Source organism: Pantherophis guttatus, chromosome 4 (assembly GCF_059756535.1).
Source record: "Pantherophis guttatus breed Tessera chromosome 4, ASM5975653v1, whole genome shotgun sequence".
Classification (NCBI taxonomy): Eukaryota; Metazoa; Chordata; class Lepidosauria; order Squamata; family Colubridae; genus Pantherophis; species Pantherophis guttatus.
In genome coordinates this window covers 87,439,833-87,511,921 of record NC_142066.1, presented here as the reverse complement: position 1 = coordinate 87,511,921, position 72,089 = coordinate 87,439,833, and the positions used below count along the sequence as shown (strand labels likewise).

General features: G+C 41.5%; 1 long non-coding RNA gene across 1 annotated transcript; it reads right to left on the bottom strand.

Moving 5' to 3' along the window:
* Nucleotides 1-18,033: 18,033 nt before the first annotated feature.
* LOC132709450 (uncharacterized) lies at nucleotides 18,034-56,560 on the bottom strand. The gene is made up of 4 exons (XR_015733920.1): nucleotides 56,376-56,560; nucleotides 55,385-55,511; nucleotides 55,105-55,172; nucleotides 18,034-18,282 (listed from the first exon to the last, which is right to left on the bottom strand). It is a non-coding gene; the product is annotated as an uncharacterized LOC132709450 (long non-coding RNA).
* Nucleotides 56,561-72,089: the final 15,529 nt, after the last annotated feature.

Genomic DNA, 72,089 nt, shown 5'->3' with positions numbered 1-72,089 from the left:
TCAAGTGTGGCTAACATGAGTGCTTCTTCTTCAATTAAAAGTCTGCATACATTGTCCACTGTGCATTGAGCAATAGGCACTAGATTAATCTTTGTAATGGCATCTTTCCATTCATAGTTCAAAGAATTAATGATAATGCTGATCATTTGAATATTTTCAATAGGATAGCCTCTTTCTCTTAATTCTTTTCTCAGTCCTTTCAGTTTGGTCAAATGTCCTCCAATTTGTTCACCAGGTTTCAATCTCGAACCATGAAATTCAGATATGAGTAAACATGAAGATTCAATTGAAACAGGCCTGTAGCAATTTTCCCATTGGACCCAAATTTGTTGGGCCATTGCATCAGGCAGAAATGTAACCTGCAGTTCAGTATCCACGGACATCCATAATGTTGTGCAAGCTTTAGTCTCTAAGTCTCTTATTGCAGGAGTCCATGGCTGAGCAGGAGGATTAAAAACCATACAGTGAGTACCTTCTCTACGAAGTAACAATCCAATCTCACTGACCCAGGCCTTATAATTCTGCCCTGACATCTTTAATTTTGACTCACCAGCCAGTGGAGCAACAGAAGGTGCCTATTGAGGAATGTGCATTTGAGGTGCTGGCTGTGGAAGTAAAGGCACTTGTTGCACTGGAGGTGGACCAGGAGCTGGCCCTGGTTGTACAGCTGGAGGCACGTGTGCATGCATTTGTGGCTGCTGTGGCATTTGAGCTGCAATATTAACATGGCCTGCTGGAGATGCAGTCATTTGCCTTTGCTGCATTAAGCTTTGTTGTGTTCCATCTAAAAGGACACCAGCACCACCAGGGGGTGCTGGAGATTGAACCTGTGGAGACACTTGTGGCATTGCAGCCTGAATCTCTGAGTGAGTTAAAGACATCTCTAATAGAGTCTTCTGCAATAATTGTAATTGCTCTCTCAAATTGCGATGCATTTCAGCTTTCTCTAGTAAATTATGCAGCAGATGGTGCTACAACTTTAGTTTCGGGCAGCTCAGCTCTTTCTGCATACGTGGCATTTGTAATTTGAGAAGGCAAATGTGACATGTGCACAGCTCTCTGTTCTGATTGGCCTGACACAAAATCCACCAGGAGGTGTGTCTTTGGCTCTGAGGGAGAAGAAGGCAAAATGGCGTTTTTAGAGATTTTGAAAGCACTAGACTCTCTCTCATCTTGCTCAAACATAGATAAAGCCATTTTTGCCTGGGATAGCTCCTGTTCAAAAAACTTTATATGGTTATGATAGGCTTTTATAGTTTGCTCATCCAGGGCGAGCTGAGAGCTTCAAGGAGAATAATGAATTGTTTCTCTCTCTGCATGGGGGTGAAAATGCTCGGCCATTTGTGGAAAATCTGGCCCTGCACCAAGCGTCACAAATTCAGAAGGTTTTGGGGCAACTGCATAATTGGAAGGGGGCATTACTGACTTCAGTCGTAGTGCTTCACTTTCAAAAGCAGCTCTGCCTTTATCTTTCTTCTGAACCCTTTGTAAGAGCATTTCATCCATTTCTTCTCCTCCCAAGGCAACAGTAGCAGAGCCCCTGCACAATTGTTGGCCAAAAAGTCCAAATGGGTTTGGGGAAAGGCTGAGGCGACCACATTTGCTGCCATAAAGAAACTCCTGTCGGCCAAGAGTTTTCTAATTCAATACAACTCTACGCTTCCCCTAGTGCTAGTCTGTGACACATCCCCCTTTGGCGAGGGGCCGTCCTGAGCCATAGACTGCCGAATGGTCTAGAGGCGCCCATTGCCTACTATTCCTGGACTCTTTCAAGCGCTGAACGGAACTACAGTCAACTTGACAAGGAGGCCCTGGCAGCTGTCACAGGAGTCAAGAAGTTCCACGAATACCTGTTTGGCAGAGACTTCGAACTCATCACAGACCATCGCTCCCTTCTGGGTCTCATAGCAGGAGACTGACCCACCCTGGCAGCCCTATCTCCCAGTATGACATGCTGGGCCATCTTCCTGGCAGCATACTCCTAACGCCTGGTACATCGACCAGGGGTGAGCATAACACCGACGCCCTCAGCCGTTGCCCGTTACTGGACAGGATAGAGGACCCCACACCCAGAGTTCCAGTCCTGCTGATTGACGTCTTGGACTCAGGGCCCATCACTTTAGCAGAGGTGGCGAGGGCTTCAACGAGAGACCACGTGATTAGGAAAGTCACGAGTTGGGTCATGAGGGGTGGCCGGAAAAAACTAAGGGCTGGGAAATCAAACATTTCGCTAATAAAAAGGGCGAACTGACAATGCAAGGGGGTTGTCTATTGTGGGGCGATCGGGTCATTGTTCCCTTGTGCCTAAGGGAAAAAGTTTTGAAGCTGTTGCATGAAGGGCACCCCGGGATCGTGAGGATGAAGGGGTTAGCTAGGAGTTACATTTGGTGGCCCTTAATGGATAAGGACATCACTGAGTGGGTGGGGAAATGCCAGCTCTGCCAGGAGTCTAGGCCAGACCCCCCCACAGCACCGGTCAGGGAATGGGAACAGCCCCAGGGTCCCTGGTCCAGGATACATATAGATTTTGCTGGCCCATTCCATGGGCAGGTATTTATGGTCGTCGTGGATGCTTTCTCAAAGTGGTTGGAGATCAGACTCATGAAAACCACTACCACCGACGCCTTCATTAGGGAGCTAAGGCAGTTGTTTGCCACCCATGGCCTACCGGTCTCAGACAACAGGCCTCAGTTCATGGCCACGCAGTTTGAGGAGTACCTAGCAGAGTTGGGGATCAGACATGTACTCTCCGCCCCATTTCATCCGGCTAGCAATGGATTGGTGGAGAGATTTGTGAGAATTTTTTTTTTAAATTTGATTTATATGCCGCCTTTCTCTGGAGACTCAGGGCAGCTTACAATGTGCTCAGCAATAGCCTTCATCCTTTTGTATATTTATACAAAGTCAGCTTATTGCCCCCACAACTGGGTCCTCAATTTACCTACCTTAGAAAGGATGGAAGGCTGAGTCAACCTTGAGCCTTGGCGAGATTCGAACCTGCAGTAATTGCAGGCAGCTGGTCTTAATAACCAGCTTAATAACAGGGTGCCTTAGACCACTGTACTACCAAGGCTCTTGGTGAGAATGGCTAAGGAAGCCATCTCATGCCTAGGCCCCGGGGGCTGGCAAGAATGGATAGACAAATTCTTAACAGCCCAACATGCCACACCATGCACCACCATAGGCAGGAGCCCAGCAGAACTTCTAATGGGGAGAAAGCTCCGAGGCTACACCCCAATTATTCCCCTGACAACTTCAGAAGAGCAGAGAAAAGGCTTAAAGAGTTCACAATAGGGATGCCAGTGTTCGCTAGAAATTACGGGAATGGGCCCCTCTGGGAAACCAGGACAATCACGGGGGTAACTGGGCCCAAGTCTTATAGGGTAGACATGGGAGATGGGAGGATTTGGCGGCGGCACATTGATCAGTTATGGAAGCATTTAACTGCCGACACAGAAGACATCTTCGACGAACCGCTCCCTAACTACCAACTGAACTCCAGACCTAAATCAAGCCCAAATCAAGCGGAGGACTTAGCTGTCGGCCCCAAGATCCAGCGCCGCCCCATCACAGAAGATCGGCCAGCCAAAGAAGTCACCACCCACAATGAATTCTCGGAGGTTCCATTGGCGGAGCAGGGAGAAACAGGGAGTTCCTGTGACCTGCTCGATGCCACACCTCCGACTGAACTGTGTAGGTCAACAAGGGTGCGGACACGCCCTGGTCACCTGAGGGACTACGTATGCTAATGTCTACCCCAAGTGACTTCTGGGAGGGGAGGAGTGTTATGTATGTAGATTTTGGGCGGGCAGTTTGAATTAACTGACTGTCAGCTGATTGGTTGACCACCATAGTTGCAAGGTATATAAAGGGAGCAGTTTACCCTGGTCAGTTGCTGGGTTCTCACCCTACAATTTTTTTTTTAATTTTAGATTTATATACCGCCCTACTCCCGAAGGACTCAGGGCAGTGAACAGGCACAAAATAAAATACATAAATACAAAAGTTAAAAGATATAATTAAAACCAGATTAAATAATTTAGCCCAAGACAATTAAAAAATCCCAATAATTTAAAACAAATTAAAATTTCGATGTAAAAGAATTTTAAAACAGAGGAGAAAATTTGGCCAGGCCGGCTTGCTGGAATAGAAGAATCTTAAGAGCACGGCAGAAAGTGCGTAGATCCGGGATCCTCCGTATCTCTGGGGGGAGCTCGTTCCAGATAGTGGGTTCCCCCACAGAGAAGGCCCTCCCCCTGGGGGCCGCCAGTCTACATTGTTTAGCTGATGGCACCCGGAGGAGCCCCTCTCTATGAGAGCATACTGGCTGGTGGGAGGCTGCTTATGGTAGTAGGCAATCCCGTAAATAACCAGGTCCTAAGCCATGGAGTGCTCTAAAGGTGGTAACCAGAACCTTGAAGCGCACCCAGAAGACCACCGGGAACCAGTGCAGCTCGCGCAGGAGAGGTGTCACACGGGAGCGCCATGTAGAGAGTGTTGCAGTAGTCCAGGTGGGAAGTGATGAGGGCATGAGTGACTGTGTGTAGGGAGTCCCGATCCAGAAAGGAATGCAACTGGCGAATCAGGCGAACCTGATGAAAAATCCTCCCGGTCACGGCTGTCAAGTGCTCTTCTAAAGACAGCCGTGAATCCAGGAGGACACCCAAGTTGTGAGCCCTCTCCATGGGGGCCAGCGATTCACCCCCAATAGTCAGCAATGGCGTCAACTGACTATATCGGGACGTTGGAAACCACAGCCACTCGGTCTTGGATGGGTTGAGCCTGAGCCTGTTCCTCCCCATCCAGATCTGCACGGCCTCCAGACACTGGGACATCACTTCAAGGGCATCGTTGGGGTGGTCCGGGGTGGAGATGTATAGCTGGGTGTCATCAGCGTACTGATGGTACTTCACCCCCAAACCACGGATGATCTCGCCCAGCGGCTTTACATAAATGTTGAACAAAAGGGGCGAGAGGACCGACCCTTGTGGCACCCCACATATGAGGGGCCTCGGGGTCGACCTCTGCCCCCCTGCCAACACTGACTGCAACCAGTCAGAGAGAAAGGAGGAGAACCACCGTAATACAATGCCCCCCACCCCTAACTCTTCCAACCGGTGCAGAATGATACCATGGTCGATGGTATCAAAAGCTGCTGAGAGGTCTAATAGAACCAGGACAGAGGAGCAGCCCCTGTCCCGAGCCCTCCAGAGATCATCAACCAATGTGACCAATGCCGTTTCCGTGCTGTACCCAGGCCTGAAGCCCGACTGGAATGGATCCAGATACGTCGTTTCATCCAGGTACTGGGGGAGCTGTCACGCAACCACACTCTCAACAACCTTCGCAACAAAGTGAAGGTTTTTTTATTTATTTATTTTATTTTGAATTTGTATACCGCCCTTCTCCCTGAGGACTCAGGGCGGTGAACAGCCAAGTAAAAACATCAAATACAAATATTAAAATACAGTTAAAATATACATATATAAATTTGGCCCCATTAATTAAAAACAATAAACAAAACACTTAAAAACACTTAAAAACACTTAAAAAAATTAGGCCAGCCCGGCTTGCTGGAAAAGGAAGGTTTTAAGGGCACGGCGGAAGGCACCGAGGTCTTGGATTCTCCTTATCTCTGGAGGCAATTGATTCCAGAGGGTAGGTGCCCCCACAGAGAAGGCCCTCCCCCTGGGGGTCACCAGCCTGCACTGTTTGGCTGATGGCACCCCGAGGAGGCCCTCTCTGTGGGAGCGCACGGGTCGATGGGAGATTGTCGGTGGCAGCAAGCGGTCTCGAAGATAGCTAGGCCCTATGCCATGGAGCGCTTTAAAGGTGATAACCAACACCTTGAAGCGCACCCGGAAGACCACTGGGAGCCAGTGCAGCTCGCGCAGGAGCGGTGTTACATGGGAGCGCCAGGCTGCTCCTGTCACTACCCGTGCTGCTGCATTCTGGACCAGTTGGAGCCTCCGGGTGCTCCTCAAGGGGAGCCCCATGTAGAGAGCGTTGCAGTAGTCAAGGCGAGAGGTGACGAGGGCATGAGTGACTGTGCACAGGGAATCCCGATCAAGAAAGGTTGGAGACCGGATGATAGTTAGCCAACACTGCTGGGTCCAGGGAAGGCTTCTTGAGGAGAGGCCTCACCACTGCCTCTTTCAAGGCGGTGGGGAAGTCACCCTCACCCAACGAAGCATTTATAATCCCCTGGAGCCAGCCTCGCGTCACCTCCCGGGAAGCCAGCACTAACCAGGAGGGACACGGGTCCAGTAAACATGTGGTCACATTCAGTCCACCCAGAATCTTGTCCACGTCATCAGGGGTCACAGGATCAAACTCATCCCAGATAACATTCTCAAGACCTGCCTCAGTCAACCCCCCTGGAACTACCCAGTCGGAGTCCAGATCTTCCTGAATCTGAGTGATTTTGTCATACAGATATTGAACAAAATCCTCGGCTCTAGCCTCCAAGGGGTCCTCCTGCACTTCCTGGTGGAGCAGGGAGCGGGTCACCCGAAACAGAGCGGCCGGGCGATTATCTGATGATGCAATAAGAGCAGCAAAATATGTACATTTTGCTGCTTTTATTGCCACTAGGTAATTCTTAATATGAGATCTTACCAATGTCCGGTCGGATTCAGAAAGACTGGCCCTCCAACTACTCTCTAGGCGTCTTTTCCGGTGCTTCATCTCTCTCAGTTCCTCAGTGAACCAAGGAGCTAGGTGAGATCGGTGCCAGGTCAGAGGCTGCAAAGGCACGACCCAATCCAGAGCTCCAGTGGCCGCCCTATCCCAGGCGGCCACTAGGTCCCTAGTCGAGGCGTGTGCCAGAGCCTCAGGAAATGGCCCAAGCTCCATCTGGAACCTATCAGGTTCTATCAGGCGCCTGGGGCAAAACCATCTTACTGGCTCCATCTCCCTGTGACGGGGTATAGCTGTTCAAAGGTCAAGGCGAAGGAGTGAGTGATCCGACCATGACAAGGGCTCAGTGACTATATCCCCTATCTCAAGATCACTCAACCACTGTCCAGAGACAAAAAGCAGGTCCAGCGTGTTTCCCCCCTTGTGGGTAGGGCCATGAATTAACTGATCACGTCCATAGCTGTCATGGAAGCAATGAACTCCCGAGCCACCTCCGATGTCTCACCCACAGATGGCAGGTTGAAATCCCCTATGACCATAAATCTGGGGGTATCAACTGCCACTGTGGCGATAACATCGAGGAGCTCGGGCAGGGCTGCTGCCATGTGGCAGGGAGCCAGGTATGTGATCAGCAAGCCCATCTGAACCCCATGACCCCACTTCACAAGGAGGGACTCACAGCCAGCCGTCTGAGGAAACAGTGGCCTCCCTCGGTCTCAGACCTTCTTTAATAATAACCGCTACTCCCCCGCCCCTGCCCTGTGACCTCGGCCGATGGAATGCAAGGAAACCTGGTGGGCACATTTCCACAAGGGGAACCCCCCCTCCTGGCCCAACTAGGTCTCCGTAATACCTGCCAGGTCCGCTCCCCCTTCACCAATTAAGTCACAGATGAGGGGGGCTTTATTTACTACGGACCTGGCATTGCACAGCATCAGCCGGAGGGCCGGGCCCTGAGGGTCTGTATAGAGCTGTTGTCACTCACTGCCTGGCTTGCTGCGTCCTCATTCACCCAACTTAGCAATAAACATCCGTGTACATTTGAAACTCTCAGCCATTTGTTACTTTCAGTTCTCAGTTAATTCGGGGGAAAACTGTTCTTGTGTCTAGTTGTTCTGGTGTGCAGTGCTCTATAGCATCGTTTTGAGGGTAGGAGTTGAAACAGTTTATGTCAAGGATGTGAGGGATCTGTAAATATTTTCACAGCCCTCTTTTTGACTTGTGCAGTATACAGGTCCTCAATGGAAGGCAGGTTAGTAGTAATTGTTTTTTCTACAGTTCTAATTATCCTCTGAAGTCTGTGTCTGTTTTGTTGGGTTGCAGAACCAAACCAGACAGTTATAAAGGTGCAGATGACAGTCTCAATAATTCCTCTGTAGAACTGTATCAGCAGCTCTTTGGAAAGTTTGAGCTTTCTGAGTTGGCGCAGAAAGAACTTTCTTTGTTGTGCTTTTTGGATGATGTTTTTTGATGTTAGGTGTCCATTTTAGGTCTTGAGATATGATAGAACCTAGAAATTTGAAGGTTTCTACTTTTGATATTGTGTTGAAGTGGTAGTATGGGAGGGTTTCTCCTAAAGTCTACCACCATTTCTCTGGTTTTGAGTGTGTTCAGTTCCAGATTGTTCTGGTTGCACCATTAGGCTAGTTGTTCAACCTCCCATCGGTATGCGGATTCATCGTTGTCTTGAATGAGACCAATCACTGTTGTGTCATCTGCGAACTTCAGAAGTTTAACAGATGGATCATTTGAGATGCAGTCATTGATAGCCTTGGGCCCCCCCTGTGCTAATTGTACAGGTGTCTGATGTGATTCTGCTTAGCTTCACCTGCTACTTCCTGTCTATTAGGAAGCTTATGATCCACTTACAAATGTGTTCAGATACCGCTAGCTGGTTTAGCCTAGTTAGAAGAATGTCTGGAATGATGGTGTTGAATGCTGAACTAAAATCTGCAAAGAGGACCCTTGCATAGGTCTTTGGAGAGTCAACATGTTGTAGGATGTAGTGCAGAGCCATATTAACAGCATCATCTGTTGATCTATTTGCTCAGTATGCAAATTGCAGGCGGTCTAACAGCGGATCCGTGATGGTTTTCAAGTGGGACAGCACTAGCCTTTCAAATGTTTTCATAACTACAGATGTTAGAGCAACTAGTCTGTAATCATTTAGTTCCTTGATGGTAGGCTTCTTTGGCACTGGGATGATAGTAGAGCATTTGAAGCAAAAAGGAACATAGCACATCTCTAGCAATTTATTGAAGATTCAGGTAAAGATGGGGGCCAGTTGGTCAGCACAGCCTTTAAGCAAGAAGGAGTCTTGTCTGGGCCTGGAGCTTTTCTGGCTTTTGTCTGTGAAATAGGTCTTGCACTTCCTTTTCTGTGATCACTAGGGGTTGTGAACCCAATGGGATGGAGTCAGTTTAAGGAGGTTTGGCTGTTGTTGGTGTGTTTGAGATGGGGGTTGTCGAGATAGGTGGCGGTAGTTTCCTTTCAAACCTGCAGTAAAACACATTCAGGTCATCTGCCAGTTGTTGATTTCCTTCAGCAAGGAGGTTTGCCATAACAGGTGATATTTTTTTAAACAATTTTTTTTTAAAAAACACATAAACATACAAAAATCTTTCCAGAACAAGCCATTGATCCAGTCATAAGTAGGTACAATTACTAATTCCTCTTTTAAAAAAAGTTTTTCCCAAATCGCCGCTAATTACCAAAATAAAAAGAAAAAAAAAGAAAAGAAAAATTCTTCCTAACTTATATTTTTAATTACCTCAAATCAATTACCTTCTATTATTTTTCCACAAATCTTAATTTCAAAATAGCACAACTTAATTTTCTCTAACATTATTGCCCTAAATTCTATCTTAAAAAAAAAAATTCTTAAAATCCATTACACTAATCTTAAAATCCTTAATTCAATATCATTTCAATTTCTTTCCCTTTTAACAGGATGGATACATTTTAAAGACATAAATCAACAAAATATTTATGTAGTATTTTAACTGTAGCATTTATCATCTTCATTTTACTATTTATCTCAGCTTGACAACATATTCATTTCATTATTAATATCAACTCCAGCATTGTCATCTTTATTTCTAAAAGTTTATCCCAGTATATAATCTTCCTCTTAATCATCCTCTTTTGGCTGTTAATCAGCATAGTCTTCTTAGGTTTTACTGTTATTCCCAGTATAATCATCATGTCAATCCCAGCATAATTGTTTTTATTGTTACTGTTATTCCCAGTATAATCATTTTGTTTTGCTGTCAAACCCAGCATAATTTTCTTAATATTTTACTGTTATATCCAGTATAATTCTCGAAGTTTTGCTGTCTATCCCAGCATAATCACCTTAGTTGCTGCTTATCCCAGCATAGTCACCCCTTTTTAAAAAAAATTTACCATCCATCAATACATTACTTGTTAATATTCACTCACATTGTCATTATAATCTTTGTAACAATTTAACATTGAGGCTTAGTTCTTACTCCAAACACTTCCTTATATAAATTAATAAATTTCTATTAATATATTCTATTCCTCTCATATTCTTACTTTTTTCTTTATTTCATCTCATTACATATTATATCATATTCTTCTCATATTCATATTCATTTTTGTTAATCTATAAAAACCTCCTTTTTATTATTATTACTGTCCATTTATATTGCTTTATTTTTAATTATATTGTTTCTCTTTTCTTTTTTTCAGCCGTGTGTATATCATTCCTCCTTTCCATTGTCTGTAACATGTATTCCATTTCAGTTTCAATGTTCACAATTTAATTCTCCATAAATCAATTTAGTTCTTTTGCATCTATTTCAAACACATCACATCAATTTTCTTCTTTTATTCCTGCACCATTTGACTTCTTTTGTTCCTATGCCAATTAATCCAATTGTAAAAGTTCCCCCATACTTTCTCTTTTTTCCAACAAAATCCAGTCATCTGCAGACAATGAAAAAACAGCTCCATCTTCAAAATCCCACAGTTGCTATCTGAAGTATTCACAATGTTCCCAAACAAAAGGTCAGTTACAATGTTTCTTTTTAGATCAGGTGTCACTCTACAATCCACAATTTCCTTTAGTCATGCAAATTGCCATTTTGTTTCAATTATATAACATTCCTGCCCAATTCTCTCCTTCTTCTATTTTAAAAGTAGTAATTCTTCTTTAACTTCGTGTCTTTAAAAGTCTAATTCAATTTTAAAGTTATTCAATTTTTCACCAAGTCTCAATGTTTATTTTTCAGATTTAGTCTGTTCAGATATCAATTTTCAATCGGGTCTTTTTTTTTTTTGTTCTTTTAGAAATTTCATCTTAAAATCTTCTATGCCCCATAGTTCCACAGCCGCTGATTTAAAGCTAGGAGGTCTTATAAAATAAAAAGCCATTACTCCGAATGTTGTTTCAAGCCTGGGTTGGATGGCACTCACCCGGCTTCAAAAGGCATCACTCTTTTCCACTTTCCTCCTGCACATGACTTGCCCGGTTTGTCCCAGCTTCGTGGCAGCCGCCATGGCTGCCGCCTCCCAGAGCCGCCTCCCAGAGAGCTCTCTCTGACCTACAAGGAACTTGCCCGTTCCTCTGGTCATCCAAGGCACCTCTCTTCCATCTGTGTCCCTGCAGGATGGTTCTGGCCCGAAGACCCATCAGCGGCGGTTCAACAGCCGGGGTTTTCGCGGGGCTCATCAGAGCCCGCTATTTCCCCAACTGTCTCGCCGCGACATCAAACTGGAAGTCCCATAACTGGTGATATTTTTAAGAGTTTTCCACATGGAGGAACTGGAAGTGTCATGGCAATACTGGCTGGGAAATAGTGAAGCTCTGATGGGTTTCGTGCCAGACAAACCGCTTTCGGGGGGGCGGGTCTTCATACTGGAACCATCTTGGAGGGATGGGAGAGCGAGAAAGACCAAAGAGCTCCTCGGAAGGTTGGAGACAGCTCTTGACCTGACGGTTGGGAGGCGGCCATTATGTCCGCTATAAACTGGGGCAACCGGATTAAGATGTGACAGGAGGGAGAATGAACAGAGTATTGTTAATGGGTGAGTAATTGGCCAACTCACAGGTAAGAAGAAAAAAATTTTAAAAGCTTGAAAGAAGTCCCAATGACTAATTAGCGGCTAATTGGCACTTGGGAATTTAAGTGAAGGAACAAAAGGAATTTTAAAACTAAAACTAAAACCTTAAAAGGAACCTTTCACCAGGACTTAAAACTGGATTTGGATGAAATTAAAATAAGACAAGAAAAAAGGAGATAGAGAAGTATTCTTTAAACAACAAAAGGATTTAAGAAGCTGTATTACAGGAAAAATTAGAGGAACAGATCAAGAAATTGGAAAAAGAGTATTGGCATATACAAGAAATAAACAGAAATTAATAGAATTACAAGCTAAGAAAAAAGAATTAGAGAATAAAAATTTAGAGGAAGTTTAGAATAATTTAATATGCATGAAAAGAGAATTTTTTGAAAATAGTAATAAAAATTCCAAGATGCTTGCCAGACTCACACAAAAGGAGAAAGCTAAAAATTCAATAGGTATAGTGAAAGATAAATTGGGGAATTATTGTAGTACAATGAAAGGAAAGTTATAAATATTCCAGGAATTTTATCAAGAGTTGTACAAGGGTAAGGAGGTTAAGAAGGATAGAATGGAAGCTTATATTGGGAAATATATAAAAAGAGGTGTGGAAACGGAGCATAAAGAATTAATGGAAAGGAGTATATCGCAAAGGGAAATTGCAGAAGTAATTGAAAGTTTAAAGGTGGGTAAATCACCTGGGGTAGACGGATTAGGAACAGAATTCTATAAAACATTTAAAACATTATTAGTACTGAAATTATTAAATCTGTATAATGCAATATTAGAAGGGGAAAAGATTCCAGAATCATGGGAGCAGTCGTTAATAATATTAATACTTAAACCAGATAAGGATCCGTTGCTCCCTGACTCGTACAGACCAATATCATTAATAAATCAAGATGCAAAATTTTTTTCAACTATTTTAGCAAGAAGAATGAATAATTTTATAGGTAATTATATAAGGGAAGATCAATGTGGATTTTTAATGGGCCGTCAAATGCATAATTTGGTTGGAAGAGTGCTAAATGTAATTCAAATCAAAAATCTAAAGCTTAAAGCGGGGATATTAGCATTAGATAACTTTTTTAAAAAAAATTTTTAAAAAAATAACTTTATTAAATATTTACAGTAAAATTAACACATAATAATGATTGGAAAACAATATAAGAAATGAAATGTAGGAACACATAAACACAAGACTAAAACGAAACAACAAACATGACTAACCGAGAGTTAAACTCACTCTCCAATTAATATTAACTAATATCATCCTAACCAAACATTTCAATACAATCAAGTTCTTTTAATTATCTACAAAACAATTAGCCTGTTTTTTTCAAAATTATAAAGAATTATATAGCCTATTAAGTATCTATTTAATCTAATAAAACGATCTTATCACCTATCTCCTAGGTTTAACCTTTTTTTAAGCCAGACAAAGCATCTGTCCCAACTTTTATTATATATTGAGTCTTTCTTATCTTTTAATATATATGTTAACCTGTCCATCTCAGCACATCGAAGAATCTTATTTATTATCAGATGGTCAGGGGGTGTATCTGCATCTTTCCACAGTTGGGCAAATGCCATTCTCGCCGCCGTTGAGACATGGACAAATATGTACCAATCCTTGTTGTCAATGTGGTCCGGTCTTATTCCTAGTAAGTAGAGGTCTGGGTGAAGGGGAAAGCTCACACCTGTTATTTCCAGCAGCCACTGCTGTATTTTCCCCCAATAATGTCTAGTCAACGGACAAATCCACCACTGATGGAAGAAAGTACCCTTGGCCGACCCACATTTCCAACATCTATTAGAGGATACTGGGAACATCTTAGGATTCTGGCGGGGGGGGGGAGATACCAACGGTAGATCATATTATAAAAGTTTTGAATGGGGAAGAAAGGGTCAGTTTCATAGTTTTGTTCCATACATTTTGCCATGCATCAAGCAGAATTGTTGTTCCAATATTTCTCCCCCAGGCAATCATCGTGTCCTTTACAATCTCCTCTGCCATAAAATTGTAAACGTTGGAAATAAATTTCCTTCGGCCACTTAGGAGAAACTTGTCAAAAGTTTGTAAATGAAGGGAAATACCATGTTCCTGTTTATCCCTAGCGAATCTAGTTTGAATTTTCGCATAGGACCACCAATCTATATCTAATCCTCTAGTTTGGAGATCGGCTCTAGGTCTAAGTCTCCCAACTTCATCCAACAAGTCACCATAAACCCAGTTCCTCTTTGTGTTGTGCACAGTTGGAAGGGTCACTGCCTCTAACGGAGACACCCATTTAGGAATCTGTGTGTAAACTTGCTTCTTCACCATTTCCCAAACTCTTAATAAAATTCCTCTAATATAATGATTAGTAAAATGTTTGGATTGTTTGTCTTTCTGAGACCACAAGAAGGAATGCTGTCCCCACTGCAAATCATATCCTTCAATTGCCAAAATGCGCTTTCTTGAGAGGATCACCCAATCTTTTATCCAAACCAGGGATGAAGCTTGGTAATAAAGCTCCCACATAGGGAGCCCCAAGCTGCCCCTTGTTTTGTGCTCTTGCAGCATTTTTCTTTTTATATGGGGTTTTTTACTCTGCCAAATAAATTTGCTTAGAATTTGATCTAATTTCCTAAAAAAGTTTTTATCCAATCTTGCAGGAGCCGTTTGAAATAAAAAGATCCATTTCGGTAAAACATGGGCTTTTATCGCGGCAATTCTATCCAAAAATGAGATCTGAATATGCCGCCATCTCTCCACTTCATTCGCTGTGTCTATTAATAATTTGGAATAATTGAGCTCCTTGATAGAAGAATATCTATTTGTAAGCCAAATACCTAAGTATTTAAGTTTTTTGACACAATTAATCCCCATAGTACTTTGGATCTGTTTCTTTTGGGCACCTGACAAATTTTTTGTTAACATTTTGGTTTTATCCTTATTGATTTTTAATCCCGCTATTCATCTAATTTAGTAAGTACCTCCCCGTATTCATCTAATTTAGTAAGTAATTTTGGTCCCGTAATAAGGGGATCTTCTAATATGAAAACCAAATCGTCGGCGAATGCTTAGAGTTTATATTCTTCCCCTTTAACTTTTAAGCCCTTAATTTCCAAATCCTGCCTGATCGTCTTAAGAAGTGGTTCAAGTGTTAAAATAAAAAGCAGTTAAAATTTAAAAAAAAGAGGGCATCCTTGCCTGGTACCTTTATAAATCTATATCTCATCTGATAGTGATCCATTAAACAGTAACCTTGCCGACTGTTTAGAATAGATGGCTTGAACTGCCCTTGTAAATTGAGACCCAAACCCCATCACTTCCAATTGTTGTGTTATAAAATTCCAGTTGACTCCGTCAAAAGCCTTTTGGGCATCCAGAAAAATCATTACAATTGGTTTATCAGGGTGTGTCTCATAGTATTCTAAGGCATTCAATACTACCCTTACATTATCTCTTAGGTGCCTATGAGGTAGGAAACCATTCTGATCTTGGTGGATAAATCGGGACAGGAACACCCTGAGTCTCTCAACTAGTATTGTTGCAAAAATCTTGTAATCCACATTCAGGAGTGAGATTGGCCTATAGTTCTGGATCAGAGTTTTATCTGTATCTGGTTTTGGGATTAGGGAAATGTAGACTTCCGTCCAGGACTGGAGTATCCTAGAATGTAATAAAACCTCATTAAATAGATCTTTGATGTACAAACTAAGTGAGTCAAAGACTCCTTTATAAAATTCACTAAGAATCCCATTTGGTCCCGGAGTCTTGCCATTAGCTTGTTTCTTGATAGCTACTGCTATTTCCCCAACTGTAATTTCTGCATTTAAAATTTCTTTACAGTGATCTGGAATCAACTCCAATTGTAGATTCTGGAGATAACTCTTGAGTTTATCTTCCTGATAGATTTCTTGGCTATATAAGGAGGTATAAAAATCTTGGGCCACCTTTGCTTTTTGCTCTGTAGTACCTACCAAATTTCCCATAGAGTCCTGTAAAAATTCAATCTTTCCAAATTCTGCCTCTTTTCTTAATCTATATGACAACCACCAGCCCAGCTTGTTAGCATGCTCAAATTGATTTTGTCAACATTTCCGGATTTTATTCGCCAAATCGTTTTGGTCTAGGATAGATAACTCATGCCTAATCAAGTCAATTTTCTCCTTAATCAAATTATTATGCGGATCTAAACGCAGTTCTCCTTCAGTTTTCTCCAATTCAGCCATTAACTCAATCCGTTTGGCTTTCTCCTTTCTCTATTTGGTAGCTGTATATTTTATTACCAATCCCCTAACTACTGCTTTAACAGTATCCCAAATATTTTGAAGGGAAATATCTTCTCTCTTGTTTTCGGTAAAAAAATGATCTAATTCTTTTTTAATCATATTTATAAATCCCTCGTCTTTCATGATCTGAGCCCTCATAGACCATCTCGCTCTTCTAGTGGACCCCTTCCATTTTATTACCAGGGGGGGTGGTCTGCCCATGTATTCATCCCTATTTCAACCGAATTTATGTCTTCTTTCAGATCTGATGTTGACCAGACCATATCTATTCTAGACCACGATCTGTGCCTGGGGGAGAAATATGTAAAGTGCTTTTGCATAGGATGGAAGTCTCGCCAGACGTCTTTTAACCCTATTTCTGTTTTTAGGTTATCCCATGTTTTAGGGAGTACCTTCCTATGCCCTTTTTTATATTTAGGAGAGCCCTTTCCTGGATTATAATCAATTGAAATATCAGCAATCGCGTTGAAGTCACCTACTATGCATAAATGCTCGTAATTTAATTCATTAATTTTCTTATACAAATCTTTAAAGAAACCCATTTGGTTAACATTAGGGGCATATATATTTACTAACAATACTATTTTTTGGCCAATACTAATCTCGTTAGATTAGTTAGATAGCGTTAGATATCTTTAAGGCCTTCGATTGTGTGAGCTGGCAAGCATTAAAGATGGTAATAGACAGAATGGGGTTTGGAAATAAATTTAAAGGTGTAATAGATCAATTATATTCTTGGAACTGTGCCTTAGTGGTAGTGAATGATGGAGTTACAGACAAGATACAACTCGCCAGAGGAACAAGTCAAGGGTGCCCACTCTCACCTGTCCTATTTGTATTGGTTATGAAACTATTGGCCAATGCATTAAGAGACGATGGGGAGATAGAAGGGATAGATAAAATAAAACTAAATATGTTTGCTGGTGATACATTGTTAACAGTTAAGAATATAATGGATAAGATGGAAAGATTTGGATGGCATCTAAAAGAATTTGAAGAAATAACTGGATTAAGAATAAATTGGTCAAAATCTGAGTTGATGCTGTTTAATTACACTAAAAGGGAAGAGAAGGATTGGGAAGGGAAGCGACGTGAAATGAGAATTAAAGATCATATTAAATACCTGGGAGTTAGAATTACAAAAAATTTTGAGAAGTTAGAAAAGGAAAATCTAGCCAGCTTAAAGAAGGAGATTTTGGAAAGTTTGAATAAATATAAAAGGTTGAATTTATCATGGTTTGAAAGAATTGCTTTAGTAAAAATGAAGATTTTAGCAAAGATTAATTTTGCTTTTAGGATGCTACCAATAATAATATCAGATTTAGAGTTAAAGAGTTGGCAGAATATACTGAATAACTATTGTAATGGGAATAAGAAAGTGAGGATAAATAGAAATAAGTGGTATCTCAGCCAAAAAAAAAAAAAGGAGTTTAGGACTCCCAAATATTAAATTATATTATGTCGCTAATAGGCTTAGACATGTTACAGAGGCGATTTTAGGAATAGGAGAATTGGAATGGTTGGAAGATAAATCTAAAATTAAAACCAAATTAGAATGGAAGCTGGAAAATATATTTTTTATGGAAGGTGGAAAGAAATGGGCTGAAAGCATAAACAATCCTCTCCTGAAGTTTCATTGGGAAATTTGGAGTAAATATAAAGGGAGGCTGCTTCCGAAGAACTCTCCATTATCACCGGTAGTAATCTTGGAAAAGTTCCCAGGGAATTTGAAGAATAAAGTGAATAAAATTTTAAAAGAAAAAAATAAAATGAAACTAAGGGAATGGTTAGGAGGAATGAGGACACGTGGGGAATTGGAAGAGGTTCTAGGAGGAAAACAGTTGTCTTGGTTAAATTACAGCCAAGTGGAACAATGTCAGGTTTCGATATCGTCTTCAAATAAAATAAATTACATTTCCAAACAGATAGTCTTTGAAGAAATCTTTCATTTTATTAAGCACGACAATCTGGCCCCAATCGTGGCGTAGCCAGCTCTGGCTTTCTGACCCCAAACCCTCCCTTTCCGTTCCCCAGATCTCTGCGTCTCATTGGCCTTCTTCCAAATCACTCTCCCCATATCTACTACCTAAGCTCCCAGGAATGCCCCCTCTCCCTCTCATCTCCTAGGGGATATTATCTTCAAGGAAAATAAGTAGGTGAAGTGTCAAGCCTCCTCTTGCCAGCTGGCCGCTCTTCTTCTTATGTCAGCACTAGAGTAAATGCAGGTTGAAGTGCTGACTTCCGGCCCTTCCCCCTTCATTTTTCCAGGGTGGCCTGTGTAAGACAAACAACAAGTTAAGTACCGTTACCCCATCCGGGGGTATGTGCCCCGCCCCCTCCCGCCTTGCCCAGGTGATCTGCATGGAACTTGGCTATAAGGCCAAGCTTGGATGTTTCTGCTTTTCATCCAGGAAGCCTCTGACAAGGGGTAACCCTTCCACTTGATTAAGTATTGGAGGTGACCCCTGTGCCACCTTGAATCGAGAATTCGCTGTACCTCATAGTGAGTATGGCCCAGTGGTGGGTTGCTCCCGGTTCGCACCGGTTCTTGAGAACCGGTAGTAAAAATCTCTCATTGTTCGGAGAACCAGTAGTAGTTGCTGGCTGGCCACACCCCCAAACTGGTTCCTCGGCCGCCATGTTCATCACCGCCATGTTCTTTGCACATGTGCATCCTATTGTCTTGCAAGTCCAATGGACTTTGCATGTGCAAAGAACATGGCAACAAAAGCAGATGCTTTTTGGCAGCCTGCGGAGAAAGTGGCTGGCCAAAAAGCCTTTTCGGAGGCTTTCTGGCCAGTCACTTTCCAGCAGCAGCGGCTGACTGGGGGCTGCCAAAAACTCGGATTAGCTTGCCTTCCCGACTCTGGACCAGCCGCCGTGGAAGGTAAGCAGCCGAAAAAAGAAGCGGTGGTGGGGGAGGAAGGTAAGGAAGTGGGCCTGGCCATGGGGCCACCGAGAAGGTAGGCAAGCATGTCGGGGCCACTCGACTAGCTAGATCCCTTCCCCATGGCCCTACCATGCTTGCCTGCCTTCCAGCCCGGCCAGTGGGGGGCGGGTGGCCCTTCAGGGAGACGGAGCCGCTGTGCTGGAAGTGAGAGGGGCAGCAGCAGCGGTGGTGCTGGGGGTGGGTGGCTCATTCTCTCTCTCTCTCTCTCTCTGTCACACACACACACACACCCTGCCCTGTTGCCTCCACTGCCCCTTCTTTTGCGTTGGCTTCTCGCCTCTTTTAAAGTTGATCGTGAAGCGGCAGCGGAGCTGACAGGGGTTTGTGTGTGTATGTGTTTGTTCTTCTGCGGTCCTCTCCCGGGGGACAGCCAGGGCTTCGCCGCCTCCTCTTTCCTTCAGAGGGGCTGCCTCCAAGTCCTTGCGAAGGGATAAACACACACACACATCTCTGACTTTGCACAATGACTTAGGGGAGATCTAAGGAAACGTCTTCCAGTTCTTCACGATCAACTTTAAGAGAGGTGAGACTTCCGGTTTGCTGCTTGTCGCCGCCAGACGTTCTTTCGGGATCGTCAGCCCCACTGCCTGTAAAGAGCCGCCTTCACAACAGAATGGCGGCTCGAAAAAACTCCGTTTCCATGAGGAAATGGAGATAGAGCCGGCTGGGGTGAGTAGAGCTCTCTGCATCGTCCCAAAAGTTTTTTTTTTTACTTTTGGGACGGAGTGGATGAGACTCCCCATATCCCGAGCCGTTGCTCCGGGCTTTGGGAGACCTCTGCTATATGCAGAGCTAGGCGTCAAGAGCAAGCCTGCAAATTTAACAGATTCATTAAAGAAGACGTGAGCTGGACCTGTGATCCTGAATCGCAAGTATTTTACTTATTTTACAAAAGCTATTTAAGAAGGAAAAAAAGGAAAAGGAAAAAAAAAGATTCTTAAAATGGCGACTGCCGCGGCTTGAGGAGAGGCTGAAAGGGAAAGTCCTTCCGTTTTCTATTATTACAATGTAGCGGAATTAATACCTTTGGCTACAATTGAAGACAAAACTTCACTTTCGTGTTTTTTTTTTCCTGGAGAGCTGATATTGCTCTTGGTTGGAAAGAAGTTTTCTTCTCTTTTCTAATAAAGTTTGTCTGGGCGGAAACATGGCATTGAGACTTATAAAGTCAGACAAACAAGCAGTGGGGGGGGGGATTCCCCCATTAACAAATTACAAGAACGTTCCGGGTTTTTCTGCCACCGGCGAAGACAGTCGTTTTTGAAGGACCGCCAGCCCCGCCGCCTGTGGAGCCGCTCTGAGTGAGGGGAGCGGCTTGAAAACTCCTAAATCCTGAGGATTCGAGGAGAAGAGTGAAGCAAGAGGCAGGTCGAGCCCCCTGTGAACCCCCAGAAGTCTGCTACTGGGGAGGAAACGGGCGCGGCTCCCTTTCAACTTGCGGAGACTCCGGACGGCGTGGGACGACTCTGCCTGTCAGAGCAAGCCGGCTGCAGCAAACATTTAAATTGATGGAAAAATAACTTTGCTATAAAACAACCTCAACCCCTAAACCAAGAAACTGCAAGTATTTCTTTGTTTTTGAACTTCTGATTTGGGAAAAGGCTAGAGTGAGCGGAAACGGCTTGAAAAAAAATGGCACCGTTCCAGCGTTAACGAGCTGAAAGGGAGAGTGATCTTGCAAAGTTATTTCAATAAGCTACATTGTAGCACTGCTTGTAGCAAGCGAACAGAGAAGAGTGGAAGAAAAAATTCCTTTTAAAATAAACCTGAGCTTGCTTCAGCTTATTCAATTTCTAATTTGATTAAATCTGGGGGACTTTTTCAAAGGACTTTGTGGAGGTGCAAAGGAAAAAAGACTTCCTTTTTTCAGAAAAGTTAATTTACGTGGCAGAATGGCTTCAAAGAAACAGGAAGGAAAGGCTGCAGGGGAGGGATCTCCCACTCATAAATCGGAACAGCAGCCCCCTCCCAGTCAGCAGGGTGAGGGAAAGGACTTTGATGTTCAAAGTTTGAAGGACTTTATTACCCAGGCTCTGGATGATAAATTTCAAAAATCACAACAGGAAATGAAGAAAGAAATTAATGAATTTAAAGAGGCAATGAAAGAGAATTATGACAAGGTGTCTGACAAATTGTCAAATGTGGTTTCTGATTTGGCAGAAACCATTACCAAAGTGGATTCCAAATTGGAAGAATTTAAATCAGAAGTTAATGTTAAAATGAAGGATACTGATTCTAAAATTGTTGATGTGGATAATAAAGTGCAGAGAGTTGAAAATGAAATTACAATGATACAGTTTCGATCCATGGAATTCGCTATTAGGCTTCGAGGAATAAAAGAGAATGATAGGCAAGATTTGAGACAGATTTGTTCTGATGCCTTGGCTGTATTGTTAAAAATTGATCCAGCAGATGTGGTCTATAAAATAGACAAAATTTATAGAGTAAATTCATGGGTGGCTAGACAAAGAAAATTACCCAGAGATGTGGTGATATATTTTACTGATAGAAGAATAAGAAATGATATTTTGCAAAGATCCTTTCTTTCCTCTGTGCAAGTGGAGGGAGCTCAAATTGGAGTCTACAAGGAATTACCACGTAAGATGTTAAAAGATCGAAAAGAATATAGGTTTCTAGTGAATGAATTGCAAAAGCAAGAAATACCATTCCGGTGGGATGCCCCAACTGGTATAATTCTGAAATATAATGGAGAGGGACACCGATTGAATACTTTTCAGAAGGCGGAATATTTTTACTATAATATTCTTAAAGAAAGATCATCATCCCCACGTACATCTACAATGTTGGAGATAAAAAGTGATAAGGAAAAGCAATTTCAGTATGAGAGGGAACAACAGTCCAAGCAGACGGAATTAGTGGAAATGCAGGGAGCTGTAGGAGGAGGAGGCCTTATGGAGGAATCCCTGCTAGAATCTTCACCAATTTTGTCAACAAGAGATGCTGCTTTGGATCTAGCTCGGATGCCTGAAGTTAAGGACCAGCGTATAACTCGTGCAGTCTCCAAGCAAATAAAAGAAAAACAACAAGAAAGTCAACATAAAAGGGGAGCTAAAAGCACCACACAAAGTGAAGCTATGGGGGGAGCAAGGCCGAAGACCTCAGAAGAAGCGAGGCAAGGCAGCTCATCGCTTCAGAAAGGTCAAGATGACAATTAGGCTCTTATCTTGGAATGTTAACGGATTAAATTCACCACAAAAAAGGAAGAAGTTATTTACATATCTGAGACAATTTAATAATGACATAATTTGTCTACAAGAAACTCATATTCGAACTCAAGATCACAAATACCTGATAAACTCTAAATTAGGAACACATTTTATAGCTTCAACCTCGGAAAAAAAGAATGGTGTGGTTATTTATGTAAATAAAAGATTGTCTGCTAAAATTATAGAAGCAGATGAAGGTGGTAGGTTTATTGCAATTGAATTGCATACAGCAAACGGCCAAATTCTTTTGATTGGAATTTATGCTCCGAACCAACAACAGGATCATTTTTATAAGACTTTACATAATAAAATATTGCAATGGGATTACAGATCTATTTTAATAATGGGAGATTGGAATTGAGTAATTGATTCTAAACTAGATAAAAAGAGTTTGGCGAAAGTAAGGATCAGACTACCACAGACTTTTTTTGATATGAAAGAAGATTTGGAATTAAAAGATATTTGGAGAATTTATAACCCAAAAGAATTGGACTATACTTTTTTCTCTGATAGACATAGATCTTTTTCCAGGATTGACTTTATCTTGTTATCAGATGATTTACTTGTTAAAACAAAAAGAACAAAGATATTTCCAAGAACTTTAACTGATCATAGTTCTGTATGGATAGAAATTGAGATGGGAAAAACTGAGAGAAGGTCATGGAGATTAAATGAAAATTTGTTTAGATATGAAAAAAATATAACAGAACTTAAAAAACAGATGAAAATTTTTTTTGAGATGAACTTGAATAAGGGCACCCCAATTGAAATTGTATGGGATGCGAGTAAAGCGTATATGAGAGGGGTACTCATTTATATGAACTCTAAACACAAACAGAATCGACAAAAGAAAAGACTCGAATTGGAAGTAGAAATAAAGAATAAGGAACAGCTACTCATTAAAAACCCAACAGATGAAAGAATATCTGGTGCTATAAAACTTTTGAAAGATCAATTTCAAATGCTTTTGGCGGAGCAAGCTGCAACAAACTTACAATATGTGAAGCATAATACGTTTTGTAATGCTAATAAACCGGGAAGATGGTTGGCCTACACCTTAAGGAAGAAGCAGAGTATACGGACTATTGAGAGTATTGATATTGGAGGGAAAGAAATTTCTCAACAAAAACTGATTAAAGAAGTCTTTGTAGACTACTACACTAAATTATATGCTAAAGATGATATACAGAATGGACTTATAGAAAAATATCTAGAAGAGAAAAGAGTCTCAAAAATTTCTAGCCAACAAAAAGAAAGAATGAACTATCCTATAACAGTTGAGGAAATAATCGCAGCAATTAAACAATTGAAAACAGCTAAAGCTCCTGGAACAGATGGATTGACTGCAGTGTATTATAAAACTTTACAAGCAGAAATGGTGGAACAACTTAGAGACTTATTTTGCAATATACAACAAGGGGGTAAAATACCCCCATCATGGAAATCAGCATATATTACTTTGATACCAAAAGAACAAGTAGGTCCTAAAAAACCGGAAAATTATAGACCAATATCTCTTTTAAATAATGACTATAAAATTTATGCAAAAGTATTAGCCAACAGATTGATGCCAGTAATCCAAGAGGTGATTCATGATGATCAAGAGGGATTTATAGAGGGTAGATACATGAAGGACAATGTAAGGCAAGTTATAGATTTATTGGAATATCTTGCGAAGAATAAACAGATCTCTGCAGTGCTGGTTTTCTTGGATGCGGAGAAGGCCTTTGATAGAGTGGATTGGAACTTTCTACTAAAGACTTCAAGAAAAATGGGATTTGGAGACCAATTTATACAGGCGGTCTCAGCAATTTATCAAGAACAAAAGGCACAGATTATTATTAATGGAAGTTTGACATCAGAGTTCAATATTGAAAAAGGGACCAGACAAGGTTGTCCGTTATCCCCATTGTTATTTATTTTAACACTAGAAGTCTTGTTGAACACAATACGGGATTCGAATAACTTGAAAGGCATAGTGATAAGGCAAGAGGATTACAGAATAAGGGCATTTGCAGATGATCTGGTTGTTACCCTAACACAGCCGATGGAATCAATAATCCAGATGAAAGACATTATACAAGATTATGGTACAGTATCAGGTTTTAGATTGAATCAGGAAAAAAACCAAGATGATAGTTAAAAATATGACACAAGATCGACGACATGAATTTGAAAACAAGGCAGGTTTTGAGATTGTATCAAAGGTTAAATATCTAGGAGTTCAGGTTGCAGAATCAAATATTAAATTGTTTCAAAATAACTATGAAGTACTGTGGCGAGCTGTACAGAAAGATATGGAGATGTGGAAAAAACTGCAGCTGTCTTTACTTGGGAGAATAGCAGCAGTTAAGATGAACATTTTGCCAAGATTTCTTTTTTTGTTTCAAATGATTCCGGTGCTTAAAAGTGATAAACAACTGAAAGTCTGGCAAACTGGAGTGAATAAGTTTGTCTGGAACGAGAAAAAACCGAGAGTGAAACTGAAAATTATGCAAGACGTTCCAGAAAGGGGAGGTCTTAAACTTCCAAACCTACAGTTATATTATGAAGCAGCAGCTTTGACTTTAGCAAGTGATTGGTTTGGAAGGAAAAAGACTGGAATACTGAATATAGAAAGTTTTGATCTTGAATTTGGATGGCATGCTTATTTATTCTACGATAACAAAGTGGATAAAGTATTCAAAAGCCATATACTTAGAGATTCTTTGATGAGAGTTTGGAAGAAGCACCGACTCAAATGGGATTATAAAATACCGCTATGGCTGGATCTTGGTCATATTATGTGGAATACAAATATAATGTCACCCGGGGGTTTTTTATACAAAGAGGTTCTTTTTACAGATGCGGGCAGATGGCAGTTGAAGACATTACAGACACTATTGGATGAAGGGATTAATTTAACTTGGTTTCAATATAATCAATTACAATTGAGATGGAAAGAGGACCAAAAAATTGGTATTATGTTGCATGAGGAAGAACTGGTTAGACATATAAAAGAGAAAGGTCCAATGCATATTAAAAGATTATATAATGTTTTGTTAGAAAGGGACTCAGAAACTGAATTAGTTAAAGACTGTATGATTAAGTGGGCACAAAATTTTGAAGAACCAGTGATGTTGGAAACATGGGAAAAAATTTGGGTTCAGAATGTTAAATTTACACAGTCGCAGAATTTGAGGGAAAATTTTTACAAAATGTTTTATAGATGGCATCTAGACCCTAAGAAACTGTCGTGTATGTACCCTAATGTTCAGCCAAAATGTTGGAGGTGTGATTGTACAGATGCTACATATTATCATATTTGGTGGACCTGTAAGAAAGTTAAGGCTTTTTGGATAAAAATTTGGTGGGTCATGCAGAATGTTTTGAAGAAAAAAATTCAATTTTCTCCACAATTGTTTCTATTGGGTATAGCTAAGGGTTTTACAGTGGACGAAACAAAGTTGATTTTGTATATGATTACAGCAGCGAGATTGTTGATAGGTAAATATTGGAAAAATGAAGCTTTGCCTACCGTTCAAGAATGGATTTTGAAGATGGCCAGTTTCGCTGAGATGGCGAAGATTTCAGCATATTTAAAAGACCGCTCACAAGAGACTTATGAATGTGAATGGAAAAAATGGATAGATTATGTGCAGAACAAATATCAAACTAGGAAGTATCAAATAGCTTTTTATTGATAGTATTATATTATATTAAGATAGAAATATTTGAACTATGTGAAGATGAAAAATGATATGGGGGTTGGGGGGGTTTAAAGCTCAAGGTTTTTTTTATATAAAGGGGATAATGATGGGGTATACTCTATGGAAGTCCGGGGGGGAGGGGAGGGTTAGGGGGGGTTAGGGAGGGTGGGTTGGGGAGTTCGGGGTGGGTTAGGGGGGCGAAAATGGGGTGAAAATGTAATTGTAAAACTTTTACAATAAAAAAAAAAAACAAATTACAAGAACAAGTTTTAAGTCTCCAGTCTCAGAAACCTGATTTTAACATAATAGAATTTCTCTTAGAGGAGATTGTAAGAAGGGATGAGATTGTGAATCAGCATCTTGAAAAATTTAAGCAGGAAATTAAAGAATTGGTGAAATCTAAGTTTGACTTTTTGGAGCGAAAGATTTTAAAAATGGCTAACGGTTTTTCAGAATTTATGATCCAGTTGGATGCAAATACTAAGTTATTAGAGTCTAAAATGGAAGAAACTCAGGATAATTTGGACAATAGAATCCAAAAAATTGAAAATGATTTGACAAATACTCAAGATAATAGCTCAGAAGAAAAACCTAAAATGGAGGCTGATCAAAAGACTGGTAACGTAGAAACTTTGCAACAGAGGATTGAAAGAGAAGTTTTAATGATGCAATATAATTTCACTGAATATGCGATTAGACTGAGAGGTTTGCAGGAAAATAACAGAGATGATTTAAGGAAAATATCTTCTGAAATTCTGGCTGGGATTTTAAAGGTTCAACCTGAGGAAGTGTTTTGTAGGATTGACAGAGTTTATAGAATAAACTCCTGGATTGCAAAGCAAAGGCAATTGCCTAGAGATGTGGTGATCTATTTTACAGATAAAGAAATTAGGAATAATATTGTGCAAAATTCCTTCAATTCTACTTTGCAATTGTATGGAAGAAAGATTTGGATTTACAAAGAGCTCCCGCCCAAGATGTTAACGAAAAGGAAGAAATTTGGTTTTCTGGTGACTGAGTTAAAAAAAAGAGATATTCCATTTAGGTGGGATGCCCCAGTTGGTATAATATTGAGATATCAAGGAGAAAGATACCAACTAAATACTGTTGAAAGAGCGGAAGAATTTTATCAAAAAATTTTGAAAATGAACTTAACATCTTTAGGCACAAAGAGGAACAGACAGCACTACTTAACCTGAAAGAAGACACCATCATAATAATCCTACCAGCAGACAAGGGCAATGCCACGGTGGTTATGAACACATCTGACTACCAAACCAAATTAACCAACCTACTCCAAGACTCCATATACAAACCCCTAAACACAGACCCCACCACCTATCTGGAAAAAACCACCAGATCCAAAATAAAAGCCTCCCCCATCAGCGAAGAGATTCAGCAAAGAATCATACCCAGAGAGAAATCATCCAGATGCCCTAAGCTTTATGGTCTCCCCAAGATACACAAAGAAGGAACCCCACTTAGACCCATAGTCAGCTCCATAGGCTCACCTCTACAAAACCTTGCCAAATTTCTCGCCAAACAACTACAGCCCTATGCAGAATCCATCACCTCATACGTAAAAAACTCATTCCAGTTCATAGACATCATAAAGCAACAAAACTTACAGCCCAGTGACCTACTCGTGAGCTTCGATGTCATATCCCTCTTCACCCAAGTACCAATCAAAGAAGCCTTGACAGTTATCCAAAACAAATATAACCCCCCCCAAGCACATCTTAGATCTGACCAACCACTGCCTATCCAACACATACTTCTATAATGGACAGAAATACAAACAAACAGAAGGAGCACCCATGGGATCACCCCTCTCACCTGTCATTGCCAACCTCTATATGGAATACTTTGAAACCCAAGCTCTAGAAAAATCCGATCACAAACCCAAACTCTGGCTCAGATATGTGGACGACACCTTCATAATCTGGCCACATGGGAAAGAAAAACTGGACAACTTCCTCACACACCTCAACAGCCTACATCCCAAAATACAGTTCACCATGGAAACAGAAGTGAACAACCAACTTCCCTTCCTGGATGTCTTAGTCTACAGAAAATCCAATGGCTCCCTAGGACACACTATATACCAGAAGAAAACACACACAAACCGCTATCTGCACGCACTCTCACACCACCACCCTGCCCAGATCAACTCTGTAGCCAAGACACTCATTTCCAGAACAAAACGCTTAGCTGACGAACAACACCTAAAAACCGAACTACACACCCTCACTAACGTACTCACATCCAATGGATTCCAAAGAAATAAGATCACCAACCTAATCCAAAAAGAAACCCCCACTAAAATCCAAGACAGAGAACAAGAAAACGGCAAGGGCCTCCTCCCATACATAAAAGGCACCACAGATAGAATAAGCAAAATCCTCCACAAACATAACATCAAGACAGCATTCTGCACAAACCGAAAAATATCCACCATCCTAAGGAACCCCAAAGACAAAATTGAGTTAGAAAATCAAGGAGTATATGAAATCCCATGCACCGCCTGCCCCACCACATACATCGGACAAACCAACAGACGAATAAGTGCACGCATAGAAGAACACAAGAACTCAGTCAGAAAAGAGGAACCAACTTCTTCCCTGGTCCAACACCTTAAAGCCACAGGACATGATATTGACTTTAAAAAGACCAGAACTATCGGCAAAACCGAACACTTTAACAACAGAATAATCAGAGAAGCCATCGAGATAGAAAAACGCCCACACAGCATGAACAAACGAGACGATACCTCCCGCCTACCAGCCATTTGGAAACCCGCCCTTATTGACAAACGAGTCCCTAACATGACGAATGACACCAGACCCACACTCACGAGTGCCACACCTGATGTCACCACCACACATCCACGCAGAAAGCAGACTCAAACCCACACTGATAATGAGCCACGACCAAGGACCAGAAGCCAGACCACAGCTGCATCATTAGCCACTTTAAACCCCTCCAATCCATATATGAAGCAGACTGACACCCACCATGAAGAGCTCGCACGGCCACAAACACGAAGCCAAACAACAACAACGCAGCTCACCAGCTCAAATCCCCCAGCAACTCAGACTAAGCTGAGCACAACCAAGCCCCCACCCAAACAGAACACAACCCCAGCCAATCAGAGCACAGCCAAGCCCCTAACCAATCAGAACACACCTCCACCCAATCAGAACACAGCCAAGTTCCCACCCAATCAGCTCACACCTCCACTAGCAGTTAAAAGGAAGAGACAGCTGCGATCTCACATTGCTCCTGGAAGCACGAAGCTGAGAACACCAGCCTGAAGATGACGAATGAGACTTCGTCGAAACGTCGCCAAGACACTTCCAATTTTACGTGGGAGAAGACCCGAATAACCAAAGACCTACATATATATATATATATATATATATATATATATATGTATGTATGTATGTATGTATGTATGTATGTATGTATGTATATATATATATATATATATATATATATATATATATATATATATATATATATATATATATATATATATATTAGCAGAGTGGGCAGTGGATTAAAGATATTAAGAATTGTTGTGCATGGCAATTTTGTAGGAAAGTGGGTGGAAATAGGTTAGTTTACTGATTGATTAGTTTAAGAAAAGGGATGTTTAAGTGATATATTTAGGGGAGTGGAGGAATGGATAGAGTTGAATAAATGTTAAATTAGGAAGGCTGCTTTGAAATGTTATATTAATATACACAAAAGATTAAATGTTAAAGTAGGATTTATTATATAGTTTTAAAGTGGAAGGTTGTTTTGAAATGTTGTAATAATATACAGATATAAGTTTGGGGGAGGAGAAAAAGGGCAGATTATTGCTAAATTGGGAGTTATAATAATATTATGCTAAATTAGAAGTTATCATACAATGTTATAGTAGAATCTTTTTTTGAAATGTATGGTAAAAGGGGGAAGTAACAATATTAATAATATTATTAGCAAGTAAGGGTCAGTATTTAGAGGAGGGAGTAAGGGGATGGTAAAATATTATATAATCTGTTATGAATTAGGTTTTTGTTGTGAAGAAGTCACGGGGGGATGGGAGGTGAGGGGGGGTTAGGGAGGAGGGGGGAGAAAAATGGGGGGAAAATTTGTATTTGAAAACTTTTTCAATAAAAAAAAAACTTTAAGAGAGGTGAGAAGCCAATGCAAAAGAAGCGGCAGTGGAGGTGACAGGGCAGGGAGTGTGTGTGTGTGTGTGTGTTTATCCCTTCACAAGGACTTGGAGGCAGCCCCTCTGAAGGAAAGAGGAGGCGGCGAAGCCCTGGCTGTCCCCTGGGAGAGGACCACAGAAGGACAAACACACACACACACACACACACACACACACACACACCCCTGTCGGCTCCACTGCCGCTTCTTTTGCATTGGCTTCTCGCCTCTCTTAAAGTTAATTGTGAAGAGCTGGAAGACTTTTCCTTAGATCTCTGATGCTCCAACAATGACTTAGGGTAGGAAACAGTGCCTGGTTCCACTTCTGGACAGGAGAGGCGAGGAGCAGCAGCTGCTACAATGTTGGAGGCTCTTGGAAATGTTGGGGGGGAGGGTGAGAGGGAAATGAATCTCTTCCTGATCTTGGGGGAGAAGTTTGTCAAAATTCCATCCTTTTTTAATGTGCATCCATGTTAAGGGGGCTTTGTCCCTCTTTCCCCCTTTAGTCACTTTCCCACTCTTCGTCTGACTCGTTACTCAGAGACCAAAGCCCTGATCGGAGGAGTTTGTGGTTTGATGAGGCGATTAAAAGAAAGGCTGTTTTTCTAGACATGAAGCATCTCCCCCCCTTCATTTTCCAGTTTGGGCTGCTAGGCAAGCTATTATTTTGTCAGCCCAAGGGTCAGGGGAAGGTACATAGGAAATCGCTCTGTCTCTGCAGCATCGGTCATGTGATTGAGTGGGCATGGCCAACTTGATATCACTCACAGCAAGATGCTGCCCCACCTTTCTGTGAGTGACTTTGAGTTGGCCATGCCCACTCAGTCACATGCCCACCAAGCCATGCTCACCAAATAAGCCACGCCCACAGAACCGGTAGTAAAAAAATTTGGAACCCACCCCTGGTATGGCCCCCAATGACTAGGGGCCTGGGGGGGGGTCATGTGGCACCGGCCTTAAAGTTGACCCCACCACAGGTTTCAGGAGGCTACTGTAGAAAACTGGGTGTATCCTCCCTAGTAGTCGGGGCAGTTGCAGTTTTACTGTAACCGGGTTGATTACTTTTACTATAGGGAATGGTCCTATAAATTTTGGGCCCAGTTTCCTACTCGGGAGTCTGAGTCTCAAATACTTGGTGGAGAGGTAGACCTTTTCTCCCACTCGGAATGGTCTTTGGGGAGTTCGGTGCATATCTGCTTGCTTCTTATAGGATTGTGTCGCCTTGGCTAATGCCTTCTTGACGTTCTCCCAGGTTTCTTTCAACATTTCCATCCAATCGGTCAAACTGACTGAGGAAGGGGGCTCTCTTGGGTACTCTGGCATGGGGACGAAATCCATACCACTCACTACCTTAAATGGGGTTAGTCCTGTGCGACTGTGGACAGCATTATTATACGCAACCTCTGCAAAAGATAGGAGGTCCGCCCAATTAGACTGTTGGTAGTCGATGTAACACCTCAGGTATTTATTTATTTATTTTATTTATTTGTTTAAATTTCTATACCGCCCTTCTCCAAATAGGACTCAGGGCGGTGCACAGCCTAAGTAAAAACAAAGCATACAAAATTTAAAAAACAGTATTAAAATAATTAGATATTCTGGCCATAAATTAAAACAACCCAATTTAAAACCAATTTAAAATTTAGCTCAAGCCAGCCCAGCTAGTTGAAATAAATAAGTTTTCAGGGCCCGACAAAAAATCCGGAGATCTGTTATTATACGTAAGGTATTGTTCTATCATGGCATTCAGTCTCTCTGCCCCTCCATTGGTGCTCGGGTGAAACGCTAAGCTGAGGCCTTGGGATGATCCTATGGACCGTAGGAATTCTCTCCAGAATTTTGCTGTGAACTGGACACCTCGATCAGAGATGATTCTTTTGGGTAGTCCATGCAGGCGTAGATGTATTTCAGGAACAGTTTGGACAACTGGCGGGCTGAGGGTAGCCTGCTGCAGGGTATGAAATGTGCTTGTTTGGAGAATAAGTCTATTACAGTCCAGATCACAGTGTTTCCACCACTCCTCGGTAGTTCTACTATAAAGTCCATTGCAATCTCCTCCCATGGCCTTGTCAGTTCAGCTTCTGGCTGCAGCAGCCCGGGAGGTCTTCCTGGTCATTTTTTCATCGTGGCACAGATGGTACAACTTTTCACATAACTGTTCATATCTTTTCTCATGTGGGGCCACCAAAACTGTCTTCGTACTAAGTGCAGAGTCTTTAGGAAACCAAAATGTCCCGCTGGTTTTTTTTTTTTTATTAAAAAGTTTTACAAAAAGTTTACATATTTCCCCCCCCCTTCCCTACCCCAGCCTCCCCCCTCCCCCCTCCTCTTCCCAGAACAAATTACAGGGTATAACCTTCAACAATCATGATAAATCCTAGTCTAAATAATTATAACATTCCACATCTCTTGTTCCTTCAATTCCCTAATTACCCGCCTAACTTGATTACTTAAAGACACACCAAATATCTATATAGTCATTCATAATCTATCTGCAATTTCTTATTCCGGTACTTGTTTTGAATATAATCTATCCATCTTCTCCAGTCTCTTAAATATCTTTCATTTGAATGATCCTTCAAGTACGCCAAAATTTTTGCCATTTCCGCTAGGTTTGTAACTTTCATTGTCCACTCTTGGATTGTAGGTAAATCTTGCTTCTTCCAATATTGTGCCACCAACAGTCTTGCTGCAGTTATTAAATTCAAAATCAATTTAGTCTCTATAACTGTACAATCCGTAACTATACCCAGCAGAAACAGCTGTGGTGTAAATTTCAACCACTTTTTAAGAATATTTTGTAAAATCCACCAAATTTTTATCCAAAACGCTTTAACCTTTTTACATGTCCACCAAATGTGAAAATAAGTGGCATCCTCACAATTACATCTCCAACATTTTGGTTGTACATTCGGATACATACGAGATAACTTTTTTGGGTCTAGATGCCATCTATAAAACATTTTATAAAAGTTCTCCCTTAAATTTTGCGCTTTAGTAAATTTCACATTTGTCACCCATATTTTTTCCCAAGTTTCCATCATTATTGGCTGTTCAAAATTCTGCGCCCATTTTATCATACAGTCCTTAACTAACTCTGTTTCCGAGTCCATCTCTATCAATATATTATACAATCTTTTTATGTGCATTGGGCTTTGGTCTCTAATTTGTTTAATTAAATTTTCATCACTTTGTATAACACCAGTTTTCTGGTCTTTTCTCCATCTGGCTTGTAATTGTACATATTGAAACCAAGTTTGAATTATTTTCTCCTCTTTCAACACATTCACAGGTTTTGATTTTAATATACCTCCCTCCATAATGAGAATATCTTTATATGTAATTACATCCTGTCTACTTTCTATACTCGTATTCTCTATTGCGTGCCTGGGTGCTGTCCATATAGGTATCTTTTCATTTAACTTGTATTGATATTTCTTCCAGACACGCAATAAAGCATTTCTCAATATATGACTCTTAAATGCTCTATCCACCCTGTTTTCATACACTAAATAAGCATGCCAACCATAGACCAGGTCATGCCCTTCAATATTCAATATCCTTCCATTGGTTAGATTAATCCAATCACTAATTGCTGATAAAACAGCTGCTTCATAGTACAATTTTAAATTTGGCATTTTCAATCCTCCTCTTTCTCGTATGTCCTGCATTATTTTCAGTTTTATCCTTGGTTTCTTGCCTTGCCATATGAACTTATTAATACCTTTCTGCCATTCTTCCAGGTTGGCATCCTTTTTTAGTATTGGTATCATTTGAAAGAGGAATAAAAACCTAGGTAAAACATTCATTTTTATAACTGCTATTCTACCCAACAAGGATAGTTGTAATTTTTTCCATTTATCCATTTCAGCTTGTATTTTATGCCATATCAGTTCATAATTATGCTTATACAATTTACCATTAGAAGATGCAATATAAACTCCTAGGTATTTAACTTTTTTAACTATTTCACATCCTGTTACCCTTTGTAACTCCTCTTTTTGATTTGCTGTCATATTTTTAACTATCATCTTTGTTTTTCCAATGTTTATCTTAAACCCAGATACTTGACCATACTGTTTTATTATACATCAAAACCTTTGCTGATTCCACTGGATGAGTTAAGGTCATAACCAAATCATCTGCAAATGCCTGTACCTTATATTCATAGTCTCTAACTTTGATTCCCTTTATCTCATCTATATTATGTATTTTGTTTAGCAACAATTCCAAAGTTAATATAAATAATAATGGCGATAAGGGACATCCCTGCCTCGTACCTTTTTCAATTTTAAAAGTTTCTGTCAAACTGCCATTAATAATTATCTGAGCTGTCTGTTCCTGATATATTGCTTTTATAGACTGCATAAAGCAATTCCCAAATTGCATCCTATTAACCACTCTCAATAAAAATTGCCAATCTAATTGATCAAAAGCTTTTTCCGCATCCAAAAATATAAGCACCGCAGGGATTTGGTTATTCCTTTCCAAATATTCCAATATGTCAACAATTTGTCCTACATTATTGTTCATTTGTCTACCTTGTATAAAACCAGTTTGGTCAGCATGAATCATTTTTTGCATTACTAGCATTAACCTATTTGCCAATATCTTAGCAAATATTTTATAATCTGTATTCAATAATGATATGGGTCTATAGTTTTTGGGATGTGTCAAATCTTGATCTTCTTTTGGAATTAATGAAATAAAAGCTGTTTTCCATGAAGGTGGTACCCCTTCACCCAACTGAATTCTATTAAATAATTCTTTAAGAGGTACAACCATCTCCAATTGTAAATATTTATAATACACAGCTGTTAATCCATTCGTGCCAGGAGCCTTACCAGTTTTTAACTGTTTAATTGCTGAGAGGATCTCCTCCTCTGTTATTAATTGGTTTAACCGTTCTCTTTGTTCCTCTGTAACTATAGGAATATTCTGTCTATCCAGATATGTCTCTATCTCTGCACCTTGTATTTTATCTGCAGTATACAGTCTTGCATAAAATTCTAAAAATGCCTTTTTAATCATATTTTGGTGATACACCTCTTTACTTTTGTACTCTATTTTCTCTATGGTACGAGACTTTTGTTTTTTCCTCAGCATGTATGCCAACCATCTACCTGGTTTATTTGCATTACAAAAAGTATTATGTTTAGCATATTGTAGATTGGTTGCCACTTGGTCTGAAAGCATCATATTAAATTGCCCACATAATAGACTGATCTCTTCTTTGATTTTCTTATCCCCTGGGTTATCAATTAACACCCTTTCTTTTTTCTTGATCTCTTCTTCTAATTCCCTTGTTTTTTCCACCTGTCTATGCCTATATGCATTATTCATATTTATCAAAACTCCTCTCATGTATGCTTTACTAGCATCCCATACCATATCCATAGATGTTCCCTTGTTCATATTAAAAACAAAAAATTCCTTCATTAGTTTTTTACATTCTATTACATTTTTCTCATATCTGAAAAGGTTTTCATTTAACCGCCAAGATCTCCTAGATCTTTCCCGACACTCCAGTTCCATCCAAACTGGACTATGATCAGTTAAAATTCTGGGACAAATCTTTATCTTCTTTACCCTGGAAAAAAAATCGTTTGTAATTAATATAAAATCAATTCTTGAAAAGGATTGATGTCTATCTGAAAAAAATGTAAAATCTTGTTCTCTATAATTCCGTTCACGCCAAATGTCTCTTAATTCCATATCCTCCATCATGTCAAAAAAAGTCTTAGGCAGTCTGGATCGCAATTTAGTAGATTGTACTATTCTTTTCTTATCAATACTAGGGTCTATCACTCCATTCCAATCTCCCATCAATATACATGAATTATAATCCGAATGTAGTAATTTTGTATGTATCAACTTATAAAATTTCTCTTGTTGTTGGTTAGGAGCATATATCCCCAATAAGAGTATTTTCTTTCCTTCTATCATTATCTCAATTGCCAGAAATCTTCCTTGTTGATCTGCCTCAACTAATTTAGCCATCAAATCTCTTTTCAAGTAGATCACTATTCCATTCTTTTTTTCCGGGGCTGATGCAACAAAATGTGTTCCTGATTTTGTATTTATTAAATATTTTTGATCAGTTGTCCTTATATCCTGCAGGCATATTATTTCATTTTTAAATTGTCTCAAGTGGTGAAATATTTTCTTCCTTTTTTGTGGTGAGTTTAAACCATTAACATTCCAGGTTAAAAACCTAGAAGCCATCCTCAGACTCTCGAAGCTTGGTGAGAACTGCTTGATAATCCTCTTGGAATTTTCTTTTGGGTCTCGCCCCTCCCACAGCTTCTGCACCAGTATTCACTTCTTGTGATAAAGCCTGCTCTTGTAACTTTTTTAACTCTTCAACTTTACGTTTAGTAGCTGCTCTGGTTTGTCTTTGATCTTTGCCTTCTTCTTGTTTTTCAACTATATCCCATGCTTGGACAGCACTTGAAAGTTGCAGTACCTCCTCCTGCATACTCATAGCTCCGCCTTCCAATTGCTTCTGCAGGTCCTCTTTCCTCCCCTCTGTCGCCTCTCTTGCTTTTTTAACTCCCGGCACTGGTGGTTGTCCAGCCTTTAGTATGTTACTATAAAAATCTCTTGCTTTGCGGTCAATTTGCCATTCAAGTTCACCTCTGGGCTGTCCTACAAACTGTGCCAGAGCATCTTCAAAAATCTCTTTCAAATATTCCTTAGAATTTTCTTTCAAGCCTCTTATTCTCACAGCAAATTCCATCATCTTGTATTGTGTCAACAACATTTCAGCTTCTGTTTTGTCAATCTTAGTTTGTGATTCCTCAACTTTACCATCTAAAATCTCATTGGCTTGAACAACCTCATCAATTCTATCTTCTACATGACTAACGTGTTTTGCCAGTCCCTGGAGTGCAAGAACTATATCTTCCCTTATATGTTGATTTCTTGTCTTAATTATGTCCTTCATTTCTTCCATTTGTTCTGAGACTCCTTTAAATGCAAATGCAATGTCCTCTTTAAAACCTTCTTTAATTTCTTTCATAGCTTCCTGAAACATCTCAAGTGTTAACATTTGTGCTTGTGGTTGTGGTTGTAATTGAGCTTGTGTATCTGCTGGAGGCAATAAAGTTTGCAACCTGCTAGTTTGAGCTGGGGAGCTTCCCGCACTCCCTGCTTTAGGCAGCACCAATTTTGTCTGCTTTGAAGCCATTTTAAAATCACACAGTCTCAGAAACAGTTCTTAAAGTTCTTATAGCCAGTGAGGAAAAATCAGAAAATCTTTAAAATCTTTAAATTTTGATTCCCAAAGTCCAAGATATAAGGTTAAATCCAAAAAGTTTTAAGTGGAGTTGTTAGATGATAGACATTAATGAGTTAACAAGTCTGCAAGAACTTTCTTCTTAACTTTCACTTTCGTCTCTTTGTCTTAACGAGCCAGCGCCATCTTCCCCTCCCTTTCCACTCCAGCTCCGCTCTTAGAGGCTCGAAAAGAAGCGATGTTCAGAGGAATTAAAGTATAAATACTTGCAATTATGTAGTCTCCTGTCTTTGTTCTGCCTGCTTCAATTTTCACTTTGTATCAATTTGTAGCAGGGGCGGACGTGGCGTTTTGCTCTGCCTTCTGGCAGAGGTGTCCCGGCTTTGGAGCTTTCCAGGTTCTTGGGGAGCTCACACCTTTCGAGCCCCAGAATTAATTCTAGGGCTCTTATGGAGCTCTACCCTGCACCTGGCTGCTCGCTTCCCCCTCTTCTCCTGGGGGGGAAGGTTCTTCGCCGCTAGACAGCTGATTTTTTGCTATTCTAGTGGCTAACAAAGTCACAGGGCTAGCGCTCACCCAGGGAATGTCCTCAACGTCCTACAGAGCCGCCGGAAGTAATGTCCCGCTGGTTTAACATCGTGGCTTCTCTTGAGGATCAGGGTGCGTAGAGTCTCTGGGACATAGAGTTTTGTTCCCTTCCATGCTAGGTCATCCCTTTTTGTCAAGAGATGTTGGTTGTCTCGGAACCAAGGGTCCGCCGATGTTTCAGTTTTGAGTCTTGTCATTAAGTCACTTGCAGGTTGCGATGTTGCCATCTGGTGGTTACTTGACCTACTCCTTGGGCAGGGGGGATGATGGCATTCACTACCTGCTCCCACTTGCTGTTGTATTGAGGCATTCGGGAGAGGGCATCGGCCAGAAAGTTTTTCCCCCCTGGGATGTGTTTCAGCTCGAAGTTGAAACGGTTGAAGTATTGGGCCCACCGGACTAGCCTGGGCGACAACTTCTGTGCGGTCTTGAGGGCCTCCAGATTCTTATGGTCAGTCAAAACTTCAAATGGTCTTTGGCCTCCTTCTAACAGGTGTCGCCAGGTCAACAGCGCCCATCTCACTGCGAACGCTTCCTTTTCCCACGCCGCCCATCATCTTTCTGTGTCGGTGAGTTTGCGGGATGTGTAGCCACAAGGTTGAAGATTCCCTTGGCTGTTCTTTTGGAGTAGCACAGCCCCCACTGCCACATCGCTGGCATCTGCTTGGATGACGAAGGGTTGTTCGGGGTCAGGATGGTTTAGGACCGGTTCTTTTGCAAACATTTCTTTTAGTGTTTCGAATGCTTGTTGGCAGGTTAGGTCCCACTGTAGAGGTTGTCCTGGGTGGGGTTTTGTTGCTGGACTCCCTGTTTTTAGGAGGTCCATCAGAGGTTTGGCAATTCTTGCAAAAGAGGGGATGAATTGTCTGTAGAAGTTCGTGAACCCCAGGAAGCTTTGCAGTTGTCTGCAGGTGCGAGGGGGTTGCCAGTTTAAAACTGATTGTACTTTGGCTGGGTCCATTTCTATCCCCTCATTCAACACTCGGTAGCCTAAGTAGTCTAGCCGTGAGTGGTGGAACTCGCATTTTGATAGTTTGACATATAGGTTTGCCCCCAGCAATTTTTCCAGCACTTGGCAGACGAGGGGTATGTGTTTGTCTATGGTTTCCATGTAAATGAGAATGTCACCTAGGTAGACGAGGACCCCCTTATAGAGGTGCTCATGTAGAACCTCATTTATTAATTGCATAATCACTGCTGGGGCTCCCTGCAGTCCGAATGGCATCACCTTAAATTGGAAACTCCCTAGGGGGCAGTTGTATGCTGTTTTCCACTCATCTCCTTCCCTGATGCGTACCCGGTAGTAGGCTTCACGGAGGTCTAGTTTGGTGAAAACTTTCCCTTTGGCCAGGTGGGCTAGCATGTCTTTCATGAGGGGAAGGGGATATAAGTTGTGTACGCAAACAGCGTTGATACTCTAAAATCAACCACCAGGCGCATAGAGCCATCTTTCTTCTCTTTGAACAGAGGACTGGTGCCGTGACCCGTGGTTTGGCTGGTTCAACGAAACCCCTTTGTAGGTTCTTGTCTATGTAGTTCCGCATTTCTTGCATTTCACGGGGCGTCATGGAATACAGTTTGGGTTTAGGTAGTTTCGCCCCAGGGATGATCTCAATGGCGCAATTGGCCTCATGGTGGGGGGGGCAGAACATCACACTCGGCCCCGCTAAACACCTCTGCAAGGTCTTGGTACTCCTCTGGGATTTGTTCTGTCTCATGGGAAGTGTTGGATGCGGCCGCCAGGTGCTCTGGTGTACCCTTAGGGGGGGGACCTTTGTTGCAGCAGGAGGAATTGGGGCCCCTGCATGGGGGGCGTCTCGCCTATCCTCAGTCTGTGGGTTCCTCTTGCCACCAGATGTTGGGGCCCCATTTGTCTAGCCAAGAGAGTCCCAGTATGACTGGATTTGTCATTTTGGGGGCTATTATGAACCAGATGGTTTCCCAGTGATCTGCTAGCTCCAGCTTCACTGGTTAAGTCAGGTGTGTGGTGTAAGTTCCCCCCACTAGAGACCCATCAACTTGTTCAAATCGAATTTGGTGGTTGAGCTTTTTGACTTGGATCCCTAATTTTAGGACTGTGGGTAGGTTAATCAGCACCTCGTGCAGCCCAAATCTATTAGAGCTTGGAAAGTCCCTTGGGTCCCTGTTTTTGGGGCCGTTAGGCGTATAGGGAAAAGTAAAGGGTGGATGGGTACACTCACCATTGGGTCGTCTTTACCCTCATCCTCGCTGTCATACGATTCGGGGGATTGATTTCCATCATCTGGGATCCCCCTGGTTTCGGTTAGGTGGGCGAAAACCTCTGGACCCTGGGGGATTCTCCGTGGCGCGTTGGTGGTGCGCTGGGGCCCTTGTTCCAGTCGTGCCTTGGGCAGTGGGTCTGATCTCGGCCTTGGGGTTCCACATGGTGTGGCCATGTGACCAATCCCCCACCTGTAGCACCTCAGTGGGCTCCGCGGGACGACAGGCCTATGGGTGGGCTGTGGTGCTGTGGTTTCTTGTCTAATGGGTGGTCCCTTGTCTGGTTGGCCCCTCTGCTTGCCATCTGGTTGCTTTGATGTCGTTGGCTCGCAACCCTCTGTCAACTTTTATTGCTACTCGGAACCATTTGGAGAGCCGGTTCGGGATGTCCCGATAAGCGGTCACTTGGGCAATTCGCTTGTCTAGGCTTGTTCTAAAGAAATACACCAGTAGTCACTCTGGTAAGGGAGGTAAGATCCCAATGACTCTCCTGAATTCACGGATATGCTCTCTGATGGGCCTCCCCTTCTGCATTAGGTTCCTGAGCTCGTCCTCCACATAGGGGTCCTCCTCTGCCTCCTCGAACCGGGCTCATAGTAGTTGTAAGAACCCATCTGCGTCTTGCAGTGGGGGGACCTGTTCTTGTAGAGGGCTGCTGACCACCTCCTTGCTTCTCCCTCCAACCCTTCTGAAATGGCACTCACTAGGGCTCTGGGAAATGGGTAGTGGTGTCCATAGCACTCGATGTAGATCTCAGCTATATCGAGGAATTGGGCTAGCTGGTCTGGATCGCCATCGAACTTGCCTCTGAAATGGGATGGGTCATCCCTTGCTGCCCTCTCCTCCCAGCACGGGGCTCTGTAAGCCTGGCCTCAGTGCTGCTGGTCCTCTTCCTCATCTCTCATTCTAGGGTGGGTAGGGGATGTCCTATCCAGACTGCTCTGCTTGCTGTGTAAGGGAGGAACCCATGGATGCATCTTTGGGCTTATTCTCCTTCTGCTGGGGGGGGGGGAAAGGGCTGTGCTTCAGTCTACGGCCTCTTGGTTCATCAGCCCAGATGGATTCCCTCTTCTCCTTTGGCCTGCATGATGGCCCCTCCTCCCCAAGGATGGCACGGTCAAATTTCTCTTTCAATTCGTCTATGGGACTCTTGAGTGGCTTTCCTGAAGCTTTTTGGTGCCTGGCCTCCTGCCAGTCCCATAGCCAGTCTGCCCTCCCCAATTCACTTAGGGATTTCCCCTTCCCCTGAACGCTTGGGAGGAGAAACTCAGCTTCTGTGGCTTTTGGCAAAACCCCCAAATACTTATTTTTTCTCTTCTTGGGTTGTGGAGCGATCGTCTGATCTTGGCTGTCTGGCAGCTTCAATGGAGGAGGGGGGGCGTTTGAGGCCCCATAATACCTTGAAGCCCCGTAGCGTCCAAGCTGGCTGGGATCAGAACTGGCTCTTTTCCAGTTGCCTGGGTTAGGCTCTCTTCGGATAGCTTACTTTCTGCCATGATGTCAGGGCTGAGCCTCCATTCACTCCATACATCTGGAAGGGAGCTGGAGGTTTGGAGGTCAGCCAGCTTGGCTTGGAAAGGAGAGCTGGCTATCTGTCAGGTTTCGATATCGTCTTCAAATAAAATAAACTGCATTTCCAAACAGATAGTCTTTGAAGAAATCTTTCATTTTATTAAGCACGACAATCTGGCCCTGATCGTGGCGTAGCCAGCTCTGGCTTTCTGACCTCAAACCCTCCCTTTCTGTTCCCCAAATCTCTGTGTCTTATTGGCCTTCTTCCAAATCACTCTCCCCATATCTACTACCTAAGCTCCCAAGAATGCCCCCCCATCCCTCTCATCTCCTAGGGAATTTTTTTTTTATTGAAAAGTTTTATAAAAGATACAAACATTTTCTCCACCCCTCTCACCCCTCCACCCTCACCCCACCCCACCCCCCTTGCCCACCCACCAACCCTTTCCCCCTCCCCCTTCCCCCCACCCCCTCCCTAGACTTCCCAGAACAACCACAGCATATAGCATTCACAAACATAAAACTAAAATATGCTAACAATTTGTTGGCTTCAAATTCTCCCTAGGTCTTTAACTCCTTATAACTCAAAACCACTATAAACATAAACTAAAGATTAAAAATGTTTCATTCATAAGATATATGAAACTTCTTAGTCTGATACTTGTTTTGAATATAGTCAATCCATCTTCTCCATTCTGATATATATCTTTCGTTTCAGTGATCTTTAAGATATGATGAAATTTTCACCATCTCTGCCAAATGCGCGACTTTTAGTGTCCATTCCTCAATAGTAGGTGGATCTTCTTTCTTCCAATACTGTGCCACCAGTAACCTGGCTGCTGTTATTAAGTTTAAAACCAACTTAGTCTCTGTCACAGTACAATCCATAACTATTCCCAACAAAAAAAAACTGTGGTGTAAATTTGATCTTTTTCTTTAAAATATTTTGAATAATCCATCATATTTTTATCCAAAAAGCCTTAATTTTTTAACATGTCCACTATATATGAAAATAGGTAGCGTCTTCACACTCACATCGCCAACATTTAGGTTGTAAATGTGGATACATACAGGCTAGTTTTTTTGGGTCTAAATGCCATTTATAAAACATTTTATAAAAGTTCTCTCTTAAATTTTGGGTTTATGTAAATCTTACATTTCTAATCCATATCTTTTCCCATGTTTCCATCATTATTAGTTCTCCTATATTTTGTGCCCATTTTATCATACAATCCTTGACTAGCTCTGTTTCTGAATCTATTTCCACTAATATATTATACAACCTTTTTATATGCATTTGACTTTTGTCTCTTATTTGTTTTATCAAGTTCTCATCCTGTTGCAAAATACCAGTTTTCTGATCTTCTCCCGATCTGGCCTGCAGCTGTCCATACTGAAACCAAGTTCTAATTATTCCTTCTTCTCTTAATTGTTCCATAGATTTTAGTTGTAATCTAACTCCTTCTTTATAAAGGAGTTCCTTATATGTAATCTTATCTTGTTTTTGCTCCACATTTATATTCTCTATCGTGTGTCTGGGTACTGTCCATATTGGTAACTTATCGTTTAATTTGTATTGATACTTCTTCCAGACACGCAATAAAGCATTCCTTAATATATGACTTTTAAAAGTCTTATCTACTTTCCTATCATACAATAAATAACCATGCCAGCCGTAGACCAGACCATATCCTTCAATGTTTAATATCCTTTCCTCTGTTAGATTTATCCAATCAGTAACTGCTGAGAGGGCAGCAGCTTCGTAATACAATCTTAAATTGGGCATTTTAAGACCTCCTGTTTCTCTTGTATCTTGCATTATCTTTTGATTTACTCCCGGTTTCTTCCCTGCCCACACAAACTTATTTATGCCCTTCTGCCATTCCTTCAAATTTTCATCTTTTTAAAGTATAGGTATCATTTGAAAAAAAAATGAAAACCTTGGTAAGACATTCATTTTTACTGCCATTATCCTTCCCAGCAAAGACAATTGTAATTTTTTCCACTTTTTTTAAAAAAAATTTTTTAAATTTTTTAATTTGATTTATATGCCACCCTTCTCCGGAGACTCAGGGTGGCTTACAATGCGTTAAGCACTTTTCCATCTCTTTCTGTATTTTTTGCCACAACGGTTCACAATTGTGCTGATATAATTTCATATTTGTGGTCATAATATAAACACCTAAATATTTAACTTTCTTTACAATCTCAAATCCAGTTACTCTTTCTATCTCTTCTTTTTGGCTTCTAGTCATATTTTTAGCTATTATCTTTGTTTTAGCTGCATTTATTTTAAAACCAGATACTTGTCCATATGGGTTAATTATATCCATCAAGGCTGTAATCGATTGTGCTGGTTGGGCTAAGGTAACAACCAGGTCATCCGCAAATGCCCGTAACTTATACTCATGCTGTCTGATTTTAATTCCCTTTATTGTATCTGTCCCACATATTTTACTCAGTAAAATTTCCAGCATCAAAATAAACAACAATGGAGACAAGGGGCAACCTTGCCTTGTTCCTTTTTCTATATTAAAAATATCTGTTAAACCACCATTAATTATTATTTGTGCTGTTTGTTTCTGATATATTGACTTAATAGATTGTATAAAATATTCTCCAAGTTGCATCCTTTCTGTTAATTTCGATAGAAAATGTCAATTCAATCTATCAAAGGCTTTCTCAGCATCCAAAAATACTAGCACTGCGGGGACCTGGTTGTTCCTCCAACTAGGGGATATTATTAAAGACTTCCAGTGGCTCTGTGTTCCCCAAATGGATGCTCCTTTAGGAGCTCCAGCCCCATGATTCCGTTTGCCGCTAAAACAGCAAAAATCAGCTGTTCTAGTGGCTCGAAACTCTCCCCCAGGGAAAAATGGGGAGAGAAGAGCAGAAGGGTCTGGGTAGAGCTCCCCTAGACCCCCAGGCTTTTTTTTTAAGCCTGAGGTTTGCAGGGTGAGAGCTCCCTGAAAGCCCTTCAGTGCTCCAGATCCAGGACGATTCTGCTCTATGCAGAACAAGGGGTCGTGACCACACCAGCAGTGCAATTTTAAGGACTATAAGAAAATTCGAATCTGGATGCTGGCAGAGCAAATCAGGAGAACAGAAAATGCAAGTATTAAACTTTAACTCCGTTTAAAAGAAAAAGGAAAAAAGATGGCGCTTAAGGGTGTTTAAAACGAAACTTATAAGTGAAAGTGATAGTTAAAGCTGCAACATTGTAAAAGCTACTGGATTATGTGGCAAGAAAAAGATTTAAAGTGCTAGTGAAATGAAAAAGACTATGGTATTGACCTCAACTACTTTATACTTCTAAATTGTGTGGAAAACTATTGGATTTATTGACCTGATAGCTGAATAAACTTAAACTGGGAATTGAAATATGGCTGACATCAAGGATGGAGGATCATTATTATATGAGCCAGCAAATTCACAAGTTGTGACTGTAGAGATTTTACAAGAACTTTTAAATTTCTATACTTCTGCTATACTGGAATCAATTGAAATGACTATTCAAATCTGGAGAACAAAAATGATTTGCTGGCTGGAAAAGAGCAAGAAAATCAAATTTTTTTTTTAAAAAAATTTGATTTATATGCCGCCCTTCTCCGAAGACTCAGGGCGGCTTACAATGTGCTCAGCAATAGTGACTGTAGAGGTTTTCACAAATTTGTCTTTGGAACAGGGAAAAGAGGCTGTCAGGAACACGATGGAAGTTACCACATTGAAAACAGAGGTTTTGGCAGAGGTTTCTATGCAGTTAACTGAAAAGCAGCAAATAGACTCTTTCCTGCAGACTGATAAACTTTATCATGACAATTCTTGGTTTTATAGACAGAATCAATTTTTAAGGGAGGAAGTGACTGATTATAGCAGGAACAGTAGAAATGGAGCTTTCAAAATGAAGGAGATAACTTTAAGGAGAAAGCGATTTTCTTTTTTTATTGAAAACTTTTACAAAGAAAATCCCCCCCAGTTTTTTTGATCTTCCCTTCATCTAGCTTGAAGCTGACCGTACTGAAACCAAGTATAAATTATCCCTTCCTCTTTTAATACATCTAAAGATTTCAATTGCAGTTTACCCCTTTCCAAAAGAAGAAGCTCTTTATAAGTAATCACCTCTGTTTTTTGCTCTATACTTATACTTTCTATTGCATGTCTGGGATTTGCTCATATGGGTATCTTATAATTTAGCTTATTTTGATATTTTTTCCAAACCCTCAACAATGCATTTCTAAGTATATGACCCTTAAACACTTTATCCACTTTTTTTTCATATAACAGATAAGCATGCCATCCATATAACAAATCATAGCCTTCTATGTTTAACATTCTTTCTTCAGTTAAGTTAAACCAGTCACTAATTTGTGATAAAGCAGCTGCTTCATAGTACAATCTTAAATTAGGCATTTTAAGACCTCCTCTCTCACGTATATCCTGTATAATTTTCAGTTTCACTCTTGGTTTCTTCCCACCTCAGATAAAAATATTAACCCCTTTCTGCCATTCCATCAAATTTCCATCTTTCTTAAGCACTTGCATCATTTGAAACAAAAATAAAAACCTAGGTAATACATTCATTTTTATTGCTGCTATCCTTCCCAGTAATGATAGTTGTAGCTTTTTCCAATTTTCCATTTGTTTCTGTACTTTTTGCCAAAGAACTTCATAATTATTTTTAAACAATTTCGTGTTTGAGGGTGCAATATATACTCCTAAATACTTAACCTTTTTAACTATTTCAAACCCCGTTATTCTCCCTAAATCTTCTCTTTGAGATATGGACATATTTTTAATTATCATCTTTGTCTTGTGTTGATTTACTTTAAATCCAGATACTTTACCATATTGACCTATTATGTCCAACATATATGGAGCCACTTCTATAGGTTGAGATAAAGTAACAACCAGGTCATCTGCAAACGCTCTTAATCTATAATCCTGCTGTCTAATTACAATTCCTTTTATTTTATCAGAGTCACGTAGCTTATTCAACAAAACTTCTAAAGTTAAAATAAACAACAAAGGCGACAAAGGACAACCCTGTCTTGTACCTTTCTCAATTTTAAAAACATCTGTTAAGCCTCCATTAACTATTATTTGTACTGTTTGTTCCTGATATATTGCTCTAATTGAATGTGTAAAATACTCCCCAAAATGCATTTTTAAAATTATCTTAAACAGAAATTGCCAGTTCAATCAATCAAATGCTTTCTCTGAATCCAAAAATATGAACGCTGCAGGGACCTGGTTGTTTTTTTCCAAATATTCCAATAAGTTTATAATTTGTCTGACATTATATTTCATTTGCCTCCCTTTTATAAAACCTGATTGATCATTGTGAATTGTTTGTTGCATAACTGGCATTAGTCTATTCGCTAATATCTTAGCAAAAACTTTATAATCAGTGTTCAAAATTGAAATTGGCTTAAAATTTTCAGGTTTGGTACAATTTTGATCTTCCTTCGGGATCAGTGAAACAAAAGCTGTTCTCCAAGAGGGTGGAACTCCTCCCCCTAATTGAATTTTACAAAATAGAGCTCTAAGCGGTTCTACCATTTCAAACTGTAAATTCTTATAATAAACAGCTGTTAATCCATCTGTTCCTGGAGCTTTCCCTATTTTTAACTGCTTAATTTCAGCAATAATCTCCTCAGAAGTTATTGGTTGATTCAATCCTTCCCTCTGTTCCAACATTAATTCAGGAATATTCCTTTCCTTTAAGTATCTATCTATATCTATACCTTGTATTGAATCACTAGCATATAACTTTGTATAAAATTCTAAGAAAGCCTTTTTGATCATATTCTGTTGGTAAACCTCCTTACCTCTAAATTCTATCTTACTAATGACTCGTGATTTCTGTTTTTTCCTCAACATATAGGCCAACCACCTACCTGGTTTATTGGCATTACAAAATGTATTATGTTTAGCATATTGTAAGCTAGTTGCCACCTGATCAGCCATTAACATATTAAATTGCCCTCGTAGTATATTTATTGTTTCCTTTACTTTTTTATCTCCTGGATTAAGTATAAGTAATTGTTCTTTCTTTTTTATTTCTTCCTCTATCTCTTTCCGCTTCTTTTGTTGTTTTAGTCTATGTTTATTATTCATATGTATTAACGTACCCCTCATATAAGCCTTACTAGCATCCCAAACCATTTCCATAGAAATACCCTTATACATATTAATAGCAAAAAATTCTTTCATTTGTTTTTTAAGCTCTTTCACATTTTCTTCATATCTAAATAAATTTTCATTTAGCCTCCAAGACCTTCTTTCCCCCCTCTCCTGTTCAAATTCTACCCAAACTGGACTATGATCAGTTAGAGTTCTTGGACATATCTTCGTTTTCTTCACCCTAGAAATAAAATCATTTGTGGTTAGTATAAAATCAGTCCTGGAGAAGGATTGATGTCTATCAGAAAAAAAGGTAAAATCTCTTTCCTCCACGTTGCATTCTCTCCAAATATCTCTCAGTTCTATATCTTCCATCATATCAAAAAAAGATTTAGGTAATTTTGCACGTGTTGAGATCTTTGATAAACTTTTTTTATCTTTCTGTGTATCTATTACTCCATTCCAGTCACCCATTAGTATAAAAGATTTATAATCCCATTGTATTATTTTAGTATGTAAAAAATTATAAAACTTGTCTTGTTGCTGATTAGGGGCATATATTCCAATTAAAAACATTTTTCCAGTCTGTGTTAATTATTCAATTGCAATATATCTTCCTTGATCATCTGCCTCAATTAAATTAGCTGATAGTCCTTTCTTTACATATATGACTAACCCATTTTTCTTCTCTGGCGCTGATGCCACAAAGTGTGTATCTAATCTTGAATTTATCAAATATTTTTGATCTAATAATCTAATATGTGTTTCTTGCAGACAAATAACATCATTGTTAAATTGTTTCAAGTAATGAAATACTCTCTTTCTTTTTTGTGGTGAGTTTAGGCCATTAACATTCCAAGATAGGAATTTAGTTGCCATCTTTAGCCTTTTGAAGCTGCATGAGCATCAGCTGAACATCCTCCTCCACCTTACTCTTTGGCCTAGCCCCCTCCCCCCACTGCTTCTGTTTTTTGAACTTCTTGAGATAGATCTTGAGATTGTTGCATTTTTAATTGTTGTTCTTGAAGTTTATAAGTTGATCGGGTCAGTCGTTGTTCTTTCGTCTCTCCCTTCTTAGATGGTTCCAGAGTTGGTGGTAAGCCCCCAAGATCCAGGTCTTCTTCCATGGTGATTCCTCCAGCTAAAACTTCAGCATAAGTTTGTATCTGCTTTCCATCTTTTTCTTGTTGTACCATCTCCATTTTCTTTCTACACCCACCCACCCCGGTGAGGGTGGGTATCCAGCCTTTAAAACATTGACATAAAAATCTTTTGCCTTCCAAACTGTGTTTAACCGGTATCTTTCTCCACTATAAGTCACTATTAGACCAGTTGGAACGTCCCATCTGTGCGCCACTTGTTGGTTTCTCAACTCATTTACCAAAAAACCAAAGTCCTTTCTACTTCTCAACATTTTTGGAGGGATTTCTTTCAAACCCACCACTTCTTGCCCAGCCACCTGAACCTTATTCTTGTAAGAAGCTTGTAAAATATCATTTCTGATCCTCCTGGTTGTAAAATAAATCACCACATCTCTTGGCAGCTGTCTTTGTCTTGCCAGCCAGGAATTAACCTTATAGATTTTATCAATTCGGCTTGCCACATCTTCTGGTCTTTCTTTAATTATCTCTGCAATAGCTTCAGCACAAATATCCTTTAGATTTTCTTTGCTGTTTTCTTTCAGGCCTTTCAATCTCAAGGCAAATTCCATAGATCTGTATTGTAGCATTACCAATTCATCATCCACTCTCTCTTTTTTAGTCATGATATATCCCATTTTGCTTTCCAAATTTAAATTGGCTTCATTAATTTCTTCCACTCTCTCTTCCACTTGAATAACAAGTTTTGACAATCCTGATACTGCAAAAACAATATCATCTCTTATTTCATCATGCTTTATTGCAACAACTTCTTTAATTGATTTTATATCCTCCTCAACTGTCTTTAATTTCCCTTCCACAATTACTGTTAGGTTATTCATTGCTGCAGCTTGATTATTCATGGCTTCTTTCATAAATTCTTTAAGATCATTAAGAGCAGCCTCCTGACTCTGTGAATCAGCTCTGTGAAGTTGTGCTTTCTGTGTCACCACTGATACAACTGGAGAACCTCCCCCTCCTTTAACAACTCCTGGCTTAACTTGTTAAGAAGCCATCTTTTTTTTCCCTTTTAAAAAGATCTTTTTTTCCTTTCAAAGCCACAAAGTCCCTTGAACAACTTTAAAAAGCTTGTAATTTTTAGTCTCTAATTTATCAGGCAAAATAGTCTTTTCTCCACAAGCTCTCAATTCCCAGCAGCTTAAATCCACTCTCACAGAAAGTTCTCAATAAGCACTTTCGTTTCTGACTTTCACTTTCAAAACCATAAGAAAGACGCCATCTTCAGCCTCCAGCTCAAAGAAATTCAATTTGAAACAAAGTAAGTCTGGAGTTAAGCTCTGTTACTTTTAAGGCTTGTTCTCCTGTTTCCACTCTGCCTCTGCTTGTAATCAATCAGACTCACTTTTGACAGCAGGAGCGGTCGCGGCTTCTAGCTCTGTTTACACAGACTTGTCCCAGATTCGGAGCTTCTTGGTGGGCTGACTGGGGAGCTCTCACCCGCCAAGCCTCTGGAATTATTCCAGAGGACTTTCGGGGAGCTCTACTCTCACCCACTGGCTCTCCTCTCCTTCTTTTCCCAAAGGGGAGGTTTTTCAGCCGCCAGACAGCCAATTTGCGCTGTCAAAGTGGCTTTTACGAAGTCACGGGGCTGGCGGTCTAAGGAGACTGTCCACGAAGCCTGCGGTGCCAACCGGAAGTCCGAGAGAGCGATTTTCAAAGATGCATTAGTCTCAAATCTACATTCAAAAATTTTCAAAAATAAAAGCAGGGGGAGGAGCAATGTTAAAGGAGAAAGTATTATTGAAGAAGAAGGATTGGAAAAAATATAGAAAGAAAGGAAGAATTGAAGATTAATTTCTTTTGGGGAGGATCTTAATAATAAATTTGAAAAGTCTATTGAACTATTGTTAAGCATGCTGCAATGGGCATAAATGATGACCGGTCAAAAGTGCGAGGACCAGTCAAAAGTGCGAGGAACTGTCAGAAATAACTTTTTTCAGCCCTCTGGGTAGTCCCTATGTGCATATTGACTACTCAGAGGGCTGAAAAAGTTATTTTTGACCAGTCCTCGCACTTTTGACCAGTCCTCGCACTTATGACTGTCCTCACATTTTATGTTTTTCACCCTATCTTGTCACCATGGTGAAGAGAAGCAGTTGTGAAATGAGTGACACAGTTGTTAAGAATGCTGCAATGGGCATAAATGTGAGGATGGTCATAAGTGTGAGGACTGGTCAGAAATGACTTTTTTCAGCCCTCTGAGTAGTCCCTTTACACATAGTCACAGCCACCCGGTCACATGACCACCAAGCCACGCCCACCCGGTCACATGACCATCAAGCCACACCCACCCAAATAAGCCATACCCACAGAACTGGTTGTTAAAAAAATTGAATCCCACCATTGGATGGAAGGGAGGAAGAAGGGAGAGAGGAATGGGAAGAAAGAAAAAAGGGGAGGAAGGAAGGGAGGGGAAATAAGAGTAGGAGAGAGGGTTAGAAAGGGAGAAAGAGAGGAGGAGAGGCAGAAAGGAAGGGGAAGTAGAGAAGGAGTAGGAGAAGAGGGAAGAAGAAAGTAGAAACGAAAGAAGGGAGAGAGAGATTGAAAAGAAAGATTGCTGTACAATAAAAAAGATAAAATGGAAGAAAGACAACCCCAAACATGCATAAATGTACTAGGATAAAGAATGAGTTATTAAAAAATAAAAGGGAATAAATATGAGTTAAAACAGAAAAATCAGAATTTGAGGGTGAATTAAGATGTTGTTTATATAAATAAGCATAGAAATTTTAAGACATGATTAAAAAATGGAAAAAGGAAATTTTGGCAAAAATTGTAAGTGAGTAAAATGTACTTGAATATGTTAAACTGTACAAGTTATGATACTCTGTTCATAAAATATGCAGGGGGAAATGGGGGGGGGAATCAATAAAACTTAATTTAAAAAAAAGTTTCCCACATGTTTGCTGGTTCATTTGTTGAGATCTGATTCTTTAGCTTTTCAGAGTAGCTTCTTTTTGCTGCTCTGATCTCCCTTGCTAATACATTTCTGATTGGGATATTTTCTTTTTCTCTCAGTCCTCCCTTTCTGATCATGAGAGCAATACAAACCAAAGTGTTAAAAGCATTTTAATATATTTAGCTAAAGCCAAAACTTCTCATAGATTATATGTAAAACATTCTTCATTTAAAATGAAGAGAGGCAATTACTTGGATTAAAGCGTTACAGCAAAATACTGCAAGGAGATTTAGATAGGCTAAAGGTCCGGAGCCATTTCATGTTGACATATAATAGTTCGCCATCTGATTGCACAGGTGGATCTTTTATTAGTGACCTCATAGAAGGTTTGTGTGTTAACACTGATTTTATTGAAGGGATTCTAGTCAATGTAGAGGAAGAAGAAGAACAAGAGCTTTCAGTAAGTAGAGAAGTGGTAGTACGAGGAACAACTCCCATAAGAGGAATTGACGAGGGCTTGGAGGCTGTAGGTGTGGACACTGCAGAGGACACACACTTTCTAAAGACCACAATTATCACACAAAGTAAAAGGAGGATAGACAGAACAGTGATCAAAAACATTAAAATCTTCCCTCCCAGGCCAGAAAAGATGGAGAATACTTCAACAATTCCAGTATCATCAAATGACTCAAACGATGAAATAGGGCCATCCTTATAATTTTTAACAGCTTGGCATATTTTTTCGATGTTGGCAAACAGAGTACGATTACCATCAGGGATGTATACACAACATGAGGAACCTATTAATTTACAAATGCCTCCTTCATGTGCAAGATCTACTAGAGCAATAAACCCTTCTTATAAAGTATAAATATGGAAGAGGAAAAATTGATTACAATAAATATAAATAGACTTAATTTAGCTATTAAAAGAAGAAAGACATTTCATAAATTAGAAAAATTAAAGTTTGATATAATTTGTTTGCAAGAAGTACATATTAAAAAACAGCATGAACAAATATTGATACAGCCAAAATTAGGGAAAATATTTACTTCATTGCCACAATGTAAGAACCCTAGCAGAGCAATGACACAACCCCAGTAGAGCAAATTTATTCAGATGATGATGGAAGAATTTTGATGGTGGAAATAACAGATAAATAATATGAAAATACTTTTAATAGCAATATACGGTCCAAATGATAATCAAGAAGAATTTTATAGAAAATTACATATGAAAATAATTGAATTGGACTATGATAATATTTCCTTGATGGGAGACTTTCAATGATATAGTAGATGAGAAATTAGACTACAATACACAGAAAACAACAAAGCAAAGTAGAAAGATTCTTTGGAAGTCTTTCTTTAAAATGGTAGAGGAAATAAATTTAAAAGATGCGTGGAGAGAAAGAAATGCAAAAAATAGACAATATACTTTTTATTCAAATAGACACTCATCATGGTTTAGAATAGACATGATATGGACGACAATGGAATTGACTTCTAACATAGAAGAAATTGACATAGAAGTAAACACCTGGGCAGACCATAATCCAATGACAATGAAATGGAAAGGATAAAGGAGAAGATCTAGATGGACCTTAAATAATACAGTACTAAAAGAAAAGGAATTTGTACAGAAAATGGAGAAAGAATAGGCTTTTTAAAAAAAGAAAATAGAAAAGAGGACACATCAATGCAAAATCTTTGGGATACAATGAAGGCCTATGCTAGAGGTTTGATAATAGACTATACAAGGAAAAGAAATACTAAGAAAAGACAAGCTTATAAAACATTAGAGGATGAACACAAGAAACTCGAAAAAGAATTACAGAAATTTCCACAAAAAAAGGACACTAAAATAAAAATGGACACAATTAAACATAAAATGGGATTAATAGAAAAAGAGGATTTAGCACAAAAAATTAGAAGTGCTAAACAGAACTATTTTGAAGACGCAAATAAACCAGGTAGATGGTTAGCATACAAACTGAAAAAAGAGAATCAAGAAAAATAATACAACTAGTAGATGATCAAGGGCAAATTAGATATGGGAATAAAGAGAAGAAAAAAATTATACAAGATTATTATAGAAAACTCTATGAGCAAGAGAATATTGAGGAGAAAATCTCTTACATTGTTCCCATACCACATTGATGCCCAATTGTGGAATGAGAGTGTTGAAAAATCGATTCCACCTATTGGATAGAGAAAATATATCCTGAATGTCTCTTTTCTATTGGGACAGAGTGACAGGAGCATGAAGATCCTGTGGTTTCAACAGGGGGAGAAGGCCAGGAAAGATTCTGCCCAAAATGCACCTGCCCTTCCAGCCAGGGGGAAGTGTGTGATAAGCTCAATTCCCACAAATAAAATGGGAGGGGAGACGTTACTCCAAAAACAAATTTTGCAGGTGAAAAGGCAAGAAGTTCTTCAACCGCAGCCTCATCCTCACTGCTTCTAACAGATTCAATGTATGGAGCTATTGTACTTATCTGCATTTCCATGTTTAGGTAACAATCATGAAAGCTGGAATAGTTAAAAAATTGACAACAAACACTATAGACTGGCACGTCAAGAGGAGAATTATAGATTGTTGGCACCTTATAGCTCCAGTCAAAGGTAAACTTATGGATTTTCCCTTCATTGGCCTTAGCCACCATGCGTTCAAACGATTCAAAATCAAAGCAGGGATATTTATGTCAGGGGTCAAATTGTCAGTTGTTGTCTGCACTAGGGACACCCGGTTTATGCTTTCATTTATTGTAACCAAATTGGGACTTAAACAAACAAGGCCTCATTGAAACATTACTAGGAAATGGTTGCCAGATAGCAATAAGTTCAATGGTGAAATTGCAATTTCCATATACCCATATTAGTGAGGCTATACTTCTAGGTAATGACATCATGGGATTCAATACAAAAATGTCCCGTTTCTGTATCAAGTAGGGCAAGAGATTTCAGTGGTGGGATGAAAGAAACCAGTAGGACTTCTGTTATGGTCAGTGATTTGGCGTAAATTTCAGTTGATTGTCTACAGCTTTTTGTTGATACCAGGAGCGTGGGACAGCTCTGGCAAAGATAGAAACCACTTTATCCATATCTCCAGCATAATTACACACCCAACAGTCAGTCAGATTTTCTGACGCATGGACAGCATGGTATGTTTCTGTCATGGTAAATGTCTAACTACAACATCTCCCTGATCACCCGGCCCTGCAAGGGTTAACTGACCACATATCCCATAACCCCTGTAACCACTCCTTACCTCTTTGCCCCTCCTCCTGGGTATAATAGCTCCAACCACGAGGTCCACACATGATTCCAGATGTATACCTGAAAGGTAAATGTACAAGGTCAGTGACCTCCAGTACCATTAAACCTACAATAAAGCTAAAGAAAAGAATTGAAGTCTGTCTTTGAGTTATTGGGCTAGATCCAGCTTTTAACAAAATGGTAGCAGAGGTCGGTTGCCCATAACTCCAGATAATGACTGAACCCAATATCTACCCTGAAGAAGCAGACAGAGTACAGACCAGAGCTCTTACCAAGAAGATGGCTGAGAAACTTGCAACGAAAGCCACAGCCATGGAGGAGACAGAAGCTGGAAGCGAGCAGGACTCCAGCCTGGACTCACAATCAAATGAAGAGGGGCCATCTAAGGAAATCACCGCCCTGGAAGGAGAAACAACACAGAAAATGAATAAATTCAAACTCTCCATCCTGAAACTGATGGAGGCAAGCAGCGACAAAGAAAACCTCATCACGGACCTTCAAAGCCTCTTCGAGCAGCAAGAAGCAGCGATTGAGGCCCCAAAGACCACCGAGAGAGAAAAGCTAGCAAAAAAGGGTAAGCCACCCCAACCCGATGATCCCGAGCTGGCAGAATCCATTTTCGCGCCCTCTTCCCGGCGGCCATCTTGGGACAAGCACCAGCCAATGGGATGCCAGGATTTGAATCCCTTGGCGCGAAAATGCCCGAACCCCGAAACAGACGAGGGGGACTCAGAAAGCGACCACGAAGAGATCACAATAACTAAGAAAAAAACACCTACCGATCTCGAGTTGCAAAAGGCAATTGAGACCATCACCGCTGCCCTCGGCTCCGCTTTCGAGCCTCCTGCAGCACTCAAAAAATCAAAGAAAAGTCCCGGAAAACACAAGAAGGCCAGGACAACCAACGACGACCAGGTGACTGAGCCACAGCCAACTAAAAACACCGCGCACACCAACAACCGGCACAAAAAACCGCCCACCTGCAGGAAGGATCAACCGTAGGACTCGAACTTGCCACCCGCTACACCAACTACGCGAGGCCCGAGGGAGAAGAGAAGAACCGGCTACTCGCCCGCGCCACGACATCAACCAGGCCGATCCACGTGACCAGGGACCAGCGACCACGAGGGAGGATCCGCCGCCACCGCCGCTGCCATCACCGCCGAGCCGCTGGGTGCAGGGAATCCCCAACCTACGACCTCCGCTGCTGCCATGCTGCCGACCCATGGAAGTCCTCGACTTACGATCGCATCGCCTCCTCACCTTCTTCCCTTCTTCGCCGGGGATCCAGCCATCCAGCAGTGGTGTCCACCTTCTGGAGGAACCTTCGGACCCACCGGGGGTGGGTCCAGCCTCCCACCGACAGGCCTAGGCCTAGGCCTGGGAGCTCCAACAACAGGAACCTCACCCGATGGACTCCAGCGTGGAATGAGCTTCGCGCATGCCCAGTACCTGCCTGTAACAAGAGAAGCAAGCTACATAGATCCAAGCAGGTACAGAATGGCCACAGACATCCCAAAGCCTTATTGTGAGTTCAATCACAGTTTGGACCATAGACAGCTCCCCCCAGTAAGTAACCTTACTAACATTTCTGGGGCAAATTATGCCAATTTGCCAAAATTACAGTTAGATGGGGGTAATGTTATAGAATGGAGTCAACAATTGAGAATTGCTCTCATGAGAGAGAATGCACTGTTCCTAGCTAACAGACCTCCCCAAAAGCCCTGGTCCCTGGAAATTGACTGTATTCATCACAGGGCATTTTGTATCATGTTAACCTCCATTCCATCTGCTATGTATCCATCTATTGAGGACAATCTGACTGTTTATGATGTTATGCAAAAACTAGGTAACCTGTTTTATAGCCAGAGTAGAGCCACAACCACTAGAATATCTAGGGAGTTCCACTCCACCAAGCACAAGGCAGGGGTCCCCATGAGTGAGCACATTTTAAAGATGAATGCTACAAGGGCAGAGCTCATGCAGAGGGGGGAAATCATCACTGAAGAGAGCATGATAAGCATAATCATAAACTCTCTTGATAGCAGTTGGGACAGCTTCATAACCCAACTAAATAGCCTCAGCTTGCAATACCTAACACTAGGCACACTGACCAGTCAGCTCATTGCAGAGGACACTCTGAGGAGGGACCGCCACCTATCCAGAAGGGATCCTAGACCCACGAAGAGGGTGGATTTCCAAGATAGGGCCAGGGATACCTCAGAATGTTATTCTTGTGGTTCAAGGAACCACTTAAAGAGGGATTGCCCCAGGAACCATAGGGATAGGGGACAGCATGACAGCAGAGGGGGGAAGTCACCTGAATGCAGGTACCCAAAGGAAAGGGGGCGAGGGTGGTCACCCAACCCCAGGAAGCACCACGAGCGCAGAGACCACTCCAGGGATAGTAACCCTGGCTCTATGTATGGGATCAGGCACGATGACCCAAATGACAAACATAAGGCAGAGAGAAACACATGGCTCCTGGACTCAGGGGGCACAAGCCACACTACTTGTAACCCAGAGCTGCTAGACTCACTCACAGAAATAGACTCAGAAATAAAGGTAGCAAACCAAAGCAAGGTCAAAGTAGTGGGGAAAGGAAACGTGCACATCACACAGATAGGGGATTTAAAAGGGGTACTGTACGTGCCAGAGATACCCCACAACATACTAGCCATCACAAAACTGACACGGGACACAAACATAGAGATAAAATTCAAAGATGGAAAGGCACACTTGATCAAGCAAGGGAAAGAGATAGGAAAGGTAACCATACATGAGGGACTTCCTTACTTCACACCCAATGCAAGAGAGGAAGAAGGCTTTGATACCAACACGAACCACAAAGTAGATGAGTGTCCAGAAATAGACGGGGTGCAGCAAGAGGCAGGAAGTGGCCATGGGAATGCCAACAAGTCTGTATCTATCGGGAAACCGCTGCATGATAACTGCGCCCACCTCCTCCACAGGAGGCTGGGACACATAAGTTTCCCCATTGTAAAGAAAATGACGGAATGTACCAAAGGTCTCAAAGTAAAGAACTGCGAAAACTATTTGGAGTGTTCGATCTGTAAGCATTCTAAGATCAAGGTTAAGGCCATCCCCAGGGGATCCAAACGAACCACAGAATCCCCCTTCCAATTGGTGCATATGGACTTGGTAGGGCCATTGAAACCCTCTGTAGGGCATAGGAAGCAATTCTTCCTCACGATTGTGGATGACTACACCAGATGCGGGTATGTCTACTCCCTCAGACACAAAAACGAAGTATTCCAAAGGTTTAAAGAATTCCACAGAAGAGTAGATATGCAACATAACATGAAAATAAGGCAAATAATGACAGACAGGGGCTCAGAATTCATGGCCAAGGAATTCACGAGGTGGCTGAGAGAACAGGGCATAGCGCATTACACCTCTTCACCTTTCTCCCCCTTCCAAAATGGGGTCTCAGAGAGAAAAAATGGCGTGTTGCAAACCATGATGAGGTGCGCTCTGGAGGATGCTGGGATGGGGCAGCATTTCTGGTCAGAGGCACTGCACTATGCCAATTACACCCTGAATAGACTGTGGTCAAGCTCTATCAATAAGACACCATACGAGATGCTATACAACAGAAAGCCCAACATCGCACACTTACACATATTCGGCGCACCAGCCGATGTCCACATCCCCAGGCAATTAAGAAAGAAAGGGGAGAAATTATCAAAAAGACTGAGATTCGTGGGTTATGAACCGGGCACAAAAGGCTACAGATTTGTCGACAGCAACAACCATTTTGTGGCTTCCAGGTCAGCCAGTTTCCATGAAAATGCAAACTGGTCGAGGGTACACTCCAACGACATTCCCACCAATAGGGTCACATTCGAACATGGCCAGGGGGAAAAGGAGGTCAGAGAGGTCGGAGGGCATAAAGCCAACAATCACAAGACAAGCGTCAGAGAGTGGAAAGGAGGGCACCCTTCCCTGAAGATAGATGACCTGACAGACAAAGAGGCAGACAACATGCAGGAAACCGAGCCAACCCCCAGCAGGCCAGTCAGAGAAAACAGAAACAAGCTGCCAAGGAAGCTGGAGGACTACGTCATGGCCATCCACAACACCCATTTCACGCCCAGCTCATACGAAGACATCCTCGGGCTCCCCCAGAAAGAGAAAGAAAAATGGATGTCTGCCATGGAAAAAGAGATGGAGAGCCTAAGGAACCTCCAAGTATACTCACCTGCCCAAATTCCAGAGGACAAAAAACCAATAGGAACCAAATGGGTGTTCAGAGTTAAGACATTAGAAGACAACAAGGTCCTATACAAGGCAAGGCTAGTTGCACAGGGTTTTGCCCAAAGATACCCCGAAGACTATACGGACACCTACTCACCTACCGTCAGGGCGGAGAGTGTCCAAAGTGCCCTGGTGGTGGCCACCATCCTGGGCTTGGAAGTTTTCCAATTCGATGTACAAACAGCGTACCTACACGCCGAGTTGGACAAAGAGATATACGTCAAAGCACCGCCTGGGTACAACGAGGGCGAGAACCAGACGTGGCTGTTGAACAAAAGCCTGTATGGGCTCAAGCAGTCGGGCAAAAGGTGGTATGACTGCCTAGCCAAAGCTCTCAGATCCATGGGCTTCGAGGCCACCTCAGCCGACAAATGCTTCTTCACGAAGAGAGAAAACAACACATTCGAAGGCGTGCTCGCTTACGTGGATGACATCTTGTACATCAGCAAACACAAGGACAGATGTGACAAGTTCGCCACTGAGCTGGGTAGCCACTTCTCCCTAAAGTCACTTGGAAAGATCGATAAATACCTAGGAGTCCAAGTGATAAAAACCGACAAGGGTTTCCGCCTCTCCCAGAGAGAAAAGATCATTGAGCTGCTGTCCAAATGCAACATGTCCGAAGCAAAACCCAGCGAGACTCCCATGCAACCAGAGTTCCTGAAGACTATGTACGAGGAATCTGAACCTTTCACAGACAATAAGTTGTATAGATCAACGATAGGGTCACTGCTGTATATATCCAACTGGACCAGGCCCGACATCGCCTTGGCCGTCAATCTGCTGTCCAGACATGTAAGCAAACCCACAGTAACACACTGGAACGCTATCAAAAGACTACTTAGATACTTAAAATTCAGCGCGGATGCCCAACTCTGCCTGGAGCCAGAAACATCCGAGAAACCAAAGCTAACCTGCTATGCTGACGCTGATTGGGCTGGGGACATAGAAAGCAGAAAAAGCACCTCTGGCTACGTGCTACTACTCAACAATTGCCCCATCCATTGGTACACTGGAAAGCAAAAACTGGTAGCCACATCAACTACGGAAGCAGAATTCGTTTGCCTATCCAAGGCCGCAAACAACTTAGTGTGGTTCGATGACCTGCTCTGCAACATCTGGGCTGAACCCTCATATCCAATAGTCATCCACGAAGACAACAAGGCAGCGATAGAGATCTCAAAGGCCGATGCTATAGGTCAGCGATCTAGGCACATTGACATTAAATACAAACACGTCAGGCAGTTTTCAGAAATAGGTTTCATTAAGGCAGTACACTGTGACACAGAGGAGCAAACAGCAGATATTCTCACTAAACCCCTACCACATAAACAGCATGCGTACCTCATATCTAAAATGCGTGTTTACAAGTAATCCGTGCCTGTGCGTGTATATTCTCTGTATGTATATAACCACTTCTCCAGGTACCCAGTTAGACATTTAGAGGGGGTTTTGTCATGGTAAATGTCTAACTACAACATCTCCCTGATCACCTGGCCCTGCAAGGGTTAACTGACCACATATCCCATAACCCCTGTAACCACTCCTTACCTCTTTGCCCCTCCTCCTGGGTATAATAGCTCCAACCACGAGGTCCACACATGATTCCAGATGTATACCTGAAAGGTAAATGTACAAGGTCAGTGACCTCCAGTACCATTAAACCTACAATAAAGCTAAAGAAAAGAATTGAAGTCTGTCTTTGAGTTATTGGGCTAGATCCAGCTTTTAACAGTTTCAACCAGATTGAAATAGGCATTTCTAAAAAGACCACTGAATTCAATACTCTTAAGGGGCAAGCATCTTGTCGTCTGCGTAGCACAGATTCTTCATTGTGGTGCACCCTGTGGTGGCAAGGAGGCTCTGGTAATGATGCAGGGGTTGTAATAGACTGAGCTTTTTGGACTGTAAGGTGAGTGATCTTGTATAAGTGAAGCACAGTGCTGAAGAGGAGCATGGCAGCGATGGCCCGGACCACAGGCATGAGTCCTGATGCAGGCTGTTTCTTGCAATCTTTGCTGGGCAATCATTGCTGGACTGTTCTTTTGTTATTCATTGATGGTAGGCAAGGGTAGGGTTACTCAATGTTGGCATGGCTTTGGGTGAAGGTTTTTATGGAGAGCGGGGGCAGAGGTTACTAGCACTTGCCTCCCTGTTAGGCAGAGCTTCTGTCTTTGCCTTGTTGCAGCTAGGTGACCTGAGCTGAGTGGCTTCTTCATATGGGGCTGGTACCTTCTTACAGTGTGAAGCATGCACCCAGAAGTACAGATGTTGACACATCACAGCAGTATTGGTGGTCAAGATGATCTGGAATGGATCCTTCCAATGAGGAGCTAGGTAATTCTTTCATTGAAATATCTTCACCAGTACCGAATCGCTAGGTGCCAGGGAGTGGCAAGGATGTAGACTCTCTTTTGGAAGCACAGCGCCAACCTGTGAATGACATGCCTTTAAGGTTGTGACAAGGGCATGGCAATAGTCTAACACAGTGGTTCTCAACCTTCCTAATGCCGCAACCCTTTAATACAGTTCCTCATGTTGTGGTGACCCCCAACCAGGGGTGGGTTCTAAATTTTTTTACTACCGGTTCTGTGGGTGTGGCTTATTTTGTGGGTGTGGCTTGGAGGTCATGTGACTGGGTGGGCATGACTAGCTGGTCATGTGACTGGGTGGCCATGGCTATTTGTATAGGGACTACCCAGAGGGCTGAAAAAAGTGATTTCTGACAGGTCCTCGCACTTTTGACCGGTCCTCACACTTATGACCATCCTCACATTTATGCCCATTGTAGCATTCTTAACAACCGTGTCACTCATTTCACAACTGCTTCTCTTCACCATGGTGACAAGATAGGGCAAAAACGTAAAATGTGAGGACAGTCGTAAGTTCAAGGACTGGTCAAAAGTGCGAGGACCAGTCAGAAATAACTTTTTCAGCCCTCTGAGTAGTCCATATGCATAAAAGGATACAGCAATAGAGAGGGATGAAGGAAGGGAAGGGAAATTAGAGTAGGAGTGAGGGTAAGAGAGGGAGGAAGAGAGGAGGAGAAGGAGAAAAGAAGAGGAAGTAGGGAGGAGAAGAAAAGGGGGAGGAAGAGAAAGTAAGAAGGAAAGAAAAGAGAGAGGTGGTAGGTTTGACGAGAAAGATTGCTGTACAATAAAAAAGATGAAAGGGAAGAAAGCCAACCCCAAACAAATATAAAGATATTAAGATAAAGAATGAATTGTTAAATTTTAAAGAATAAAAGAGAACAAATATGAATAAATAACAATAATTAGAAACACACATACAAACATACAATGTATTTTCTTTTGTAGGAAGTTAGCACCCACCCCTTTCCTGGAAGAGTGAATTATTTTAGGAAATATGAAAAAGGCAGAATATTATATTTCCCTGGGATAAGCATGTTTTGAAGCAGCTCCCATCTTCCTGCCCCCACCCTTTGTCAATGGGCCATTAAGGCCTGGGCCAGTCTATTCTACATAACAAAGATCTACCTCCTTCAGACAGAGCCATAGTAGGAATTGCCAAAGATCCAACAAAGATAGCATTAGCCCTCTACACAATAGCAGCAGAAACTCACCACATGTGACCTGGGAAGCATATGTGACCATCAGCCAGCAAGGCTAGCTAAGACCCCCACCCCCTGGGAGTCTGACAACCAATCGGAATACTCTTTCAGGGCCCCAAGAAATGCAGAGCCAGAGAGAGCATAAAAACCCGAGGATTTACTGTATCTGCCTTTTTCTGTTCAGGAACTCAAGCCATGTGATCCTGTCCACCATTAAACCATATTTCCAAGCAGTCTCCATGTTTCCAGTGTCTTTTTCCCCACTTGGAGCAGAACCTAGAAGATTTCTTCCAACACTTTGAACAGAGTATTTGGCCGGTTCACAAATTTAAATAGTGTTTAGTCATTACAATTAAATTTACAATTTCTATATTTCCTTTTTGCCATATTTATTCCTCATCTATTTTTGTAAAAAACCAATATTACCCTTCATCTTCATCTCTAATCTTAATCAAATTCAATTTTCCCTTCTATTCTATATTATACCCCTTCCCATTGTCATCTATTTTTATATCCATCCTCACATTGGTTAATTATGTAATATTACAGTTGTTTAATATAAATTCAACATTTTAATATAAATCAATTAGTTATATAACTACCTTTTTTGTATATTAATCAATATGAACATGAATATTCCAATTATTTCCATGCCATCCAATTTCTTACAAATCAATTAATTATATTTACCAATAATAATAAACCAAATAATTTCCCCCATATATTCCTCCAAACCACAACTTAACCATTTCTGCTTTCAACACAATATACAATTAATAGTATCTCAATTATTACAATTCCCTAGTTAAATAGAGCTTTTTTTCTTTTGTGTTTTAAAATCTTGAACTCTCCTTTTTTGCCCTAAATTTCCCATTGTTTGCACCTACCTTTTTTGGTGAGGAAAAAGAAAAGAAATCTGCCTGCCTAATTTTCCAACATTGCAGCAATAGCAAAGCCAACAGCCTCTTTACTTTCAGTTTCGTTTATCAGCATAGCTAGGGGGAAAAAATTGCTCCAGCAAGCAGCAGAGCCCTGAGCAAAACAGCTGAGAGCAAATCAGCTGAGAGTTGGGAGCTGATCTAATCAAGGGCTAATTAGCCTATGTTGAAGCTCCGCGGGCCAATAAAATTACAAAAAAACACTGGACCGTTTGTTAAATTGCTGGCTCGCCTGCCCCTCGCCCACCACTATTTATTGGCAATAAATAGTGGTGCGGAAGGGCGGGGCAAGCCAGCAACTTAACAAATGGTTCGGCTGCACCACTGGCTCTAGGGCGGCCCTTTGAAGCCCCGCGGCAAGAATTTAAACAGGGTTTTTCCTCTAGCCATCAGCTGGGACTCAGGAGGCAACAATAGATTGGGAGTGGGCGGGGTAAGCGAACGGCCAGCGATCCAACAGAGCAGAGAGTGAGGGTGAGTTAAGGCATGGGGGGGAGAGAGGGCTTTGGCAACCCCTGTGAAATGGCCGTTTGACCCCCAAAGGGGTCGCGACTCCCAGGTTGAGAACCGCTGGTCTAACATGATACTGTCCAGGACTTGTATGTCATCCAGGTGCAAAACAGATGGAGGAGAATGTGTTGACCCATTAGTATTTCATGAGGGGATAGGCCAGTTGTTTTGAATGGAGTCATCCTTATAGACATTAACACTAGTGGCAAACAGGCCATTTCAAATTGATTTCGGCACACAGTTTGGCTATTTTATTTTTGAGGGTCGAATTAATTCTTTTAACATGGCCTGACAATTCCAGATGGAAAGAACAATGGAGCTTTTGGTGTATTTGAAGAGCCTTGCAATTTTTTTAAAATTACCTGGTTTGCAAAGTGAGTACCTTTATCACTTCCTAAATAGATAGGGATACCAAATCAGGGCAAAAATTCCTTAAGAAGGCATTTAGCAATGGTGACAACATTTGCTTTTGCACAAGTGTTGGTTTCAACCCAACCACTGTACATACATACAAGAATGAGCACATATCCACTTTGGCATTTGAATAAAATCCATCTGAATGTGGACAAAGGGACCCCAAGGTGGAGGGTGGGAGTCAGGTTGACTGGGGGTAGAGGAACCGATATTATGTTGCTGGCAGATGATGCAGGTAGAGCAAAAGTGTTTAGTCAGAGCATGAACTCCAGGAGCAAACCATTCTTTGTTGATAACAGAAGAACTCCCTCCTGACCAACATGGACAGGCCCATGTTGGAGACAAACAAGCAAGAGAGAATATGGACAGATGGGACAGCCATCCTGATGATGCCACACACTTGTGGAATCAATAGTACAGTCAGAATTGCACCATATATAATGTTCAGAAGTGGGAGCAGAGGCCTGGGTGTCAGCAAGATGACCAAGAGAAGCAGGGACAGAAGGAGGAGAAGTATCTGATACACAAGCAATGGCAGTGCGGCTAGAGGAGCAAGAGCCACCTGCTTGGTGGTTGCACTAGCCAATGAGTTTCTGACAGCAACTACATCAGAGGAGATCTGATGGGCAAGGCATTTCACAACAGCAACATGAGAGGGCAGCTGCAGCACATCCAACAAATTTTTAACATTTGCATTCTTTATTGGAGATACTTGGGCTGTAAGGAATCCAGGAAGGTTCCAAAGCTGGCTGAAATCATGGACCACTCCAAAGGCATAGTGACTATCTGTATAGATGATGGCTGAGCGGCCATCCACCACCTGGAGAGCTTCAGTGAGGGCAACTAATTCAGCAACTTGTGCAGAGCATACTCCAGGAAGGGGCCCAGACAGCAAAGCCAGAAATCAAGGTTCCAGCAGGGGAACAAAAACAGGAACCATCCGTAAATAGGAGGAGATCAGGATTAGGGAGGGGAATATCAGAAAGATCTTGTTGTGGCTTAGAGAGCATAGAGCAAAGAACTTCACAATCATGAGGTTTACCATTCAAGGGAATAGGAAGTGAAGAGGCAGGATTTAGAGAAGGATAATGCTGTAAAGGAATATGTGGGGAAGAAAGAAGCAAAGCTTCATATTTAGGTAAGGTGAGAGGCAGATAGAAATTTAGTCCTGGTGTGTGACAGTAGAGCAGAAACAGAATGGGCAATGGGAACAATGAGTGTGTGACCAAGAACCAGATCTGCTGACCGTTTGACCAGGAGGGCGGTGGCAGTGACCACTCACAGGCAAGGGGGAAGGCCAGAGACCACAGGGTCCAAGGCTGTAGAGAAGTAAGCAACAGGCCTTTGTGCAAAACAATAAGACTGAGTGAGGACACCAAGAGCAAAGGAGTCTTGTTCAGGACAGTAAAGAGTAAAAGATTTTGAATAGTCAGGCGGTCCCTGGGGCAGAGGACATGATTTGTTTTAAAAGTTGGAAAGAAGATTCAGCAATGAAGGACCACTGAAGAGGTTCAGGGGCACCATGGAGGGTGAGACCATAGAGCGGACAGGCTAAGGGAGCATAGGAAGGAATCCACTAATGACAGAAGCCAGCCATTCCAAGGAAAGAGTGCATAGCTTTCCAGGTAGTAGGTTTAGGACATTGCAGGATAGTCTGAACACAAGAGGGTAGTATGGAACAAGAACCATGGGAAAGAAGCACACATAAGTAAGTAACTTGAGGGAGGCAGAACTGCAGTTTTGACTTAGAAGTGTTGTGGCCTTTAACAGCAGGGCTTTGAAGCAGGACCAGGGAATCAGTTAAGCAGGCTTCCATGGTAAGAGAGACAAACAATAGATCATCTATGTATTGAATAAGAGTAGATTCCATGGGGAATACAATATTAGCTAAATCTTGCTTCAGAAATTGAGAAAAAATGGAAGGAGATTCACAATAGAATGCCAGGTTATTTGCAGGCTATCATATTGAAAGGCAAACAAGAATTGGAAGTCAGGATGAATGGGAATAGAAAATAAGGCAAAGGAGAGATCTATCACAGTAAAGTATTGGGTAGTAGCCAGAATGAAAGATAGAATAGTAGCAAGATTTGGGACAGTAGGATAGGATGGGGTAACCACAGAATTTACCTTTTTCAAAACCTCCAGTTATCCGAAGCCCTTTTTTGGACAGGTAAGATGGGGGTATTGCAAGGCTCTGAGTAGGAACCAATATGCCCTGTGTAGCAATGATTCAATGACAGGGCAAATACTCTCCTGAGCCTCCATCAATATAGGATACTGAGGAACTTGAGGAAGGGATTTAGTAGGGTCCAGTTCATGTGGGCTGATTTGGCAGAATGAATACAGCCAACATCATCCGCATGGGCAGACCAATGGACTTCAGGGACCTTGGAGAGGAGATCGTGGGAGGCAATGAAGAGGCAGGAGGACAGACAGTAACCTCAGCTCTTTATTTAAGTGAGTGACTTCTGCCCAGGCTTAGCCGGCAGCACTCCCTTTTAAAGGGAGCAATCCCACCGATTCAGCCACTGACAATGCTTTACATTTCCTTCCATTTGAATCCACCAATCAGCGGTGGGCTCCATTTGAATCCACCAATCAGTGGTGGGCATGCAAATGTCCAGCTAAACCCAGACCTGAGTGAAGCCTACATCCCTGGCTTCACTTGCTATTTACATATGTAACACCCCTCCCTTCTGGAATAGTCTTACCTAATCATCGGGGTCTACAACACATAGTCACCTCAGTAGGCGGGGTGTTGATGGTTCCTACCTGACATGCGTGGTTCATTCGAGTTAGCGGTAGCAGCCTGGATAGTCAGGCCTGCTGCCGCTCCCACTCCCTGGTATGGAACTTCCTGGAAAATTTCTGTGGGTGTGGCGGACCCAGCCTGGCTTACTTCCCTAGAGTCTCGTCACTGGCCGCTTGGCCCTACAGATGGGTGTGCTGTTTCCCTTGGGCTTGAGAGTAGATCCCCTGTGCCTAGGTCAAGTAGGCTGCAATCTATGTTTGTTTTGTATCCTGCTTGGGGCAGGGCACTGTCTATTTCTATTGTCTTTTCATGTTCGGTTTGGGGTTGATTATTTTCGAACTGTCTTAGGTTCGAGTTCCCTATTCGTCCCTGGAGTTGGTCTATGTGCCTTCTCCAAACTTTCCATCCTCTAGTTCTACTTGGTATGATTTGGGATCTGTAATGTTAATTATTTTTGCCTTTAACCAGGCAGAGGTCCCTGCATAATTGTGAGCATATACTAGATCCCCTACCTGGAAACTCCTGACCTTACTGGCAGAATTTATGGGGGCGTCTGTACTATAATTGGGGTGCAGTCTGTCTAATGGGGATCTTAGCTTTCTTCCCATGAGTAGCTCAGCTGGACTCCTATTCGTGGTCGCACTAGGGGTTATATGTTGCATTAATAGGAATTTGTCTATTTTGGTTTGCCAATCCCCAGGGCCCATTCTTGCTAGTGTTTCTTTGGTCGCTCTAACCATTCGTTCAGTCTGTCCATTACTGGCTGGCGAATATGGGGCGACCAATGCATGCCGTATGCCCTGTTCAGCTAAAAACACCTCAAATTGTCTGGTGGTGAATTGTGCCCCATTACCTGATACCAAGACATCGGATAACCCGAGTGGAAATTACCTTCCTTAACACCCTAATTATTGCCTCGGCCATTATGCTGGGCATCAAATTGACTTTTAACCATTTTGAGTATGCATCTACAATGATCAAGAATGTTTGGCCTTGGACTGGTCCTGCTAGATCTATGTGCAATCTCGACCATGGGGCCCTTGGTTTGTCCCACTCTCTTATGGGGTGGCACTGATCTAGATTCCTGACAGGGGGTACACGTTGCCACCCACTCTGTAACATCCCCATCCATGTTGAGCCACCACACATAACTCCTAGCCAAAGCCTTCATGCATACTATCCTGGAGTGACCCACATGCAGCGCTTCTAACACCTGTTCCCTTAGCTTTTGTGGAATTACCACCCTGTCTCCACACAATAGGCACCCCTTTTGTACCGACAATTCCCATTTCTTAATTACAAATGGTTTATATTCCTCCCCCCCATGGTTCCTCTGGCCAATCTCTCAACACCCAATTCAAAACCCTTGACAGGATTCTGTCTTTAGTCAACTGACCCGCTATGTCCGTTGCTGTCATTGGGATGTCTATGGAGTCCTCAATGAGTAGAATGGGTGCTATTGGTGCTGGGTCTTCTATGAGGTCTGGAAGGGGGCACTGGCTGAGGGCATCTGCAGATCCGATGTCCTTGCCCGGTCGATGTATTAACTGGTAATTGTAAGCCGCTAAGAAAATTGTCCACTTAGTCATCCTTGGTGATAATGTGTTTGGTGTTGACCGGTCTTCTGCAATAAGTCCCAGTAATGATTTATGATTCGTGACCACAACAAAGTCCCTTCCATACAAATATTAATGGAAACGCTTAACCCCAGCTACCAGGGCCAATGCTTCCTTATCTAATTGACCATAGTTCCTTTCTGTTGATGACAGTGTCTTTGAATAGAACACAATAGATGTTCTGTTCCGTTTGGCATCTTATGGCTGAGCACTGCCCCTACTCCAAATGGTGATACATCACATGCTAGTATTAGGGGCAGTTTCAATATACTGAATGAGAAAACTCTGTGTTGATAATAAGTTCTTTACTGCTCTGAAAGTGGCGGCTTCCTTCCATCCCCACTTCCAACTGGCTTTCTTATCTAACAGTCTATGCAATGTTCAGCCACCGTCACCTTCTGTGGCAAGAAAATACTATAAAAATTTAAAAATCCAAGAAACGCTTGCAACTCCATCTGATTTTGTGGTGTAGGAGCTTCCTTAATAGCTTTTATCTTACTTTGAGTGAGGTGTATCCCTGACCCATCAATGAGATATCCTAAGAATTCAACTTTAGGCATGGCTATTTTACATTTTTCCTTATTTACCTTCAACCCAATTTCTTTAAACCGCCTTAAGGTTTCCCTTACCCTTCGTAATAATTCTTCTTTGCTGTCCCCTGATATGAGGACATCATCAAAGTATGGAACTACTCTGGGAATGCCTTGTAACAAGCATTCCATTATACTTTGGAATAGCCTGGGGGCCATGCTTATCCCAAATTGTAATAGGTTGCATTTGAATGCCCCATGGTGAGTTACAATTGTTTGTGCTTCTGCCATAGCATCATCTACCGGCAGCTGCTGATATGCTTATGCCAAATCAAGCTCCTCTATGGCCTCCTCTATGTTGCTGAATTCACAGTGCGCCGCAGTTTTCCTTAGGGCTGCAACATATTGATTGATGGTCTCACCTTCCTCTTGGTTCCAATGATAAAACACATGCTTGTAAATCATCAGAGAGGGTACGGGAGTGTAGTGAGCCTGGAGTGCTTCTTGCAACGTTGGCCATGGCACTGTCTGCAGGTCAGCAGTTTCCGAAACAGCTTCGGCCATGTCAAGGACTTCGGATCCACAGTAGCTCAGGAAAAGTGCCCTTTTTTGATTGTCCAAGAATTCTAGCAGGTCGTTGGCTTCCAGGAAACAATGGAATTGAAGCATGTATTTCTTCCATGTTTCCTAAGCTGGGTTGAATGGAGCTGGTGGAGCGTAAGACATCATTCTGGAATTGATGCAGTGGTTCAGCTGCTGGATAATGGTGGATGCCACGTGTTGTTCCTTCTGTTCAGTCTGAGTCCTTCATCCTCTTCAATCCCACCTTCGTTGCCAGTGTTAGATCGTGGGAGGCAATGAAGAGGCAGGAGGACAGACAGTAACTTCAGTTCTTTATTTAAATGAGTGACTTCTGCCCAGGCTTAGCCGGCAGCACTCCCTTTTAAAGGGAGCAGTCCCACCAACTCAGCACTGACAATGCTTTACATTTCCCTCGGTTTGAATCCACCAATCAGTGGTGGGCATGTAAATGTCCAGCTAAATCTGGAATCTGAGTGAAGCTTACATCCCTGGCTTCACTTGCTATTTACATATGTAGCAATCTTGTTGTAAGGTACTGAGGGAAGATTCAGAGAGAGAAGAAAGGGGAAACAGAGAGCTGATGTCAGGAAGCAAAGAAAGGCAAGCAAGAACAGGATGCTCAGCAGAAGAAGGGGGATCAAGGTAGAATCCATTGGGCTGACAGTAGATAGTGCAACCGAGTTTTCACAGAAAATCACAACCCAAAAGGTTAATGGAGGAGCAAGAACTAATCAGAAAGGCATGATCAGTAGAAATAGGTCCCAAGGAAACAACAGTAGGTTTGCTGACAGGATGAGGGATAGACACATTAATAACACTGACAGGATTAATAATGAGCTGAGAAGGCTGCACATGGGGGAAGTCAGTAGCCCGCAATGTGGAATGAGCGGCTCCAGTGTTAATGAGCAGTTTGTTGGGAAGACCACCAACAGAAAGAACAATTTCAGTAGTCTTTTATTCCTCAAGCCTATCCATTCTTTCACCCAAGTAAGTATCGAAGCCTGATAATACAATTCCCAATCTGGTACAAAACCAGATACAAAAATACAAAACCACTTTTAGAATCTTGCAACATTTTCCAAATTATTCTTGTCTTTTCCCCCCTTGCCAGATATATTTTAATATATCAAAATATTTTTTCCCAGCTTTATTGATGTTTGAAATAAATATAATAATCTTGGCAAAATATTTATTTTTATAGTGGCTACTCTTCCCCTCAGTGATAGTTGTAAATTTTTCCACTTCTCTAAATCTGTTTTAATTTGTTGTGCCAATTTATAATAATCTACTTTAATTGTTACACACCTTGCCATTAATTGAATTCCTAAGTATTTAACTTTCTTGACTAATTGTATACCTATTTTCCCCGTTAGTTCTTTTTTCTGTGTGTCTGTGACATTTTTAACTATTATTTTAATTTTATATTTATTTTCAGTCCTGCTTCTTCACCATATTCTTCTATTTTCCTAATTAGTTTAAGTCCAACTGACTTTGGAGGGACATGATCTTGAAATAGGTTGGCATGCCTTTTTATGGTATGGAAAAAAAACAAAATACATAGCTAACATAAAACTACGTTAGAAATTCACTATTATTAGTTTGGGAGAAAATTAAACAACAACATTATTTGAAAATACAAGTCCGGCTTTCAACAATGGAGGCATTGATTTATCCAAATGTTATTGATATAGAGAATGTTGCTAGATATAAAAATATCTTAAATGAAAAGGGGGAACTTAAAAAGCAGGAACTGAATGACCAAGGGATTGAGATAACATGGTGGTCA